General features: G+C 48.1%; 2 protein-coding genes across 2 annotated transcripts in view; both read right to left on the reverse strand.

The window, feature by feature from the left end:
• LOC145358135 (sodium-dependent phosphate transport protein 2C-like) overlaps positions 1-3983 on the reverse strand; it is a 32376-nt gene extending 28393 nt beyond the window's left edge. Inside the window, exons 1-2 of the mRNA XM_080211814.1 lie at positions 3893-3983; positions 204-320 (exon numbers count right to left, since the gene is read on the reverse strand). Coding sequence (XP_080067940.1) covers positions 204-320; positions 3893-3983 — 208 coding nt within the window. The remainder of the gene's footprint in view (positions 1-203; positions 321-3892) is intronic.
• Positions 3984-27545: 23562 nt separating this feature from the next.
• Positions 27546-52535, reverse strand: edf1 (endothelial differentiation-related factor 1). The gene is made up of 5 exons (XM_080211923.1): positions 52429-52535; positions 40133-40184; positions 34035-34195; positions 33367-33460; positions 27546-27977 (listed from the first exon to the last, which is right to left on the reverse strand). Exons 1-5 carry the CDS (start codon positions 52504-52506, stop codon positions 27916-27918), a joined length of 447 nt encoding a protein of 148 aa, XP_080068049.1. The 5' UTR covers positions 52507-52535; the 3' UTR covers positions 27546-27915.
• Between the last annotated feature and the right edge of the window lie 834 nt (positions 52536-53369).

Here is a 53369-nt window from a genome sequence, read left to right on the forward strand (position 1 = left end):
GTGGGTTAGGTTGATTGGCCGTGCTAAGAAATTGCCCAGGGATGTGTAGGTTAGAGGGATTAGTGGGTATAATATGTAGGGATATGGTCTGGGTGGGATTGTGTTGGGTGCAGACTCGATGGGCTGAATGGCCTCTTTCTGCACTGTAGGGTCCTATGATTCCACGAGAGGGGCCAGCTCCTACAATGCCTTTATTTATTTACCACTCCAGTTGGGTCCAGAGCTTTGAAGCTGGGGGAGAGCCCAGGGATCCTCTTCATCCTCTTCCTTCACATCGTCCTTCTCTGGTTGGAGTGTGTCGATTACTGTTATCATGTTCTCTGTTATAAAACACAGATAGAAGTGCTGTTTATTCTGGAATAAACAGGGGGTGCGCCTGGGCACAGATCAGCTGCTTGGAAGGATGTAAAGAATTGGGTAGAGAAAGTGTAATTGTGAAAAGTCAGGTCTGAGTGGGGTAAGGGACATCGTACAAACAGCGCTGAGAGAGGCCATTCGCTCCATTATGTCTGTGCTGGCTCTCGGTCTGATCCTGCCATACTTAAAGAACAGAAAACAACAGAAGCAGGAGTGACCATTTTCCCAATGAAACCACTCTGTCACTCAATTTGATCATATCTTCAATGTCGCTGTCCTCTCCGCTCCCCATTTCACTCCAATCCCAGAGAGATCTAAATTCCCAGTCCTGAATATATCCAACAAAGTAACATCCGCAATAAGAACATAAGAAATAGGAGCAGGAGTCGGCCATCTAGCCCTTCGAGCCTGCCCCGCCATTCAATAAGATCATGGCTGATCTGTCGTGGCTCAGTTCCACTTTCCCGCTTTCTCCCCATAACCCTTAATTCCCCTGTCTATCAGAAATCTATCTACCCGTGTCTTAAATATATTCAGCGAGGCAGCCTCCACCACTTCAACGGGCAGAGAATTCCAGAGATTCACCACCCTTTGAGTGAAGAAGTTCCTCCTCAACTCCGTTCTAAACTCCCTCCCTTATCTTGAGGCTGTGCCCCCTAGTCCTACTGTCCTTTCTAAGTGGGAAGGATCTCTCTACCTCTACCCTATCCATCCCTTTCATTATCTTATACGTCTCTATAAGATCCCCCCTCATCCTTCTAAACTCCAACGAGTACAGACCCAGTCTATTTAGTCTCTTTTCATAGTCCAACCCCCTCATCTCCGGTATCAGCCTAGTGAACCTCCTCTGCACTCCCTCCAAGGCCAATATATCCTTGCGCAAGTGCGGCGACCAAAACTGCACACAGTACTCCAGCTGTGACCTCACCAATGCCCTGTACAGTTGCAGCAAGACCTCCCTACTTTTATGTTCAATCCCCCTCGCTATAAAGGCCAGCATCCCATTCACCTTCCTGACCACCTGCTGCACCTGCAAGCTGGGTTTTTGCGATTCGTGCACAAGGACCCCGAGGTCCCTCTGCACCGTAGCATGCTGCAGCTTTTCACCCTTTAAATAATAATCCCTCCTGCTATTATTTCTGTCAATCCTCTGGAGCGGAAAATCCCAAAGATTCACAAACCTCCAAGTGATCTAATTTCTCCTCCTCCCAGCCCCAAATCACCGGCCCCCTTTACCCTGAAACCGTGGCCCCCCCCCTCTCCCCATTACAGATTCCCTGAGCCACAGAGATATCCCTCAGTGTTTACCCAGCCTCATTTTAAACAGATCTATTGGGTCTGGAGAAGGGAATCTGTAAACCTCTGCTGCCCCCAGCAGGGAGGGGTGGGGGGGGTGGGGGGGTGGTGGTTAAACAGAGCGAGAGGGGCCACCCTTCCTCAGCTTGGTTTGAGTGGGTATCCCAGATGGACGGTGATAACTCGAGGGTCCTCGTCCACACCAATAAACCCCAGGGACCACAGCGTCGGGTGGTCATCGCGTGTTCAAGAGGGCACCAGATCGATTATTTGAATAGAAACACATGTTTAAGGGGATGGGGGAAAAGACTGGAGAACGGCGCTCTGCCATAATGCTCCTTTGGAGCTGCTGCAGATACGATGGGCTGAATGGCCTCCGGAAGTGCTGGAACAGTGCTGTGATTTCTGGGAATGAGCACTGCTGGCATTTATCCGCCTGTCCCTAATTGCCCTTGAGAAAGTGACGATGAAAGCGAAAGCCTTCTCGAACTGCTGCAGTCCCTGAGGTGTAGGCACACCCGCCCTGCTGTTAGGGAGGGAGTTCTAGGATTTTTGACCCAGTGAAGGAACGACGATACATTTACAAGTCGGGATAGTGAGGGACGTGGAGGGGAACCTCCAGCTCGTGGTGTTCCCAGGTATCTGCTGCTCTTGGTGTTTGGAAAGTGTTGCCTAAGGAGTCATGGTGAGTTCCTGTGGTCCACCTTGTAGATGGTACACACTGCGACTGAGCCTCAGTGCTGGAGGGAGTCAATCTTTGGAACATAGAACACTACAGCACAAACTGGCCCTTCGGCCCACAAGTTGCGCCGATCCTATCCCTACCTACCAATCTATAACCCTCAATCCCATTAGATCCCATGTACTCATCCAGAAGTCTCTTGAAAGACCCCAGCGAGTTCGCCTCTACCACCGATGGCAGCCGATTCCACTCACTCACCACCCTCTGAGTGAAAAACTGAGTGAATTCTTGAACCAGGGGGCACAGATTGAAGAGAAGGTGGCAGACGATTCCAAGGGGACTTGAGGAAGAAATTTTTTACCCGGGGGGTGGTGGGTGTCTGGGATTCACTGCCCGAGTTGGTGGTGGATCAGAGATTCTAAACTCGTTTAAAACGTGCCTGGATCTGCGTCTTAAGTGCTGTAAGCTACAGGGCCTGGTGCAGGACGGTGGGATTAGAAAGGGCACTTGGGTGTTCTCACCGCCCATGCGTATTGCCAGTCCATGGGCTGAATGGCTTCGTTCTGTGCTGTAGCTTTTCAATGGTTCGATGATAGACTTGGACGTAATAGCTGGATGTATGGCGGTGGGATCCTGCTGCAGGAGGGGATTGGAGGTGTCCGAGAGTTGGTGAACATAAGAACATAAGAAATAGGAGCAGGAGTAGGCCATCTAGCCCTTCGAGCCTGCCCCGCCATTCAATAAGATCATGGCTGATCTGTCGTGGCTCAGTTCCACATTCCCGCCCTCTCCCCATAACCCTTAATCCCCTCTCTTATCAAAAACCCATCAACCCGCGTCTTAAAAATATTTAGCGAGGCAGCCTCCACCACTTCAACGGGCAGAGAATTCCAGAGATTCACCACCCTTTGAGTGAAGAAGTTCCTCCTCAACTCCGTTCTAAACCGCCTCCCCTTTATCTTGAGGCTGTGCCCCCTAGTCCTACTGTCTTTTTTGAGCGGGAAGAGTCTCTCCACCTCTATCCTATCCATCCCATTCATCATCTTATACGTCTCAATGAGATCTCCCCTCATTCTTCTAAACTCTAACGAGTACAAGCCTAGTTTATTCAGCCTCTCCTCATAGCTCAACCCCCTCAACTCCGGACACAGGAACACAGTGGTGTTCGGACACAGGGAGGCTGTGGCGTAGTGGTATTGTCACTGGACTAGTAATCCAGAGACCCAGGACAAGATCTGGGGACGTGGCAGATGGTAAAAGTCTAATGAAACCACGGTCGATTGTCGGAAAAACCCACCAGGTTCACCAATGTCCTCCAGGGAAGGAAATCTGCCGTTCTTACCTGGTCTGGCCTACACGTGACTTCAGAGCCACAGAATGTGGTTGTTTGTCAAATGCCCTCTGAAATGGTGGGCAGTTAGGGGTGGGTAATAAATACTAGCCCAGCCAGTGATGTCCATGTCCCTGAGCATGAAGGCAGGGTCTTCTGTGTAAATGAAGGAGCCTGAGCCAGGTAGGAGTCATTGCTTTTTCTAACAGGTGAAGATTGCTACATACTTGCTTCAGCTGCTGGAGGTAAATCAGTTTTTTCCGTCTCCTCAATAGTGAAATCAGCAGAAGGGATGGGATTGATGTTAAATGGAGACATTCTGACAGTGAGCAGGCTGCAAAGACAAAGAGAAGAGGTCAGCATTGGCACCTGGTCTCCCTGGATCCAGCACCAATCTCAATCTTCTTTTCCCAAAGATTCTTCCCAAGATTTTCTCCTTTCGAGTTTTCACATAGACTTTCCCATTTCCACATGAACCATAGAACATTACAGCTCAGAAACAGGCCTTTTGGCCCTTCTTGTCTGTGCCGAACCATTTTTCTGCCTAGTCCCACTGACCTGCACCTGGACCATATCCCTCCACATCCCTCTCATCCATGAACCCGTCCAAGTTTTTCTTAAATGTTAAAAGTGAGCCCACATTTACCACTTTATCCGGCAGCTCATTCCACACTCCCACCACTCTCTGCGTGAAGAATCCCCCCCCTAATATTCCCTTTAAACTTTTCTCCTTTCACCCTTAACCCATGCCCTCTGGTTTTTTTCTCCCCTAGCCTCAGTGGAAAAACCCTGCTTGCATTCACTCTATCTATACCCATCAAAATCTTATACACTTCTATCAAATCTCCCCTCATTCTCCAGGGAATAAAGTCCTAACCTATTCAATCTCTCTCTGTAACTCAGTTTCTCAAGTCCCGGCAACATCCTTGTGAACCTTCTCCGCACTCTTTCAACCTTATTTACATCCTTCCTGTAACTAGGTGACCAGAACTGCACACAATACTCTAAATTCAGCCTCACCAATGCCTTATACAACCTGACCATAACAGTCCAACTCTTATACTCGATACTCTGATTTATAAAGGCTAATGTTCCAAAAGCACTCTTTACCTATCTACCTGTGACGCCACTTTTAGGGAATTCTGTACCTGTATTCCCAGATCCCTCTGTTCTTCTGCACTCTTCAGTGTCCTACCATTTACCTTGCATGTTTCACCTTGGTTTGTCCTTCCAAAATGCAATACCTCACACTTGTCTGCATTAAACTTCATCTGCCATTTTGCAGCCCATTTTTCTAGCTGGTCCAAATCCCTCTGCAAGCTTTGAAAACCTTCCTCACTGTCCACTACACCTCCAATCTTTGTATCATCAGCAAATTTGCTGATCCAATTTACCACATTATCATCCAGATCATTGATATAGATGACAAACAACAATGGACCCAGCACTGATCCCTGCGGCACATCACTAGTCACAGGCCTCCACTCAGAGAAGCAATCCTCCACTACCACTCTCTGGCTTCTTTCATTGAGCCAGTGTCTAATCCAATTTACTACCTCTCCATGTATACCTAGCGACTGAATCTTCCTAACTAACCTCCCATGAGGGACCTTGTCAAAGGCCTTACTGAAGTCCATGTAGACAACATCCACTGCTTTCTAGTCATCCACTTTCCTGGTAACGTCCTCGAAAAACTCTAATAGATTGGTTAAACATGACCTACCACACCCAAAGCCATGTTGACTCTCCCTAATAAATCCCTGTCTATCCGAGTATTTGTAGATCCTATCTCTTAGTACTCCTTCCAATAATTTACCTACTACTGACGTCAAACTTACCGGCCTATAATTTCTCAGATTAATTTTTGAGCCTTTATTAAACAACGGAACAACATGAGCTATCCTCCAATCATCCGGCACCTCACCCGTGGATACCGACATTTTAAATATATCTGCCAGGGCCCCTGCGATTTCAACACTAGCCTCCTTCAAGGTCCGAGGGAATACTCTGTCCAGTCCTGGAGATTTATCTACTCTGATTTGCCTCAAGAAAGCAAGCACCTCCTCCCCTTTAATCTGTATAGGTTCCATGACCTGCCGACTTGTTTGCCTTATTTCCATAGACTCCATCCCAGTTTCCTTAGTAAATATGGATGGAAAAAACCCATGTAATATCTCCCCCATTTCTTCTGGTTCCATACAAAGCCAACCACTCTGATCTTCAAGAGGACCAATTTTATCCCTTACTATGCTTTTGCTCTTAATATACCTGTCGAAGCTCTTAGGATTATCCTTCACCTTAACTGCCAAAGCAACCTCATGTCTTCTTTTAGCCTCCTGATTTCTTTCTTAAGTAGTTTCTTACACTTTTTATACTCCTCAAGCATCTTATTTATTCCCTGTTGCCTATACATGTCACACATCTCTCTCTCCTTCTTTATCAGAGTTCCAATATCCCTCGAGAACCAAGGTTCCTTATTCTTATTCACTTTGCCTTTAATCCTGACAGGAACAGACAAACTCTGCACTCTCAACATTTCTCCTTTGAAGGCCTCCCACTTACCAATCACATCCTTGCCAGGGAACAGCCTGTCCCAATCCACGCTGTTTAGATCCTTTCTCATTTCTTCAAATTTGGCCTTTTTCCAGTTCAGAACCTCAACCCGAGAATCAGATCTATCTTTATCCATGATCAAGTTGAAACTAATGGCGTTATGAACACTGGAACCAAAGTGTTCCTGTACACACACTTCCGTCACTTGTCCTAACTCATTTCCTAATCGGAGATCTAATATTGCATCCTCTCTAGTTGGTGCCTCTATATATTGATGTAGAAAATTTTCCTGAACACATTTTACAAACTCTAACACGTCTAGACATTTAACAGTATGGGAGCCCCAATCTATGTGTGGAAAATTAAAATCTCCTACTATCCCAACTTTATGTTTCCGGCAGTTGTCTGTTATCTCTTTGCTGATTTGAATTCTCACTGACTATTGGGTGGTCTATAATACAATCCTGTTAATATGGTCATACCTTTCCTGTTTCTCAGCTCCACCCATAGGGCCTCTGTAGACAAGCCCTCTAATCCGTCTACCTGAGCACTGCTGTAACATTTTCCCTGACTAGCAATGTCACCCCTCCCACCCTTCATCCCTCTGCCTCTATCACGTCTGAAACATTGGAAGCCTGGAACTAGTCAGAACTGCCAGTCCTGCCCCTCGTGTACCCAAGTTTCACTAATGGCTACAGTGTCATAATTCCATGTGTCAATCCATGCCCTCAACTCGTCTGCCTTCCCCATAATGCTCCTGATATTGAAATAGACACACCTCAGAAGATTATTACCACCACACACAACCCTTCCATTTGTGATTTTGCATGAACTGTTATCATTTATTTTCATCACTGCTCCACTATCTTCTCTGGCACTCTGGTTCCCATCCCCCTGCAAATCTAGTATAAACCCTCCCCAATAACACTAGCAAACCTCCCTGCAAGCACATTGGCCCCCTTGTAGTTCAGGTGTAACCCGTCTCTCTTGTACAGGTCCCACCTGCCCCAGAAGATCTAGAAACCTGAAACCCTGCCCCCTACACCAGCCACATGTTCATCCCCCCCCCGAGCATCCCACTCTTACCCTCACTGGCACGTGGCACAGGTAACAATCCTGAGATTACTACCCCTCAGGGTCCTGCTTTTTAACTTCTGTCCAAGCTCCCTATACTCAGTCTTCGGGACCTCCTCACTCTCCCTTCCTACATCATTGGTACCGATGTGTACCATGACATCTGGCTGATCACCCTCCCACTACAGAACGCTGTGCCCGCGATCAGGGACATCTCTGACCCTGGCACTCGGGAGGCAACAAACCATCCGGGAGTCTGTGTCATGACCACAGAGCCTCCTGTCTGTACCTCTGACTATCGAGTCCCCTATCAGAACCAGACTCAGTGCCAGTCATCCAGCTGCCACAGCTTGTCCCAGGTAAGGCATCCCCTACAACAGTATCCAAATCTGAGTACCTGTTGTGGAGGGGAATGGCCACAGGGGAGCCCTGCTCTGCCTGCCCTTTCCCCTTCCCTTGCCTGACCCTGTGCTCTGTGCCTGTGGTGTAACTACCTCCCTGAAGCTACTCTCTGTAACCTCCTCATTCTCCCGAATGTCACCCAGCTCCTGCTCCGGTTCCCTAACGCGGTCTGTTAGGTGCTGTAGCTGGACGCACCTCTTGCAGGTGTCATTGTCAGGGACACTGGAGATCTCCCTAATTCCCACATCCTGCATGCGTTTGGGAATCTCCCTTGGTGTTTTCCCTCAGATTTGGATTCTAAATGCAATTTCCGTTTTATAACGAAGATCAGATTAATCTCAGGTTCCAAATATTCGATGCAATTAAACAGGAAGCACGGAGAAAGGGAGGGGGGAGAAATCTACCAAAAAGCACCATTCCATTCAGATCCAGCACTGTAATCTAATCAGGAATTCCTGCTGTCATCAGTTCAGCTTCACTGACAATTTAGCCCGTTATTTCATCATTCTTGTGATAAGTAACAAGCTTTATGACACCTTGTTTGCAATATTAGTTCAAAGTACCAGAACTGAAGTAGATAAAAGGGAACTGGGATTTAATACCCTTCCCTGTCACTGGGGTGTGAAGGAGACACATGCACAAGGTGCATATTTGCCTCAGTTTAAGAAAGATCTGTGGGACCCACAGCCTAGACTTAGTGAGCTTCCGTTCTCAGGGGCCCAGCGCAGGACACAGCGAGCACCCGAGACCACCGCTGCCCCTCTCTCACAGCCCGCAGTGGTCCCAGTGGCTGGCACCTGCTCAGCTTATATCCCAGGCCTGCCCCTCCAGAGCCAGTTCCCGGCTGGCCACTGTCCCCACGCGCAGTCTACTAGAATCTGTGTCAAGATCAAAGACCCGTCTGTCCGACTCTCATCGGGATTCTGGAGCTGGCAGGCGGGGACCGGGGGACCCCCGTCACCACCAGTGGCCTCAGCTCCCCCCCGCCCGACTGCAGTGAGGAGGAACTCAGCAAACTGCTAACAGAGCTCTCCGTAACCGAGGGACAGCCCTCCCCAGCCTGCCGAGGGAAACCGGGCACCCCTGGCAATGGGTACACAGCAGGAGGGCGGCAAAGCGGGGACCTGTGGTTGGACAGCAACATGGTGCAGTGCAGAAGGAGGCCATTTGGCCCTCCTTGTCTGGGCCAACCCTCAAACACCTTTCTAACCCCACCTTCCTGCGCCCGGCCCGTAGCCCTGTAGCTGACAGCACTTAAGGTGCAGATTCAGGTACTTCCTAAACAAGTTTAGGGTCTCTGCTTCCACCAGTTACTCAGGCCAAGAATCCCAGACACCCTCTGCATAAAAATAATATTTTCTCGTGTCTCCTCCACATCTACTGCCATTTATCTTGAATCTGTGTCGCCTGGTTTTTGGAACTCTGCCAAGGGAAACAATTTCATCCCGTCTACTCTCTTGCTCTTTCTGTCCCTTTCTCTCTTGCTCTTTCTGTCCCTTTCTCCCTCTCTCTCTCTCTCCCTTTCTCCCTCTCTGTCTCTCTACCCCTCTCTCTCTCCCTCTCTGTCTCTCTCCCTTTCTCTCTCTCTCTCTTTCTCCCTCTCTCTCTCTCTCCCTCTCTCTCTCTCTCTTTCTCCCTCTCTGTCTCTCTACCCCTCTCTCTCTCTCTCTCTGTCTCTCTCCCTCCCTCTCTCTCTCTCTCTGTCTCTCTCTCTCTCTCTCTCTCCCTCTCTGTCTCTCTCCCTCCCTCTCTCTCTCTCCCTCTCTGTCTCTCTCTCTCTCTCTTTCTCCCTCTCTGTCTCTCTCCCTTTCTCTCTCTCTCTCTTTCTCCCTCTCTGTCTCTCTCTCTCTCTCTTTCTCCCTCTCTGTCTCTCTCCCTCCCTCTCTCTCTCTCCCTTTCTCCCTCTCTGTCTCTCTCCCTCTCCCTCTCTCTCCCTTTCTCTCTCTCTGTCCCTCTCCCTCTCTCTCCCTTTCGCCCTCTCCCTCTCTCTCCCTTTCTCTCTCTCTGTCCCTCTCCCTCTCTCTCCCTTTCTCCCTCTCCCTCTCTCTCCCTTTCTCTCTCTCTGTCCCTCTCCCTCTCTCTCCCTTTCTCTCTCTCTCTCTTTCTCCCTCTCTGTCTCTCTCTCTCTCTCTTTCTCCCTCTCTGTCTCTCTCCCTCCCTCTCTCTCTCTCCCTTTCTCCCTCTCTGTCTCTCTCCCTCTCCCTCTCTCTCCCTTTCTCTCTCTCTGTCCCTCTCCCTCTCTCTCCCTTTCGCCCTCTCCCTCTCTCTCCCTTTCTCTCTCTCTGTCCCTCTCCCTCTCTCTCCCTTTCTCCCTCTCTCCCTCTCTCCCCACGTACAATTTTGTAAACCTGATTGTCACCCCTCACCTTCTCTATTCCAAGGAAAACAACCCTCCCCAGTCTCTCCCTGTAGCTACAATTTCCCAGCCCTGACAACATTCCACCTAATCCCTGCGCTCTCTCCAGAGTAATTATATCCTTCTGTAACGTGGGAACCAGAACGGCACACAATACTCCGGTTGTGTCTTCACCCGTGTCTTACACAGTTTCATCATTATATCCCCCATATTTGTATTCTGTACCTCTGCCAGAGACGGAGAGTATTCCATGTTCCTCTTTACAATCTTATCTACCTGTTCTGCTGCCGTTAGGAACCTGTGCACTCGTCCACTAAGATCTCTCATCCACCCCTCTCACTATACCCCCATTTATTTTGTATTCTCTATTTGTATTGTCTACCAGGTTGATAAGGTTGTTAAGAAGGCGTAAGGTGTGTTAGCTTTTATTGGTAGAGGGATTGAATTTTGGAGCCGTGAGGTCATGTTACAACTGTACAAAACTCTGGTGTGGCTGCACTTGGAGTATTGCGTACAGTTCTGGTCGCCGCATTATAAGAAAGATGTGGAGGCATTGGAAAGGGTGCAGAGGAGGTTTACCAGGATGTTGCCTGGTATGGTGGGAAGGTCTTACGAGGAAAGGCTGAGGGACTTGAGGCTGTTTTTGTTAGAGAGAAGAAGGTTAAGAGGTGACCTAATTGAGGCATACAAGATGATCAGAGGATTGGATAGGGTGGACAGTGAGAGCCTTTTTCCTCGGATGGTGATGGCTAACACGAGGGGACATAGCTTTAAATTAAGGGGTGGTAATTATAGGACGGATGTCAGAGGTAGGTTCTTTACTCAGAGGGTAGTAAGGGCGTGGAATGCCCTGCCTGCAGCAGTTGTGGACTCGCCAACTTTAAGGGCGTTCAAATGGTCAGTGGATAGGCAAATAGATAACATTGGAATAGTTTAGGTTAGAGGGTCATTAGATTGGTTCCACTGGTCAGCGCAACATCGAGGGCCGAAGGGCCTGTACTGCGCTGGAATGTTCTACGTTCTATAACCATTTGACTTCCATAAATGCATTATCTCACACTTTTCGGAGTTGAACTTCACCTCCCTGCCCACTCCACCAACCCACCGATCTGGTTTTGGAGATGATAGTTGGCCTCGACACTATCCACTACCCGGCCAATCTTTGTGTCATCTGCAAATTTCCCAATCGTGGCCCCCACGTTCAAATGCAGGTTCACACTGCAAGGGTCCCAACACTGAGCCCTGTGGAACATCACCTAAAACAGCATTCCATTCACTAGGACATCCATCAGCCATGTTTCCTGTTACCAAGCCAACTTCTTATTCAGTTTGCCACATTACCCTGTATCCCATGGGCTTTTACTTCTTGACCAATCTGCCTGTGGAACCTTGTTAAACACTTTGCTGAAATCCATGTAGACAACATCTACTGCAGTACCCTCATCGATCCTCCTTGTCACTTCTTCAAAGAATTCAATCAAGTTTGTAACACGTGAACTTTCCTTAACAAAGCTGACCACTCCCCATTAGTCCATATCTTTCTACGTTACACTTTATCTTACCTCTCAGGATTGATTCTAACAATGTAAGACTAACTGACAGATTACTGTTTGGCATTTTCTTTACACCTTTTTAAACAACGGAATCACGCTGGCATTCCTCATTCCTCCGGCACCGCCCCTGCGTTGACGGAAGACTGGAAAATAATCCGCGGAGCGTCTACTATTTCCTCTCTGACCTCCTTCAACATCCGAGGGAACGACCCACCTGGCCCAAGCAACCTATCCATTTCCAAGGATTCCAGCTCCTCTAACACTTCCCCTCTGCTGAAGATTATTTTATCCAAAATTTCACACTGTTCCCCTTGGATTTCTGTAACCACATCATCCCTTTCTGATGTCAATACAGTGACAAATAATTCTTTAAAACCTCTTCCCAGATCCTTTGCATCTTCTCACAGGTTCCCTTCTTCATCTCTGATAGGTCCCCCTTTCTCCTGACCTAGCGTTCGCTCTTCATAAACTTTTCTTTAAACTTGCTTGCTAATATTTTTTCATAGAAGCAAAGAATAGTTAGATTGCAGGAGGAGCCATTTACTTCTCTTATCTGTACTGGTTCCCTGAAGGAGCAATTCATCGAGTGCCATGCCCACAACCTCAGCCCCATAACCCTGGTAATAGTCCAATTCCCTCATGAAATCCTTGACTGAATCTGTCTCCACCACACTCTCAGACAGTACATTCCAGATCCTAACCACTCTCTGTGTGAATCTGTCTCCACCACACTCTCAGACAGTACATTCCAGATCCTAACCATTCGCTGTGTGAATCTGTCTCCACCACACTCTCAGACAGTACATTCCAGATCCTAACCATTCGCTGTGTGAATCTGTCTCCACCACACTCTCAGACAGTGCGTTCCAGATCCTAACCACTCGCTGTGTGAATCTGTCTCCACCACACTCTCAGGCAGTACATTCCAGATCCCAACCACTCGCTGTGTGAATCTGTCTCCACCACACTCTCAGGCAGTACATTCCAGATCCCAACCACTCGCTGTGTGAATCTGTCTCCACCACACTCTCAGACAGTACATTCCAGATCCTAACCACTTGCTGTGTGAATCTGTCTCCACCACACTCTCAGACAGTACATTCCAGATCCTAACCATTCGCTGTGTGAATCTGTCTCCACCACACTCTCAGACAGTACATTCCAGATCCTAACCACTCACTGTGTGAATCTGTCTCCACCACACTCTCAGACAGTACATTCCAGATCCTAACCACTCTCTGTGTGAATCTGTCTCCACCACACTCTCAGACAGTACATTCCAGATCCTAACCACTCTCTGTGTGAATCTGTCTCCACCACACTCTCAGACAGTACATTCCAGATCCTAACCACTCTCTGTGTGAATCTGTCTCCACCACACTCTCAGACAGTACATTCCAGATCCTAACCGCTCGCTGTGTGAATCTGTCTCCACCACACTCTCAGACAGTACATTCCAGATCCTAACCACTCTCTGTGTGAATCTATCTCCACCACACTCTCAGACAGTACATTCCAGATCCTAACCACTCGCTGTGTGAATCTATCTCCACCACACTCTCAGACAGTACATTCCAGATCCTAACCACTCTCTGTGTGAATCTATCTCCACCACACTCTCAGACAGTACATTCCAGATCCTAACCACTCACTGTGTGAATCTGTCTCCACCACACTCTCAAACAGTACATTCCAGATCCTAACCACTCGCTGTGTGAATCTGTCTCCACCACACTCTCAGACAGTGTTTTCTGTCCAGCCCCTTCATGATTTTGAACACATCGATCAAATTTCCTTTCCACCTGATCTTGCCCAAGAGAAACGATCCTAACCTCTCCAGTTGAGTTTTTAACCGCAGTTCCTCATTCCTGGAATCATTCTTGTGAATCTTTTCTACATTCTCTCCAATACCTCCTCCTGTTTCCCACAGTACAGTATCTGCGTTATTCACAATACTCCAGTTCAGGCTGAACCCAGTGTTTTATACAAATTGAACGTTATCTCCTCACTCTGGATCTCTGCACCACAGCAGATAGAGCCCAGGATACCGTATGCTTAATTATCCATTCCCTCGTCTCGTTCTGTCACTGTAACGCTGTACGTACTGGTGTCCCGAGGAACTCCTGCATCTTCTCTGCAATGCCTGCATTCTGTACTGTCTCTCCACAAATATCCTCCCAAAAATAAACTATCCAGCACACTGTCACACTAACCATCCAACCAAACCACTCAGTAACTAATCCAAATAAACCACTCACTAACTAATCCAACTCACCCTCACACTAACTAATCTAACTAAACCATGCACTAACTAATCCAACTAAACCACTCACTACCTAATCCAACGAAACTAACACCAACTAATCCAATTCACCCACACATTAACTAATCTAACTAAACCACACACACTAACTAATCTAACTAAACTACACACTTACTAATCCAATTCATCCACATATTAACTAATCTAACTAAACCACACACTAACTAATCCAAATCATCAACACATTAATTAATCTAACTAAACCACACACAGTAACTAATCTAACTAAACCACACACTAACTAATCCAATTCATCAACACATTAACTAATCTAACTAAACCACACTCACTAACTAATCTAACTAAACCACACGCACTAACTAATCTAACTAAACCACACACTAACTAATCCAATTCATCAACACATTAACTAATCTAACTAAACCACACTCACTAACTAATCTAACTAAACCACACACTAACTAATCCAATTCATCAACACATTAACTAATCTAACTAAACCACACTCACTAACTAATCTAACTAAACCACACACTAACTAATCCAATTCATCCTCACAATAGCTAATCTAACTAAACCACACTCACTAACTAATCTAACTAAACCACACTCACTAACTAATCTAACTAAACCACACACTAACTCATCCAATTCACCCACACATTAACTAATCTAGCTAAGCCACAGTCACTAACTAATCCAATTTACCCTCACATTAACTAATGTAACTAAATCAGACACTAACTAATCTAACTAACACACATGAAACACATGAACAGAATGAGGCTCCAGTGAGAATTCCTCCAGTGGAAGAATCCATTCAGCACCAACTCTCGGAAAGGGCATCTCACTCAGGCCCTCGGCTCCACCCAATCTCCATATCCTGACACATTCACCATCCCACCCAACCCGCACATCCTTGGAGGAAACCGGAGCACCTGGAGGAAACCCACGCAGACACGGGAAGAACATGCAAACTCCACACAGGCAGGGACCCGAGCTGGGAATCGATCCTGGGTCCCGGGTGCTGTGAGGCGGCAGTGTTAACCCACTGTGCCACCCACCAAAACCTAGAGGCATTAAATCAGGCTCTTACCTCAGTGCGGGCAGTGAGGTGTGTGCTGCAAATACCCCAACAGGCTGTCAGTGTTTATAAAGGCTCTCACTGGTCAAAGTATTGTGCTGGCTGTGCACTTGTAACCAGCAATCAAACTCTATCAGCTTCCCAATTAATATTTACCTGGCTCTCCTGATAGCTGGATACGCACAACAAGATAAAGGTTTGATGTGCTCATAATTTTCTGCAGGGTTACTGCATGTTAATTACCTATTGATTACACATCCATTATCCATTCATACACACGGCATCAGAGAATATTCGACCCAAAGCAGAACGGTTACAGAACTCTCCCATTCAGTCAGTGTGCAGTGAAAAAACTCGCAAGAAATGATGCTGGAGAAATTCCAGAGTTTCAGCGACTAATTATTGACCTAACAAAACAAACAGAGTGACATTCCCAGAGTGATGGGCACACAGGCGCCTCATAAACCAACTGGGAAATGTCAGCACATCGATCCCTGGAGAAAGGAAATTACTCCTGGAACAATCTGGGAATAATGCATAATGCAGCTCATCACCGGGAATGCAGAGAGACCCGGACTAGGATTACAGAGATATCGACACTGGGGGTAGAGAGAGATCGACACCGGGAGTACAGAGAGATCGACACCGGGAGTACAGAGAGATCGACACCGGGAGTACAGAGAGATCGACACAGGGGGTAGAGAGAGATCGACACCGGGGGTACAGAGAGATCGACACCGGGAGTACAGAGAGATCGACACCGGGAGTGCAGAGAGATCGACACTGGGGGTACAGAGAGATCGACACCGGGAGTACAGAGAGATCGACACCGGGAGTACAGAGAGATCGACACCGGGAGTACAGAGAGATCGACACCGGGAGTACAGAGAGATCAACATCGGGAGTACAGAGAGATCGACGTGGGGAGTACAGAGAGATCGACATAGGGAGTACAGAGAGATCGACACTGAGAAACAGAGAGATCGACACCGGGAGTACAGAGAGATCGACACCGGGAGTACAGAGAGATCGACACCGGGAGTACAGAGAGATCGACACCGGGAGTACAGAGAGATCGACACCGGGAGCACAGAGAGATCGACACCGGGAGTACAGAGAGATCGACACTGAGAAACAGAGAGATCGACACCGGGGGTACAGAGAGATCGACACAGGGAGTACAGAGAGATCGACACCGGGAGTACAGAGAGATCGACACCGGGAGTACAGAGAGATCGACACTGAGAAACAGAGAGATCGACACCGGGGATACAGAGAGATCGACACTGAGAAACAGAGAGATCGACACCGGGAGTACAGAGAGATCGACACCGGGAGTACAGAGAGATCGACACTGAGAAACAGAGAGATCAACACCGGGGGTACAGAGAGATCGACACTGGGAGTACAGAGAGATCGACACCGGGAGTACAGAGAGATCGACACCGGGGGTACAGAGAGATCGACACCGGGAGTACAGAGAGATCGACACCGGGAGTACAGAGAGATCGACACCGGGAGTACAGAGAGATCGACACCGGGGGTACAGAGAGATCGACACCAGGGGTACAGAGAGATCGACACCGGGAGTACAGAGAGATCGACACTGGGAGTACAGAGAGATCGACACTGGGAGTACAGAGAGATCGACACCGGGAGTACAGAGAGATCGACACCGGGAGTACAGAGAGATCGACACCGGGAGCACAGAGAGATCGACACCGGGGGTACAGAGAGATCGACACCGGGGGTACAGAGAGATCGACACCGGGAGTACAGAGAGATCGACACCGGGAGCACAGAGAGATCGACACCGGGAGTACAGAAAGATCGACACCGGGAGTACAGAGAGATCGACACCGGGAGCACAGAGAGATCGACACCGGGGGTACAGAGAGATCGACACCGGGAGTACAGAGAGATCGACACCGGGATCACAGAGAGATCGACACCGGGGGTACAGAGAGATCGACACTGGGAGTACAGAGAGATCGACACCGGGAGTACAGAGAGATCGACACCGGGAGCACAGAGAGATCGACACCGGGGGTACAGAGAGATCGACACCGGGAGTACAGAGAGATCGACACCGGGATCACAGAGAGATCGACACCGGGGGTACAGAGAGATCGACACCGGGAGTACAGAGAGATCGACACTGAGAAACAGAGAGATCGACACAGGGAGTACAGAGAGATCGACACCGGGAGTACAGAGAGATCGACACCGGGAGTACAGAGAGATCGACACCGGGAGTACAGAGAGATCGACACCGGGAGTACAGAGAGATCGACACCGGGAGTACAGAGAGATCGACACCGGGAGTACAGAGAGATCGACACCGGGAGTACAGAGAGATCGACACCGGGAGTACAGAGAGATCGACACCGGGAGTACAGAGAGATCGACACTGAGAAACAGAGAGATCGACACAGGGAGTACAGAGAGATCGACACCGGGAGTACAGAGAGATCGACACCGGGGGTACAGAGAGATCGACACCGGGAGTACAGAGAGATCGACACCGGGAGTACAGAGAGATCGACACCGGGAGTACAGAGAGATCGACACCGGGAGTACAGAGAGATCGACACCGGGAGTACAGAGAGATCGACACCGGGAGTACAGAGAGATCGACACCGGGAGTACAGAGAGATCGACACCGGGAGTACAGAGAGATCGACACCGGGGGTACAGAGAGATCGACACTGGGAGTACAGAGAGATCGACACAGGGAGTACAGAGAGATCGACACCGGGAGTACAGAGAGATCGACACTGGGGGTACAGAGAGATCGACACCGGGAGTACAGAGAGATCGACACCGGGGGTACAGAGAGATCGACACCGGGAGTACAGAGAGATCGACACTGAGAAACAGAGAGATCGACACCGGGAGTACAGAGAGATCGACACCGGGAGTACAGAGAGATCGACACTGAGAAACAGAGAGATCGACACAGGGAGTACAGAGAGATCGACACCGGGAGTACAGAGAGATCGACACCGGGAGTAGAGAGAGATCGACACCGGGGGTACAGAGAGATCGACACCGGGGGTACAGAGAGATCGACACCGGGAGTAGAGAGAGATCGACACCGGGAGTACAGAGAGATCGACACCGGGAGTACAGAGAGATCGACACCGGGAGTACAGAGAGATCGACACCGGGAGCACAGAGAGATCGACACCGGGAGTACAGAGAGATCGACACCGGGAGTACAGAGAGATCGACACCGGGAGTACAGAGAGATCGACACCGGGAGTACAGAGAGATCGACACTGAGAAACAGAGAGATCGACACAGGGAGTACAGAGAGATCGACACCGGGAGTACAGAGAGATCGACACTGAGAAACAGAGAGATCGACACAGGGAGTACAGAGAGATCGACACCGGGAGTACAGAGAGATCGACACCGGGAGTACAGAGAGATCGACACTGGGAGTACAGAGAGATCGACACTGAGAAACAGAGAGATCGACACAGGGAGTACAGAGAGATCGACACCGGGAGTACAGAGAGATCGACACCGGGAGTACAGAGAGATCGACACTGAGAAACAGAGAGATCGACACAGGGAGTACAGAGAGATCGACACCGGGAGTACAGAGAGATCGACACCGGGAGTACAGAGAGATCGACACCGGGAGTACAGAGAGATCGACACCGGGAGTACAGAGAGATCGACACCGGGGGTACAGAGAGATCGACACTGGGGGTACAGAGAGATTGACACCGGGTGTCATGTCTCATTTGAAGGGCAGTAACTCCCAGAGAGCAGCACCCCCCCCCACCCCCCCACCCCCCCACCCCCCCCCAGCCCTCCCCCCTCCCCCGGTACGGCACTGGAGTGTAATCTTTGATCCGAGTGTTCAGGTTCTGGAGTGGGGCTTGGAACTGTCACCCCCTAACCAGGGGATAGACTGTTATCGGCAGCTGACACAGGGACGACGAACGTGGAATCTGTGTGAGGAAAGAAGTGGAACCCGTCTCTCCTTCTTGACACAATTGGAACATCCGGATTTCATCCTCACTGTCCTGGATAACTCGGCTGCTCCAGTCTCTCTGATAACGGAAGCCCCACATTCTCTCTTCCATCGTCCTTCCTGAAGTCTGCTGTGCAGAATACTCCAGCTGAGCGCAAACTTTATAAAGTTTTCACAGAGCACTCCTTGTCTTTATAAAATATTCCTCTGTGAATAAAGCTGAGTTTCACCTACTTTTGAAGTAATCTGTTTAGCTTGCCCTGACACCTGTGATTTGAGTTCATACACACCCAGGCCTCTCTGCTCCTTTTAACATAGAACATAGAACACTACAGCACAAACAGGCCCTTCAGCCCACAAGTTGCGCCAATCATATCCATACCTACCAGGCCATAGAACTATCTGTAACTCTCAATCCCATTAAATCCCATATACTCATCCAGAAGTCTTTTAAAAGACCCCAGCGAGTTCGCCTCCACCACCACCGACGGCAGCCGATTCCATTCACTCACCACCCTCTGAGTGAAAAACTTACCCCTAACATCTCCTCTGTACCTGCTTCCCAGCACCTTAAACCTGTGTCCTCTCGTAGCGACCATTTCAGCCCTGGGAAATAGCCTCCGAGAATCCACCCTATCTATTCCTCTCAACATCTTATAAACCTCTATCAGGTCGCCTCTCATCCTTCGTCTCTCCAGGGACAAAGTCAGAGAGTGGGGAGAATGTGGGACTCGCTCCCACGGGGAGTGGGGAGAATGTGGGACTCGCTCCCACGGGGAGCGGGGAGAATGTGGGACTCGCTCCCACGGGGAGCGGGGAGAATGTGGGACTCGCTCCCACGGGGAGCGGGGAGAATGTGGGACTCGCTCCCACGGGGAGCGGGGAGAATGTGGGACTCGCTCCCACGGGGAGCGGGGAGAATGTGGGACTCGCTCCCACGGGGAGCGGGGAGAATGTGGGACTCGCTCCCACGGGGAGCGGGGAGAATGTGGGACTCGCTCCCACGGGGAGTGGGGGAGAATGTGGGACTCGCTCCCACGGGGGGAGTGGGGGAGAATGTGGGACTCGCTCCCACGGGGAGCGGGGAGAATGTGGGACTCGCTCCCACGGGGAGTGGGGGAGAATGTGGGACTCGCTCCCACGGGGAGTGGGGAGAATGTGGGACTCGCTCCCACGGGGAATGTGGAGAATGGGGGACTCGCTCCCACGGGGAGTGGGGAGAATGTGGGACTCACTCCCACAGGGAGTGGGGGAGAATGTGGGACTCGCTCCCACGGGGAGTGGGGAGAATGTGGGACTCGCTCCCACGGGGAATGGGGAGAATGTGGGACTCACTCCCACGGGGAGTGGGGAGAATGTGGGACTCGCTCCCACGGGGAGTGGGGAGAATGTGGGACTCGCTCCCACGGGGAGTGGGGGAGAATGTGGGACTCGCTCCCATGGGAATGGGGGAGGTGAAGTGTCTCAGTATATTTAAGGATGTGAGACGGTTGCTGATTGGTGAGATAAAATAGATGACAGGAGCTTCCCGTGGAACAGAAGTAGTACTGAGCTGGAGGGCCGAATGGCCTGTTGCAATTCCATCTCATTTAATTTGAAAGGCTATCGGCAGAAGTCAGCTGGTTGGGAAATGTTTGGTAGTAAATTTGAAATGCTGTAACACACGTGTGTTAATTTGATTGGAAAGTTTTCTTGTTGGATCTGAGAGGTGGAGGCGAGCGTTTTCCACAGCTGGACAGCGTGGCAGGAATTCCGTGGATATCTCGGTGAGTGTTAAGGATACCGTGGGTCCGGTTTTATCATTGAGTTCCGCCCACTTCCAGGTGTGAAGATTTACTAAAGATGCAGAGTACGATCCACATCTGCCTCTGTGCCAGTTCCCCTTTTCACTCAGCCCAAAACAGGGGGACATTTGCACGCATTTAAATTAAATTTATGGGCTGCGTGTGCACCCTTACTGGCATAAGAACATAAGAAATAGGAGCAGGAGTCGGCCATCTAGCCCCTCGAGCCTGACCCGCCATTCAATAAGATCATGGCTGATCTGAAGTGGATCAGTTCCACTTTCCCGCTTTCGCCCCATAACCCTTAATTCCCTGTCTATCAGAAACCTATCTACCCGTGACTTAAACTTTCCCCTTTACCTCTACGCTCATCAATCCAGAATCGGTGTGAAACAGACATAGAACATACCAGCGCAGTGTAGGCCCTCGATGTTGTGCCGACCAGTGGAACCAATCTAATGACCCTCTAACCTAAACTATTCCAGTGTTATTCATATGCCTATCCACTGACCATTTGAACACCCTTAAAGTTGGCAAGTCCACAACTGATCACATCTATACCTACCAAGCCATAGAACTATCTGTGAGGGTGAAGGGTTGAAACCTCTCAAACTGGAGCAGGGGTCTGGTATCACACGGCACTGAGGGGTGTAAGGAGGGTGTGTGTGATAACGCAGAGCATCCGGCTAACCCTAACCCACAGGGACAGGGACCCAATCCCTATAACCCAGGTACGAGAGACACGGAGATATAATCTCTCCTTTGAGCCGGTGAATCCCTCTACTGTAAGAAGTCTCACAACACCAGGTTAAAGTCCAATAAGTTTATTTGATAGTAAACCCACTAGCTTTCAGGGATTGCCCCTTCATCAGGTGAGTGGAGAGTTCAGGTTACATAAAGACACACACAGTTTACAGAATATTGATTAGAATGTGAGTATTTACAGCTAATCAAGTCTTAAAAGGTACAGACAATGGTGAGTGGAGATAGCATTAAGCACAGATTAAAGAGATGTGTATTGTCTTCAGACAGGACAGTTAGTGAGATTTTACAAACCCAGGCAAGTCACGGGGGTTACAGATAGTGCGACATGAACCCAAGATCCCTGTTGAGGCTGTGCTCATGTGTGCGGAACTTGGCTATCAGTCTCTGTTCAGCGACTCTGCGCTGTCGTGTGTCGTGAAGGCCATCTTGGAGAATGCTTGCCCGAAGATCAGAGGCTGAATGCCCGTGACCACTGAAGTGTTCGCCAACAGGAAGGGAACAGTCTTGCCTGGTGATTGTCGAGCGATGTTCATTCATCAGTTGTCGTAGTGTCTGCATGGTCTCCCCAATGTACCATGCTTCGGGACATCCTTTCCTGCAGCGCATCAGGTAGACAACATTGGCCAAGTTACAAGAGTATGTACCGTGTGGATGGTGGATGGTGTTCTCATGTGAGATGATGGTATCTGTGTCGATGATCCGGCATGTCTTGCAGAGGTTGTTGTGGCAGGGTTGTGTGGTGTTGTGGTCACTGTTCTCCTGAAGGCTGGGTAGTTTGCTGCGGACAATGGTCTGTTTGAGGTTGTGCAGTTGTCTGAAGGCAAGAAGTGGGGGTGTGTGGATGGCCCTGGCGAGATGTTCGTCTTCATCAATGACATGTTGAAAGCTCCAGAGAAGATGTTGTAGCTTCTCCGCTCCGGGGAAGTACTGGATGACGAAGGGTACTCTGTCCACCGTGTCCCATGTTTGTCTTGAGAAGGTCGGTGCGGTTTTTCGCTGTGGTGCATCGGAACTGTCGATCAATGAGTCAAGTGCCATATCCTGTTCTTATGAGGGCATCTTTCAGCGTCTGGAGGTGTTTGTTACTATCCTCCTCAGCTGAGCAGATCCTGTGTATACAGAAGGCTTGTCCGTACGGGATGGCTTCTTTAGTGTGTTTAGGATGGAAGCTGGAGAAGTGGAGCATCGTGAGGTTATCCGTGGGCTTGCGGTACAGTGAGGTGCTGAGGTGACCGTCCTTGATGGAGATATGTGCGTCCAAAAACGTAACCAATTCCGGAGAGTAATCTATGGTGAGTCTGATGGTGGGATGGAACTTGTTGATGTCATCATATAGTTGTTCCAGTGATTGTTCACCATGAGTCCAAAGGAAGAAAATGTCATCGATGTATCTAGTGTATGGCATTGGTTGAAGGTCCTGTGCGGTGAAGAGGTCTTGTTCGAGCCTGTGCACGAAGATGTCTGAAGACTCTGGCGCTGGATCTCTCCTTTGCATTAGCTTCAGCAGCCTGGGTGGTCCCTGCCTCCCACCTCCTAACCCCAGCCAAACAGGGTGTGTGTGAGAAACACCTTGTGGCGGTTTTCTGGGTAGTGAAACATTTCAGTTATATCTCTGGAGTGAATCCGCTGACCATTCTCCGAGCACAGTCCCATACAGCGACTGCTGGACAGTCAGCGCACTGGTTCCAGGGTCACACCCTGGCAGTGAAACACCCATATTCCCTCCACATCTACCCTGTAGAAATCTCTTCATTATTTTAATCCTGAATCTTCTCTTTTAAGGAAAACTTCCAATCTGTTCCGTTCTTCCCAGTGGGTGTAATTTTACAATCCCAGTACCATCCCAGTAAATCTTTTTACACTTATTACGCAGTAGAGAGTATACACAGTACCGAGCCTGAAAGTTTACTATAATTTCACTTTTGAATTTAATTGCCCTAGAAATAAATCCCATTGCCTTGTTAGTGTTTTCACTGCTTTATGATCTATGCTAATATCCCCATTTTTGACCATATTCACTTTTTCCTCCTGAGTGTAGTCTATGTTTCTCTTCCTCCTGTTACTGTTCACTCCCCATTTTGACTACCCCATTTGGAAGTATTTCCTATCGACCCAAAACTTCCAAACTGTGTGGCAGAGCCTGTGGGACTCTCCAAGATGAACTGTGGGAGCCCTGGAAGTCCCAATGCATTATGTGGGAATTGCTCAGGAAGTTTGGAATTCTGATAGGCAACTTCCCTGCACTCGAATCCTCTGAAATTCTGAATTAAAAGTTAGAGACAGGAAGGACACGTGCAGACAGGAAGGACACGTATACACACTGCACCTGTTTCAGCTAAACAAAATAAATGATGGCCATTCACTAATTCATTCCTCAGGGCAATGCCTTAACCAATGAGGGTCAAAGTGCTGGCTTAACTGTCAAACAACACCTGGCATTTAACTGGTGCATTCTCCATGGCAATGTCTCTATCAGAGTCTACTTACCAATCAGCATTCTCTTTTGCAGTATAAATGTTGTTCTTTGGTATTCTTGCAAAAAGTGTCCTGATGAGTGCAATATGAAAAGCTTCAACACGTCTCTTTGTTCAGTAATACTCAGTTCTGTGCTATCAGACAACCATTTATATAACATTTGCAGCATTACCATTATCTAGTCTTTACAATAGCTCTTTAAAAGGTTGTCTAGTTAGCTACTCAGCCTGTCCCAGTCCCTGCTGACTAGCCTCATTATATTTTTTGACTCTAGATGCTCCTTTATTACTATTATTATAGATTCCAGTTTCTTTCCATCACTGACATTAACAGGAGCATAGAATATAGTCGTAGACCATTTGGCCCTGAGTCTGCTCTCATTCATTATGATTAGGGCTGATCTATCAAAGTCATAGTCTAGAGCTCGCCCCATATCCTTTAACACCTGGGGTGGGATTTTCCAGCCAGGCTCACCCCAAAACAGGAAAATCCTGTCCAAGGTCAGTGGACCTTTGCATGGTCCCCCCACCCCCTCCCCATGGTGGGCAGGGGTCTAGAAATCTATTTGCTTCCTAAATACATTGTGACTTGGCCTCCGAGGCGTTCCGCGGTAGAGAATTCCACAGTCTCATCCCCCTCAATGAAGAAGTCTCTCCCTATCTCAGTCTGAGATGGCTGACCCCTTAACCTGAGATTGTAACCCCCTGTTCTAGACCCCTCCAGCCAGAGGGGACATCCCTGTATCCAATCTGTCAGAATTTTATACACTTCAATTAACCCCCAACCCCCATTCTAAATTCCAATGAGTACAGGCCCAGTTGGTTAGTTAGGAGTGTGCTGGAATACTTCCCACTTGCCTGGATGGGTGCAGCTCCAATAACACAAGAAGCTCAACACCATCCAAGACAAAACTTGATTGGCACCACATCCACCAGAATAAACACACACTCCCTCCATCACTGACAGCAGTACGCACCATCTTCATAGAATTATAGAAACCCTACAGTGCAGAAAGAGGCCCTTCAGCCCATCAAGTCTGCACTGACCACAATCCCACCCAGGCCCTACCTCCATATCCCTACACATATACCCACTAATCCCTCTAACCTACACATCCCTGGACACTAAGGGGCAATTTCTTAGCATGGCCAATCAACCTAACCCGCACATCTTTGGACTGTGGGAGGAAACCGGAGCACCCGGAGGAAACCCACGCAGACACGAGGACAATGTGCGGTGACCCGAGCCGGGAATCGAACCCAGGACCCTGGAGCTGTGAAGCAACTGTGCTAACCGCTGTGCTACCTTGCTGCCCTAGATACACTCCAGCAAATTCGCCAGCCAAGGCTCCTTCGATAGCACCCTTCAAACCCACAATATCCACCACCAAGGACAAGGACAGCAGATACACGGGTAACACTACCATCTACAAGTTCTCCTCTAAGCCACTCACCACCCTGACTGAGAACTACAGCACTGTTCCTCTGCTGGTCAGAAATCCTGGAACACCCAGCACTGCTGGTGCTGCTACACCACACAGTGTGTGGCAGATCACCACCACCTTCTCAAGGGCTGTTAGGGATGGGCAACATCCCATAAATATAAAAGAAACACAAACTAACTTGCTCCCTTTTTAAGAACACAAGAAATAACAGCAGTAATCCATCGGGCCCTTTCCACCTGCTCGGTCATTCAATATGATCACGGCTGATCCTGGGCTTTATCTCCACTTTCCCACCTAACTCCCCAGCCCAAAAATCCTGTGTTCACAATCCTGTGGGGTAAAGAATCCCAAAGATTCACAACTGTTTCAGTCTGAAATGATTGGGTTCTCATCCTGAGACTGTGTCCCCAGACTCCCCAGCCAGAGGGAAACATCTCAGTATCCACCCTGTCAAAACCCTTCAGAATCTTTGTATTTCTCTGCCTTTTCTAAGTATATTCTGTCCCAGTGCTGATCCAGCTACCCAAGTAACGCAACCTCTCCTTACCCCACCACTCCCTCAGTCACGTTTACCAGTGATCCCCCAACTTTTTGCTAATTAGTGACATCTTATTCTTAAGTCAACCAATTCCTAATTTCCTGTATCCTTTAGCAGGGCCTCTTTGTACTTCTCCCTATGGCAACCTGGGGCATCAGAACTTCCCCCTCCTTTTCTGATTTCTCATCCACTTGTTCCAAGTTGGCCTTTCCCTCTACAATTTATACAACTTTCCGAATTCACCATCACAGTGCATCGAATCCTGAAAGCGCAGAAGGAGGCTATTTGGCCCATAGGCTCTGCACCTAATCCCCAACGGAGCATCTCACTCAGACCCTATCCCCGAAACCTCATATTTACACTGCCCCTCCACCTAATCTACACATCCTTGGATACTGTGTGGCAATTTAGCACGGCCAATCCACCTAACCAGGACATCTTTGGACTGTGAGAGGAAACTGAGCACCCAGAGGAAACCCACATAGACACGAGGAGAACATGCAAACTCCACACAGTCACCCAAGGCTGCCAGGTCCCTGGTGCTGTGAGGCAACAGTGCTAACCACTGTGCCACATGTGGTTCCATTACTTGGGTCCATTCCCATAGGATTACAATCTTTCTGTTCACTCCTGGTTGTAAACTCTTGGGTTCCAACACGAACCAGGATTTCAGGCTGTCATCCTCAAAGATCTTCCCCACCCACTCCCTGTCGCTACTCTGGCGCACTTGGGGAACGCAACCACCCAGTTACAACCACACAAACACTCATCGATCCTCCGACAGCAACCACTTGCCTTTCGATACCGTCTTCCCCCAGGGATTGACTCGCATGGTGGTTTTGCTCATGGTTTCCCTCTCTGATCTGTTGTTGTCAGGAATTACAGACATTGAGTACAGAATACCCTTCGGTGTCCCACCCACCAGCTTTTCTTCACCTTATGGTCACCTCCGTGGGCTTTCAAATGGGAAATTAAATCAAAGTCCCCTCTGCCCTTTCAGGTGAACATAACAGATCCCACATCAGAACACTGTATGTAGATGGTCAGTTACAGAGTGCCTGTGCAGACAGACAAGGGTTGTGGTCAATCACCTGAAGAGACCCATGTTCACCCAAGCCCAGCTCTCCATTAACACCAACACATCTCAGTGCGGGTGGTCCCAGAATTCAAACTGGACCCAGGATAGTCCTGCAACTTTCTCCACTTCAGATATTTGATCTCAACGTGGAAAGATTCAATCAAAATGACAGCTTCAGACAATTCCGACTGCACCATCTCATCCAGTTCATTCCCCACTCCAACAGCAATCGGAAGCCTGGCTCCATGGGAAGACAAGCTGCTCGCCTCAATGGCCGGTTAGAACGTTCCGCAGTCCGTTCCTCAGGGCAAGATGAAAAAAAAAAATCCCGTGTTCAGACGCTCAACTTCCTCGGAGGCGCAGGAGAGCTGGGAAAGTCGGCAGTCCACCGGGGTCCGGGAACGATCTGTCCTGAAGCTCGGGATCGAGGTAAATGACCAAAAGAAAGGACTCAGTGTGGCAGCCTTATCCCCATCACAAATGCTCACAAAACCATCAGACACCAAGTCCAAAGGCTGAAACTTTATTTCTACAAGAACATACAGGGAGAAGGGAAAAAAAAGGAAAAAGCGAGAGGAAATAATATATGCACCCAGTTAGTGCAGTTGTGGAATGGGGATTTATCACAAATAAAGTTTTCACACTTGTCCCTGGTTACAGATTAATTGCGTTCCTAACCATGTCTAGGAATCAGAAACTAAGCTTTTCTTTGGGTGAAACAGAATGCCGGCAGCAGATCGATTAGAGTTATTCAGCTGGGGCAGCTCACAATCCAGTGGGGATTTAGCTTGGCAATACCTCATTGTGACTCGTGGGAAAGCCGGGGGGTGGGAGACCAGTTCAACGGGGGAACTGATTTCGAGGCTTTGTCTTCATTTTTTCTTTGGGCCTTTCTCCAGAGGCTGTCCAATATCCTTCCCTCGCAGTTTTAGGCCTGTGAAGAGAAAACAAAGTAAGTTTGGTTCACAATTCCAGACAGCACTCTCTCATTGCTAAATCGGATGGTTTTTAAACGCAGGGAGAGTCCTTTATTTGTTCATTCACGAGGTGAGAGCTTCACGGATAAGGCCAGCAATTATTGCCTGTGAGCCAGCTTCTCATACAGAACTTACAGATTTGCATTTATATAGTGCCCTTCACAACCACAGGCTGTCCTTGGTCAGCACTTCCCAAACCTCTACCCCCTGAACCAGCAGACACGTGGGAACACCACCACTGGCAGCCAATGAAGTGAATCTGAAGTGTAGTCATTGCTGGAATATGGAAATTGTGGTAATTAATTTACACACAGCAAACTCCTACTAACAGCAATGAACAGATCACGTGTTCCTTTCTCTGATGTTAATTCAGGAATATTGGCCAGGACACTCCTTGAAATAGAAACCCTACAGTACAGAAAGAGGCCATTCGGCCCATCGAGTCTGCAACAACCACAATCCCACCCAGGCCTTACCCCCATATCCCTACATACTTACCCACTAATCCCTCTAACCTACGTATTTCAGGACACTAAGGGCAATTTTTAGCACAATCAACCTAACCCGCACATCTTTGGATTGTGGGAGGAAACCGGAGCACCAGGAGGAAACCCACGCAGACACGAGGAGAATGTGCAAACTCCACACAGACAGTGGCCCGAGCCAGGAATCGAACCCAGGACCCCGGAGGTGTGAAGCAGCAGTGCTAACCCACTGTGCCACCCAGTGTGAAGTGAGAGGAAATCATACATCCACCCAACACGGCAGACAGGGCTTCAGTTTAATATCTTTTCTGAAAAACAAACAGTCACTTTGATAGCACAGTGCTCCCTCCAGACTGTTTCGGATTGTTCGCCTTGCACCTAAACCGAGCAGAGATCCATGGGGGGGGGGGGGGGGGGGGAGGTTTAAACTCACATGGTGGGGATGTGGGAAGTAGGAGGCAAAATTGCAGCAGAAAAACACTGTTTACAGATAATTGGGAGATAGATAACATTCAAGGAGGAAACAGTCAGCATCAGAGGGAATGTAATAGAGTTTAAATTAGGTTTACTATGCAGGCACATGGTTGTGCAGAGTGTGGGTAATAAGGTTATGAGCTGTAGGTGCAGATAGCCACTCCGAAATACATTGTGGTGATAAAGAAGCGTTCAAACCATGAGACAAGTGGACAGAGTAAAGAGGGAGAAACCTGGGAAAGGGAACTGGATAATTATCAGCAAAGCCATAGGGGAAAGATGGGGAGGTGGCAGAGTTAGTGTGGACATGATGGGCTGAACAGTCTCCTATGCTGGAACTCTCATCTGTACGGCAACTCAATTATTCATTTTGAAGATGGAATTGATAGTTTTTTGTTAAGGAGGATGTTGGGGATTTGGGTCAAAGGCAGTTTGTGAAGTTAGGTTGCAGATTAGCGATGATCCCACAGAATGGTGTAACACGTCTGAGCCGCTAAGTGACCTATTCCTATCCACTGACTCAGCACCTCTGGCTGGAGGTGGTGACAGATGCTTCAGCCTCATCTTCTGGGAGGAAGGGGAGACTCTCCGACAGTCAGTTATTTAATTCTCCACCTCCATTTCCAACTGAATATGGAAGGACTGATCCCCTGTTTGAGGGATTGCTGAGCTCTGCCTACAGCCTGCTTCTTATGCTGTTTATCACGCACGTACTTATATTATGTTGGTACATCTTTTTAGTTATACCTCGTGCTTTTCCTGACAATTTTCTTCTACACTTTTCACTGAACCACACTGATCCCCATGCCTTGATGATAATGGTAAAGTGAGGGATGTGATTACCTATCAGACATCATTCTGTAAAATAAAATTCTGCTGCTGCTGATGGCCTACACCTCAATATCCAGCACTGAGTCACTCTGTTCTGAAACTCCGATTAGCACAATGGTCATGTCAAACAACATAATGAAGGCTGTCCTTAGTATCAGCATAGGACTTCTTTCCACTGACCTTGTCAGGGACAGGTGCGTCTGTGGCAGGTAGACTGGGGAGGACAAAGTCAAGGAGGTTTCTGCATTCCCTAAAATTCTCACCACCCGTCACAGACTCAGTTTGGGAAACGCGTCCCTCATTCTCAGCCAGTGCTGGAGCTGCCAAGCCACTTAGTGACAGAGCCAGAGTACATTCTGCTCCTTGCCACACTTCCTGTGTTCACTGTGGAGGAGTATTCATTCATCAGCTGGGGAAGGGTGCACGATAAGTGGTACACAAGGAACAGGAGTCGATCATACAGCCTGTCCGTCCTGCTCCATCATTCAATGTGATCACGGCTGATCTTGGATTTCAATTCCACTTTCTCACCCACTCTGATTTCTCGATTCCGTGAGACATCAACAACCTGCCAATCCCAGACTAAAATGGATTCAACAAAGGAGCATTCGCAACCCCCGAGCTGGAGAATCCCAGAGGTTTACAACCCTTTGAGTGAAATCATTTCTCATCTCAATCCTAAACGATTGTGATTTTATCCTGAGACTCTATCCCATGTTTTAGATTTCCTGACCTGCAGAAACAATCTCCCAGCATCCACCCTGTCAAACCCTTTCAGAATCTTGTAGGGTTTTAATGAAATTGCCTCTCAATCTAAGAGAACGTCAACCCTATTTACTCAACCTCTCATCACAGGGCACTCCAGGGCCCAATCTAGTGAATCTTCACTGTACCGTCTCCAATGTAATTATATCCTTTCTTCAATGTGGGGACCAGAACTGCTCAGTGATCCAGCTGTGCTCCCACTGAAATTTTATCTGACTGTAGCAAGACTTACTTATTTTTGTACTCCAATCCCTCTGCAATAAAGGCCAATGTGCTGTTGGTCTTCCTGTACTTGCATGCTTACTTTGTGTTCCTTGTACAATCACACCCCTTTTTAAATACTAACACTTTTCTCAGCTTCTAAAAGATATTTTGCTTTTCTATCCTTCTGTGAATAATTTAACACATTCCCACATTAGCTCCATTTCCCATCTTGTTACCCACTCATTAACTTGTCCATGTCTCTTTGCAGCCTCTCTGTGTCATCCCCACAGCTTACCCTTCCACCTCACTTCATATCATCAGCAACGTTAGATACAGCACTCTGTCTCTTCTTCTAGGTCATTAATATAGATAGCTGAGGTCCCGGCACTGCTCCTGGTGACACTCCACGATTAACTGCCTGCCAACTTGAAACAGCCCTATTTGTACCTACTTAACCATTCCTCTATGCCAATATGTTACCAACTCCGTTAGCCTTTATAATGCTTGATTAACCTTTTGGGTGGCACCTTACTGAATGCCATTTGGAAATCCAGGTATATGATATCTACTGGTTCCCCTTTTTCTACCCTACCAGTCACATCCTCAAATTTGTCAAGCAAGATTTCCCCTTCATAAAACTATGTTGTCTTATTCTAATCATTCTGTGCTTTCCTTAAGCATTTTTAAGACTTCCTTAATAAAAAATTGTAGCATTTTTGCAACAACTAATGTCAGACTATCTGGCCTGTGGTTCACGATTCTCTCGCTCCTTCCTTTCTTCAAAAGCAGTGTGCAATCTGCCAGCTTCCAAACCTGCTCCAAAATGTAAGAATTTTGAAAAATCATCAACCATCTCTGCAGCTCTTTTAGAACCCAAGGGTATAAACCACAAAGTCCCAGGAATTTGTCAAATTTTAGTGCCTTGAATTCCTCCAATTCTTGTTCTTGTTAAATTCCTGGGTGATAGGTATTTCCTGCTGGGTTTTTGTTTTTCCACGGAATGTATTTTTGTTGAATATTTTGAATTTGTTCTTGAATTATTTCCTGTTTGTTTATAACCATACCTTTGGGGTTGGGACAGGAGAAAAAGCTGTCTTTGCACTGGGATAGAACTTCACTTAGTCTATTTATCCAATCAACTGAGGCCACTCCTCCCCTCATACCGATGTAACTGGCTTTAAGATTCTTGCTTGTGATTAGAAAATGCCACTTTAACAGGTATTATGATCACTATTTCCCAGTGGATTGTTATTATGACATTACAATTAACCCTGCTTCATTACACATAGATCCCTAGACAGTTCTAGACAGAGAGAAGAAGGTTGCGAGGTGACCTAATTGAGGCATACAAGATGATCAGAGGATTAAATAGGGTGGATAGCGAGAGCTTTTCTCCTCGGATGGTGATGGCTAACACGAGGGGACATAGCTTTAAATTAAGGGGTGGTAATTATAGGATGGGTGTCAGAGGTAGGTTCTTTACTCAGAGGGTAGTAAGGGCGTGGAATGCCCTGCCTGCAGCAGTTGTGGACTCGCCAACTTTAAGGGCATTCAAATGGTCAGTGGATAGGCATATGGATAACACTGGAATAGTTTAGGTTAGAGGGTCATTAGATTGGTTCCACTGGTCGACGCAACATCGAGGGCTGAAGGGCCTGTACTGTGCTGTAATGTTCTATGTTCCACAATTTATTGTTCCAAGAAATTGGAACAAAAACATTCCACAATCTCATCATCTGGGCCATTCTTGCCAATTTGATTGTTCCAGTCTAAAGTACTCCGCCACCCCCACCACCCCCCCCCCCCCCCACCCCACCCACCCTCCCTCCCAACTATTACATTTCCAATGTCTTGTTTAATGGTCTAACTACTGTCAGCGGCCCTTAAACTGCTGCCAACACTGTTCTCTCACTCTCCTAATTTCCTAGAATCCCATACTGACTCTACTTCATGATCATCTGAGTTAATGTCCTTCTGTCGTCCTATACTGTCAGGGCTATCCCTCCTCCTTCGCCATTCCGTTTGTGTTTCTAAAATAGCGTGCCCTGGAACATTTATTTTTCATCCCTAATCTTGTCTCTGTAATGGTGATTAGATCTAAACTAGTTATCTCTATTTGTCCCACTATCCATCTGATTATAGATACTTCATGCATTTAAATGAAGAGCTTGCAATTTCATTTGTGTGTCTATTTCCTGGAATGACCGCGATTGCTGATCTGGTAATGAGTAGCAGGTTTCCTTCTTTGACCTAACGCCGTGAGACTTCATGGGGTCAGGAATCAATGTTGAGGACTCTCAGAGCCATTACACAAGTCCCAGATGTTGCTGAGGACTTTGCAGAGGTTACTAAACTGATGCCAAGCTTGCTGCTGGCCCTTTTCTCTGGTTTAATTATCTTCACTCAGGTGATCGCGACAGAAGTTATGAATGGAAACTAAGGAAAATCAAGATCAGAGACAGAAGCCAGACCACCAACCAGCTGACTACCAGGAGGCTGACGGTGCTTTCCTGGTACACGTGGCCCAGTTACCCCCTCAAGCTATCAGACACGCTACACGACGGAGATGAGGCACCTGTTGACTCACCGAGAACTCTTTCAATCTTGCCAAGGACCTGGTTGTTGGGGATGGCCTTTCCACATTCATAGTCAGCAATGACCTGGGGCTTTTCACTGATTCTCTGGAGAGAGAAGAAACCAGGTTAGATTGGAAAGAGCTCTACTTCTTGCACTCTGTCTTGCTGTCGGGTGTGCTTCACATGTGTGAAAGTAAAATTATATCCCAGAGCAAAGACAGCTCTGTCTCCCATCCCAATATAGTCATGATGTGGAGATGCCAGCGTTGGACTGGGGTAAACACAGTAAGAAATCTAACACCAGGTTTAAGTCCAACGATTTATTTGATAGTAAACTCACAAGCTTTCGGGGTTTGCCCCTTCGTCAGGTGAATGGAAAGTTCAGAACTCTCCATTCACCTGACGAAGAGGGGAACCTCGAAAGCTTGAGAGTTTACTATCAAATAAATCGGTTGGACTTAAACCTGATGTTAGATTTCTTACTGTGTCCCATCCTAACTCCAATGTAGAACATGCAAAACCCCCTACATCACACTCAGACACCCCATTCTTCATAGCCAAAGTACAGCCTGATTCCCGCAGATTGGAATATGCCCTGACCACACCCCCATCCAAAAGATTTCAGTCCACAGAGAAATGATCAAAGGGATCAGTGATGTCAGTGGTGCTGTGTACTCACTGTGGCCAGCTCCTTTTGATTCATTCCCAGATTCTGTCGGCCTTGCTGGATCAGTTTGCCAACAGTAAGTGACACCCGCTCGTGATGCAGCTCCTCAGTTTCCCGGTCCAGCTTTGCAGTGTTTTTAGTGATTGTGTGCTGTTTATTTTGTCCTGCAGACCCTGGGCGTGAAACAAAGCACAAGTCAGCCCTCACTCAGTACTTTCTCAATACGGACAGTTCAAGCAAGAGTGTTCAGATATTAGAAAAGATAATTTACGGACATTCATCACTCCCTGAGATACTAAACAGGTTAGCTACAGCATGAAGCTCTCTCTACATTATAATGATTCTTTCAATATTCCCAGAGCCAGTACTTTTGGGAATATTGAAAGGATCATTACAATGTAGAGAGCGCTTCACGCTGTAGCTAACCTGTTGTTTAGTAGCTCAGGGAGCGATGAATGTCCATTAATGATTTGAACACTGCCCAAACATTCCCGGATAGATAGGTACAAAATCAGCTATCCACTCTGAATCTCCAGATCCCTTTGTGCCTCTACTCCGTTTCCTCTTGCCCAAACAGTATGCCTCCTTGTTCTTCCTACCTTATAGCTGTCCATACTGACAGAGAGTCACTATAGTGCAAGAGGCAGCTATCTGGCCCATTGAGTCTACACTGACTCTCCAACAGAGCATCTTACCCATGCCCCATACCCTTGAAAATTATACTCTTATCCCACCAGTTAATGTCTCAGATTGTTTTGCAATTTTCACGCCCAGTAAAGGTAATTCATATTATAAACTTTCGGTCAATGCTGGTAAAATTGGATACAAACAAGCTATAAAGATGGCTGCCAGAATACACGTGATGATTAAACTACTGACCGTCAAATCTCCGGCGAATAGCTTAGACACAGTTCAGGGCACTTCACAGCCATTTGTGGAATTTATTTCAATACTATTTAAAAAGTTGAAATTTAAATTACATAAAAAAGACTTGATTTGAATTTCTATGAGCACCAAATGTCCCAAGTTGCTTTACAGCCAATCAAGTGCTTCCAGTGTCACCACAGTTCAAATGCGGTGGGTGGTTTGTAGTCAGCAAGCTCCACGTACAGCTATGCATATTTTTGTGAGGTTGACCAACTCGGCAGGGGTATAGCAACCAAAAGAAAATATCAGGAGGAAAGGTTGTTAAGAAGGCATACAGTGTCTTGGCGTTTATTGGTAGGGGGATTGAATTTAGGAGTCGCAGCGTCATGTTGCAACTGTACACAACTCTGGTGCGGCCGCACTTGGAGTACTGTGTGCAGTTCTGGTCCCCACATTACAGGAAGGATGTGGAGGCTTTGGAGAGGGTGCAGAGGAGGTTTACCAGGATGTTGCCTGGTATGGAGGGGAGGTCCTATGAGGAGAGACTGGGGGATTTGGGGTTGTTTTCGCTGGAAAGGAGGCGGCTAAGAGGGGATCTTATTGAAACATATAAGATGATTAGAGGTTTAGATAGGGTGGATAGTGATAGCCTTTTTCCTAGGATGGAGAAAGCTAGCACGAGGGGGCACGACTTTAAATTAAGGGGGGGTAGTTATAGGACTGATGTCAGGGGTAGGTTCTTTACCCAGAGGGTGGTGAGGGACTGGAATGCCCTGCCTGCTGCAGCTGTAAATGCGCCTAGTTTGGGGGCGTTTAAGAGATCTGTGGATAGGTTTATGGACGAAATGGGATTGGTTTAGATTAGTGGGTTAGTGTTTTTTTTTTAAAAAAGCTGGTCGGCGCAACATCGTGGGCCGAAGGGCCTGTTCTGCGCTGTAATGTTCTATGTTCTAATACCAAGATGCACAAAATGCTGTGTCCAGTGAAACAGGAAAGGGTGCACTGTTGGACCTGGTTCATGGAAATGAGGTGAGCCAAGTAGATCGAGTGTCGGGGGAAGCATTTAGGAGATAGTGATCGTTGTACGGTAAGGTTTAAGATGATGACAGAAAAGGAAAACAGGTAATCCAGAATAAATATGATCAACTGGGGGAGAGCGAACTTCAATGGGGCAAAATGGAGCAGGGCCAGTTCGACTGGAATAAAAGGTTGGTGGAACAAACCATAGCTGAACAATGGTCGACTTTCAAAAGAAAAATGGTCCAGACACAAACAAAGTTTAATCCCTTCAAAGAGAAAGGCACAGCAAACAAATCCGGAGCTCCTTGGATAAAAAAGGAGATAGAAATTAAGATAAGGAAGAAATAGTGTGCCTGTGACAGGTGTCAGTAGGAAATATAATCGAGGATCAAGAGGTTCAGTAGGTTCAGAGGGGAGAGGAAGAACCTCATTAGAGGAACAAAGGGGGATGATGAGAAAAAACTGGCAGCCAACAATCGGGAATCCCAAGGTCTTCTATAAGCACATAAATAATAAAATGGTAGTAAAAGGAGATCGTGATGTGGGGATGCCGGCGTTGGACTGGGGTAAACATAGTAAGAAATCTGACAACACCAGGTTAAAGTCCAACCGGTTTATTTGATAGTAAACTCACAAGCTTTCGGAAACGGTGTTCCTTCATCAGGTGTGTGGAAGGAACCTTGCAACCTGGTGTTGTCAGACTTCTTACGGTAAAAGGAGGAGGAGAATTGATTAGGGACCTAAAAGGGCATTTACACATGGAGCCACAGAGCATGGCTGAGGTATTAAATGAATACTCTGCATCTGTCTTTACCAAGGAGGTAGATGCTACCCAGGACATGGAGATAAGTGAAAAAATTCCATCTTTAGGAGGGTTCAAAACTGATTAGGAGGAAGTGTTGATAATAAATAATAAATATTAAAAATAATAAGCACGTGGGATTGCAGGTAGTGTCTTGAGATAGGAAGCAAAGACTTGGCATTAACGGGTCTTTTCTGATTGGCAGGCTGTCACAAGTGGGGATCTGTGCTAGGACCCCAACTGTTCACAAAATTATTTGGAAGGGGGAACTAAATGTATTATCTCCAAATTTGTAGACAATAATGACTAGAAGCTAGTTGTAGAAAAAACAGGGTAATTAGAGTCATAGAGGTTTACAGCATGGAAACAGGCCCTTCGGCCCAACTTGTCCATGCTGCCTTTTTTTTTTAGAAAAGAAACCCCTAAGCTAATCCCAATTGCCCACATTTGGCCCATATCCCTCTACACCCATAGATACATGGGTACAATCGAAATGCTTTTTAAAAGCTAAAATTGTACCTGCTTCTACTACTACCTCTGGCAGCTTGTTTCAGACACTCACCACCCTCTGTGAGAAAAAATTGCCCCTCTGAACACTTTTGTATCTCTTCCCTCTCACCTTAAACCTATGCCCTCTAGTTTTAGACTCCCCTACCTTTGGGAAAAGATATTGACTATCTAGCTGATCTGTGCCCCTCATTATTTTATAGACCTCTATAAGGTCACCCCTCAGCCTCCTACGCTCCAGAGAAAAAAAGTCCCAGTCTATCCAGCCTCTCCTTATAACTCAACCCATCAATCCCGTCAGAATCCCAGTAAATCTTTTCTGCACTCTTAATAATATCCTTTCTATAATAGGGTGAGCAGAACTGCACACAGTATTCCAAGTGCGGTCTTACCAATGTCTTGTACAATTTCAACAAGACATTCCAAGTCCTGTATTCAATGTTCTGTCTGATGAAACCAAGCATGCCGAATGCCTTCTTCACCACTGTCCGCCAGTGACCCCACTTTCAAGGAGCTATGAACATATCTCTGTTCTGTAACTCTCCCCAATGCCCCCTCATTAACTGAGTAAGTCCTGCCCTGATTCAATCTATCAAAACGCATCACCTCACATTTGTCTACATTTGTCAGCCCTCTGGCCCAATTGATCAAGATCCCATGGCAATTGGTGATAACTTTCTTCACGGTCCATTATGCATCAATCTCGGTGTCATCTGCAAACTTACTAACCATGCCTCCTATATTCTCATCCAAATCATTAATATAAATGACAAATAACAGTGGGCCCAGCACCGATCCCTGAGGCTGGTCACAGGCCTCCAGTTTGAAAAACAAACCCTCTACAACCACCCTCTTCTGACAAGAAGCCAATTTTATATCCATTTAGATACCTCACCCTGGATCCCGTGAGATTTAACCTTATGCAACAACCTGTCATGCAGTACCTTGTCAAAGGCCTTGCTAACGTCCATGTAGACAATATCAACTGCACTGCCCGCATCTACCTTCTTGGTTACCCCTTCAAAAAACTCAATCAAATTTGAGAGACATAATTTTCTATTCACAAAGCCATGCTGACTGTCCCTAATCAGCCCTTGCGTCTCTAAATGCCTATAGATCCTGTATCTCAAAATACCTTCCAACAATTTACCCACCACAGATGTGAGGCCTGTAGTTCCCAGGCTTTTCCCTGCAGCCCTTTTTAAACAAAGGCACAACATTTTCCACTCTCCAATCTTCAGGCACCTCATCTGTGACTATCGACGATTCAAATATCTTAGCTAGGGGACCTGCAATTTCCCTCCTAGCCTCCTACAACATCCTGGGATACACTTCATCCGATCCTGGGGATTTATCTAGCTTGATGCACTTAAAGACTTCCAGCACCACGTTCTCTGTAATATATACACTCAAGACACCACTATTCTATGTTCTATGTTCTATTCATTTCCTCAAGTTCCCAGTAAATTCTCAATACTAATGAGAAATATTCAATTAGGATCTCACCCATCTCTTGTGGATCTGCACATAGATGACCTTGCTGATCCTTAAGAGGCCCTACTCTCTCCCCTGTTACTCTTTTGCCCTTTATGTATTTGTAGAAGCTCTTTGGATTCTCTTTTGCTTTATCTGCCAATACAATCCCGTGTCCTTTTTGCCCTCTCGATTTTTCTTGTAACTTTACTCCTACACTCCCTATACTCTTCAAGGGATTCACTTGGTCTTAACTGCTATGCATGTTATATGCCTCTTTCTTCTTCTTGACCAGGGCCTCAATATCCTCAGCCTTCCAGCGTTCCCTACTTCTGTCAGCCTTGCCCTTTACGCCAAGAGGAATGCGTTTACCTTGAACACACTTCTGAAAGCGTGTCACTTACCAGATGTCCCTTTTGCCTTCCCACAGACTCCCCCAATCAACTTTTGAAAGTTCCTGCCTGATACCATCAATTGTCCTGTTGTTCCTCTTTGACTCGTGCAATGGGAACTATTGTTTCCCGATAGGACTCCAGTTCAATGCCTTCCCAAATGCAGAGACCTCTGACAGTGCAACACAAGGAAGTGTCGCACAGGGTGTTCCCCTGAAAGTTTGTCCTGTGCTCAAGCAGCACGTCCAAAGATTTCTGAAGGCAGCCGGGCAGGTAGATAAGGTGGTTAAGGCGACATATGGGAATGCTTACCTTTATTAGCTCAGGCACAGAAAACAATAGCAGGGAGAATATGATGGAGCTGTATAAAACGCTGGCTAGATTACTGGCCACCACACTATAGAAAGAATTCAATTTCACCAGAGGGTGTAAATGGGATTCATCAGGACATTCCCTGGACTGCAGCGTTTCAGCTATAAAGACAGAGGCTAGTTGGCTAGGATTGTTTTCCATAGGGCAGTGAAGGCGGAGGGGGATCTGACTGAGGTGCACAAAATTATGAGGGAGGTAGACAGAGCAGACAGGAAGGAGCTTTCTCTTTAATAGTCAATAACCGGGGGCATAGATTTAAGATAAAGAGGCAGGAGATTTAGAGGGAACTTGAGGAAAATCTTTTTCACCCAGAGGATGATGGGAATCTGGAACTCACTGTCTGAAAGGGTGGTAGAGGCAGGAACCCAAATGTTTAAGGAGTATTTAGACAAGCACTTGAAGCACGCAAGGCTACAGACCAAGTGCTGGAAAACGGGATTAGAATAGATAGGTGCCTGATGGCCAGCACAAACACGAAGGCCGAAGGGCCCTTTGCTGGGCTGTAAAGTTCAATGACAGTCAAGAGAGTAGAATCCCGGACGAAGAAATGTAGACTTGATACAGCATCAGAGCAGGAAGGGGCAAAAACATCATCGAGCAAGGAGAAACTTCAGCTCTAACTAGACAGCCAGTTTCCCTGCAGGACTGTAAGCTGCAGCTCAGAAAACAATACTTACATTTCTTTGTAGTCTCCACATCATCTCCTCTACGTTGGGCCGATGTGACTGCCTTGGAAGGAACAGAGAAATGAGAGGTCAAAATGTGAATTCATTCCTGGTTGAAAATAAATTGACATGGAAAAGCCCCACCTTTACCAATAACTGGTTAAACCAGTTTACAGAATCTCAGAATTGTTACAGCACAGGAGGAGGCCATTCGATCCATCGTGCCTGCACTAGTTTCCCAAATGAGCATCATGACTTAGTGCCTTTTCCCCGGATCACTGCACATTATTAGATAATTATTTGAATTGAAACATTCTCTTGAATGCCTCGATTGAACCGTCTCCATCACACTTCCAGGCAGAACATTCCAGAACCGAAAGAGAACTGGGTGAAAGAGATTTTTCCCTCATATCACATTTCCTTCATTTGCAAATCACTTGATCTGTGCCCTTTCAGTCTTGATTGTTTAAGGAGTGGGAACAGTTTCTATCTCCTCTACCCAGCCCCCTCATGATTTTGAGCATCTCTATCAAATCTCCTCTTAGCCTTCTCTCCAAGGAGAATAGTCCCAACCTCTCCAATCCATCCTCATAACTGAAGCTTCTCATCCCTGGAACTATTCTTGTAAATTTCTTCTGTAAACATTGATAGGATGCAAGGCTGGGCAGAGAAGTAGCAGATGGACTTCAACCCAGATAAATGTGTGGTGGTTCATTTTGGCAGGTCAAATAGAACATAGAACATAGAACATTACAGCGCAGAACAGGCCCTTCGGCCCACGATGTTGCGCCGACCAGTTACAAAAACAATGACCCACTAGCCTATACCAATCCCTTTTCGTCCATAAACCTATCCAGAGATCTCTTAAACGCCCCCAAACTAGACGCATTTACAACTGCAGCAGGCAGGGCATTCCAATCCTTCACCACCCGCTGGGTAAAGAACCTACCCCTGACATCCGTCCTGTAGCTACCCCCCCTTAATTTAAAGCCATGCCCCCTCGTGCTAGCTTTCTCCATCCGAGGAAAAAGGCTATCACTATCCACCCTATCTAAACCTCTAATCATCTTATATGTTTCAATAAGATCCCCTCTTAGCCGCCTAGGACCTCCCCACCATACCAGGCACCATCCTAGTAAACCTCCTCTGCACCCTCTCCAATGCCTCCACATCCTTCTTGTAATGCGGGGACCAGAACTGCACACAGTACTCCAAGTGCGGCCGCACTAGAGTAGTGTACAGTTGCAACATTACACTGCGACTCCTAAATTCAATCCCCCTACCAATAAACGCCAAGACACCGTACGCCTTCTTAACAACCTTATCTACTTGATTCCCAACTTTCAGGGATCTATGTACACACACACCTAGATCCCTCTGTTCATCCACACTATTCAAAGTCCTCCCGTTAGCCCTATACTCGACACATCTGTTGCTCCTACCAAAGTGAATTACCTCACACTTCTCCGCATTAAATTCCATCCGCCACCTCTCGGCCCAGCTCTGCAACCTATCTAAGTCTCCCTGCAGACTATGACACCCTTCCTCACAATCTACCACACCTCCAACTTTGGTGTCATCAGCAAATTTACTAATCCACCCAACTATACCCTCATCCAGATCATTAATAAAAATTACAAACAACAGTGGCCCCAAAACAGATCCCTGAGGCACACCACTCGTAACTGTACTCCATGATGAATATTTACCATCCACCACCACCCTCTGTCTCCTATCTGATAGCCAATTCCTGATCCAACTTCCTAGATTACCCACAATCCCATACATCTGCATTTTCTGCAGAAGCCTACCATGGTGAACCTTATCGAACGCCTTACTAAAATCCATGTATACCACGTCAACTGCCTTGCCCCCATCCACCTCTTTGGTCACCTTCTCAAAAAACTCAATAAGGTTAGTAAGGCACGACCTACCCGCTACAAAACCATGTTGACTATTTCTAATCAATTCATTACACTCCAAATAACTATAAATCCTATCCCTAATAATTTTTTCTAAAACCTTGCCCACAACAGAAGTAAGACTCACCGGTCTATAATTCCCGGCAAAGTCTCTGTTCCCCTTCTTAAACAATGGGACAACATTCGCGATCCTCCAATCCTCCGGGACTACACCAGAGACCAATGACGACCTGAAGATCTGAGCCAGAGGCTCTGCAATCACCTCTCTAGCCTCCCAGAGAATCCTAGGGTAGATCCCATCCGGACCAGGGGACTTATCTATTTTCAGCCCCTCAAGAATTTCCAGCACATCCTCTTTATCAACCGTAATACTGTCTATTTTACACCCCTGCAACCCAATGTCCTCCTCAGCTATATTCATGTCCCCCTGCGTGAACACCGAAGAGAAATATTGGTTCAATACTTCTCCAATCTCCTCCGGTTCCACACACAACTTCCCCCTGCTGTCTGTAACTGGCCCTAATCTTGCCCTGACCAACCTTCTGTTCTTGACATACCTATAGAACGCCTTAGGATTCTCCTTAATCCTATCAGCCAAAGTCTTCTCATGTCCTCTTTTAGCCCTTCTCAACTCACTCTTCAACTCCCTCCTAGCCAATCTAAAGCTTTCTAGTGCACTATCTGAGCCCTCCAATCTCATCCTAACATAAGCCTCCTTTTTCTTTTTAACCATCGACTCAACTCTTTTAGTGCACCACCGTTCCCTAGATCTACCAAATCCACCATGCCTGACAGGGACATACCTATCAAGGACTCGCAGTAGCTGCTCCTTGAAAAAACTCCACATTTCAGACGTTCCCAGTCCCTGTAATCCCCTAATCCAATCCATGCTTCCTAATTCACTCCTGATAGCCTCATAATCGCCCTTACCCCAGCTAAAATTGCTGACCCGAGGTTCATGCCTATCTCTTCCCATCACTAAGGTGAACGTAACCGAATTGTGGTCACTATCACCAAAATGCACACCAACTTCCAAGTCTAGCACCTGGTCTGGCTCATTTCCCAGCACCAAATCCAATATAGCCTCACCTCTAGTTGGCCTGTCTACATACTGAGACAAAAAACCTTCCTGCACGCTTTGTACAAACACTGACCCCTCTAGCGAGCTAGAACTATAGCAACTCCAATCAATATTCGTAAAGTTAAAGTCCCCCATAACAATTACCCTATTACTTTCACTCCTAACCAGGATTGTCTCCGCAATCCTTTCCTCAACCTCTCTAGAACTTTTAGGAGGTCTATAAAAGACTCCCAACAGGGTGACCTCTCCTCTCCTATTTCTAATCTCCGCCCATACTACCTCAACTGACAAGTCCTCATCAAACTTTCTCTCCGACACTGTGATACAGTCCTTGACTAGCAATGCTACCCCACCCCCCCTTCTACCTTCTTCTCTACTCCGACTAAAGCATTTGTACCCCGGAACCTGCAACATCCATTCCTGACCCTGCTCTATCCAAGTCTCAGAAATGGCCACAACATCAAAGTCCCAGGTACTGATCCACGCTGCAAGTTCATCCACTTTATTGCGAATACTCCTCGCATTAAAGTACACGCATTTCAAACCCTGCTCCGCCCCACCCCCACTATGCCGTGCCTTGCATTCCCCAACTATGCCCCCCTCACTTTCACCCCCTTTCCTCACTATCCCTCCCCCCCTCCGAATCAGTTTAAACCTTCCTGCATCGCTTTTGCAAATTTACCCCCCAGGATATTGATTCCCCTCTGGTTCAGGTGTAGACCATCCCTCTTATAGAGGTCCCACCTTCCCCAGAATGAGCCCCAATTGCTCAAGTACCTGAACCCCTCCCTCCTGCACCATCCCCTCAGCCACGAGTTCAAACTTTCCCTCTCCCTATTCCTCTCTAATCTATCCCTTGGCACAGGCAAGAGTCCAGATATAACTACTCTTTCTGACTTCGCCTTGAGTTTCCACCCCAACTCCATAAATCTTTGCTTAATATCCCCTTCCCTTAATCTCCCTATGTCATGTGTCCCCACATGAACTATAACTTGGGGTTGATCTCCCTCTCCCCTAAGAGTCCTGAATACTCTGTCCGATACATCCTGGACCCCAGCCCCTGGTAGGCAACACACCAGCCCAGAGTCCCTACCCTTACCTCCAACTCTCCTATCCGTCCCCATAACTGTGGAGTCCCCAATCACGAGGCCCAATCTCTTACCCCTAACCACCTGAGGCTTGCCAATAGGCTCACCCCCAGAGACCTGCTCCCTTTGGCTATCCCCAGTTGATTTCTCCTCAACTGTAGCCTCCAGGACCGAGAACCTATTTTGGAGGGGAACAGCCCCAGGGGATTGTCCCCCCAACTGCTTTTTGCCCCTCTTCCTGGCAGTGACCCAAGACTTATTCCTAGGAGTGACTATCTCCTTATAACTCCTTTCTATGTCCTGCTCCACTTCCCGAATTATACGGAGCTCCTCTAATTCCCCTTCCAGCTCCTTTACACGCTCCTCCAGAAACTGCAATCTAACACACTTCCCACAAGTAAAATCACCTGAAACACTGTGGGAGTCCCTCACTACATACATCCCACAGGAGATGCAGCTTACAGCCTGAACTGCCATCCCTGAATCAATTACCAGCAGAAAAGTAAAAATATATAAAAAAAAACTTCCCTCACACTTATAATTAGGTTAGAGGAGGTGGAAGGGTGGGATTCTCTACCAGTGTAGAGAATCAGGATGAAGAATATAATATTAAAGGTAAGACTCTTAGCAGTGTGGAAGATCAGAAGGATCTTGGGGTCTGGGTTCATAGGACTGTCAAATCGACTTCGCAGGTACAGGCTGTGGTTAAGGGGGCGTATGGTGTACTGGCCTTCATTAATCGAGGAATTGAGTTTAGGAGTCGGGAGATAATGCTGCAGCTGTATAAGGCCCTGGTCAGACCCCACTTGGAGTACTGTGCTCAGTTCTGGTCGGCTCAGTACAGGAAGGATGTGGAAGCCATTGAAAGGGTGCAGAGGAGATTTACAAGGATGTTGCCTGGATTGGGGGGCATGCCTTATGAGGATAGGTTGAGAGAGCTCGGTCTCTTCTCCTTGGAGGGAAGGATGAGAGGTGACCTGATAGAGGTGTATAAGATGTTGAGAGATATTGATTGGGTGGATTCGCAGAGGCTTTTTCCCAGGGCTGAAATGGCTGCCACAAAAGGACACAGGTTTAAGGTGCTGGGGAGTAGGTACAGAGGAGATGTCAGGGGTAAGTTTTTCACTCAGAGGGTGGTGAGTGAGTGGAATCAGCTGCCGGTGGTGGTGGTGGTGGAGGCAGATTCGATAGGGTCTTTTAAGAGACTTCTGGATGAGTACATGGGGCTTAGTAGGATTGAGGGTTATAGGTAAGCCTAATAGGTAGAGATGTTCGGCACAACTTGTGGGCCGAAGGGCCTGTTTGTGCTGTAGTTTTTCTATGTTCTATTTCTCCAATGTGTTCACATCCTTCCTACAGTGTGGCACCCAGAACTGAACACAGTACTCTGAGATCTAACTCGTGTCTTGTACACATTCAGCATTACCTCCTTACTCTTGTACTCTATGCCCCTATTAATAAAGCCCAGAATACTGTATGTTTTATTAACTGCCCCTGTCCTGCCACCTTCAATGAGCTATCCACAGGTACACTCTGCTCCTGCATCCCTTTTAGAATTTTACCCCCTTGTTATATTGTCTGTCCATGTTATTCCTGTCAGAGTGCATCACCTCAACCTTTTGCATTGAATTTCATCTACCACCTATCCATCCACTGCACCAACCCGTCTTTTCAAGTTTTACACCGTCCTCCTGACAGGTTACATTTAAGGTCATGGAATTGTAGAATCTTACAGCATACCAAGAGGCCACTCACCGCATCTGTTTATTCTCACTCCCCATGCCCTTTAGCATTCCCCACTTCTTACTGAAACAGTCACTGGGCCAATCTAACCCACCAAACCCCATCTCTCCTGGCTGAACTTGTCCTCACATTTTAAACTTTTCCTTCAACTCTATTCACTTCCTCCAGGTCAAAAGGTGTTGCCCCAGTAACAGCCCTGTCATTGTCAAAGGATTGAGATCCCCCACTGATCCATTTTGGGATTAGACTGTGTCACACTGTGGTCATTAAGCCCCGCACCACACTTCTACAGCTGGCCTTTCAGACAGCTGACATAACTCTCTCAGTCATTCCCTTCGTGCCTCAGCTCCTGTTTCTCTCTTGTACATTTGTGAAGTAACTGAGACTGTGCCTTTAGGCAAAAGATAGAAGTGACTATTAGATCAGGAATGTGTTCTCTGTCAGAAGCACACGGTGACCGCACAGGCAGTCATTCTACCCTCAGAATCAGTGCCAGTTTTCTGCAGCAGTTTATTACGGAGCCCACGCTCTCCCTTCCAGTATTGAACTATTCCATTTTGAAAGTGACAATGAAACCTGGCTGCGATTGGGAATAAATGACCTGAATGTGTACTGGAGGCAGGTCATCTTTAGTGCTGTTACTAATCACCATGGATCTGTGCCCTCTGATTCTCAAGCCTTCCACCAATGGAACAGTGTCTCTTTCAGTCCAAATCTCTCATGATTTTGAATTCCTGTGTGAAATCTACCCATACCCTTCCCTACTCCCAAAAACACACCTAGCTTCTCAGTCCTTCAACAAGACCCTCACTCCTGGAACTATTCTAGTAAAACCTCTCTCCAACTGCTCTAAGTTCAGAAACAATAAAAAGTACTTGTGTGTACAGGTCAGTCACCGTACAACACTGGGGTACAGTGCCGGTGGGGACGGGTCAGTCACCGTACAACACTGGGGTACAGTGCCGGTGGGGACGGGTCAGTCACCGTACAACACTGGGGTACAGTGCCGGTGGGGACGGGTCAGTCACCGTACAACACTGGGGTACAGTGCCGGTGGGGACGGGTCAGTCACCGTACAACACTGGGGTACAGTGCCGGTGGGGACGGGTCAGTCACCGTACAACACTGGGGTACAGTGCCGGTGGGGACGGGTCAGTCACCGTACAACACTGGGGTACAGTGCCGGTGGGGACGGGTCAGTCACCGTACAACACTGGGGTACAGTGCCGGTGGGGACGGGTCAGTCACCGTACAACACTGGGGTACAGTGCCGGTGGGGACGGGTCAGTCACCGTACAACACTGGGGTACAGTGCCGGTGGGGACGGGTCAGTCACTGTATAACACTGGGGTACAGTGCCGGTGGGGACGGGTCAGTCACCGTACAACACTGGGGTACAGTGCCGGTGGGGACGGGTCAGTCACTGTATAACATGATATGGAGATGCCGGTGTTGGACTGGAGTAGGCACAGTAAGAAGTCTCACAACATCAGGTTAAAGTCCAACAGTTTTATTTGTTAGCACAAGCCACAAGCTTTCAAAGTACTGCCCCTTTATCAGGTGATTGGGAGTAGTGTTCACAAACAGTGCATATGTAAACAAACCCAATTTACAAGATCATGGTTGGAATGTGAGTCTTTACAGGTAATCAAGTCTTAAAAGGTACAGACAATGTGAGTGGAGAGAGGGTTAAGCACAGGTTAAAGAGATGTGTATGGTCTCCAGCCAGGACAGTTAGTGAGATTTTGCAAACCCAGGCAAGTCGTGGGGGGTTACAGATAGTGTGACATGAACCCAAGATCCTGGTTGAGACCGTCCTCACGTGTGCGGAACTTGGCTATCAGTTTCTGCTCAGCGACTCTGCGCTGTCATGTGTCATGAAGGCTGCCTTGGAGAACGCTTACCCAAAGATCAGAGGCCGAATGCCTGTGATCGCTGAAGTGTACCCCAACAGGAAGAGAAAACTCTAGACAATATTGGCCAAATTGCAAGAGTATGTACCGTGTACCTGGTGGATGGTGTTCTCGTGTGAGATGATGGTATCCATGTCGATGATCCGGCAGGTCTTGCAGAGGTTGCTGTGGCAGGGTTGTGTGGTGTTGTGATCACTGATCTCCTGAAGGCTGGTAGTTAGCTATGGACAATGTTTGAGGTTGTGCGATTGTTTGAAGGCAAGAAGGTGAGGGTGGCCTTGGTGAGACGTTCATCTTCAAAGACATATTGAAGGCTCCAGATAAGATGTTGTAGTTTCTCCGTTCCGGGGAAGTACTGGACGACGAAGGGTACTCTGTCTGCCGTGTCCCATGTTTGTTTTCTGAGAAGGTCGGTGTGGTTTTTCGCTGTGGTGCATCGGAACTGTCGATCGATGAGTCAGGCGCCATATCCTGTTCTTACGAGGGCATCTTTCAGCGTCTGGAGGTGTTTGTTACTGTCCTCCTCATCTGAGCAGATCCTGTGCACACAGAGGGCTTGTCCATAGGGGATGGCTTCTTTAATGTGTTTAGGGTGGAAGCTGGAGAAGTGGAGCATTGAGAGGTTATCTGTGGGCTTGCGGTACAGTGAGGTGCTGAGGTGGCCGTCCTTAATGGAGATGCGTGTCCTTAAGAACACAACCGATTCTGGAGAGTAGTTCATGGTGAGTCTGATAGGGGGGTGGAACTTGTTGATGTCATCATATCATTGTTACAGCGATTGTTCACCATGAGTCCAAAGGAAGAAAATATCATCAATGTATCTAGTGTATAGCATCGGTTGAAGGTCCTGTGTGGTGAAAAAGCCTTGTTCAAACCTGTGCACGAAGATGTTGGCATATTGAGGTGCAAATTTGGTTCCAATGGCTGTTTCATGTGTCTGGATGAAGAACTGGTTGTTGAAGGTGAAGACATTGTGGTCCAGGATGAAGCGGATGAGTTGTAAAATTGCATCTGGAAACTGGCAGTTGTCGGCGTTGAGTACTGAGGCAGTTGCAGCAATGCCATCGTTGTGGGGGATGCTGGTGCAGAACGCTGAGATATCAGATGTGACAAGGAGTGCTCCTAGTTCAACTGCTCCATGTGTGCCGAGTTTCTGTAGGAAGTCCGTGGTGTCACGACAAAAGCTGGGGGTTCTTTGTACAATGGGTGTCAGGATACCCTCAACATAGCCAGAGAGGTTCTCGCACGGGTCCCATTGCCCAATACAATGGAACGGCCGGGTGTGTTGGCCTTGTGTATGTTCGGGAGGCAGTAGGGATCTCCAATGCAGGGAGTACATGGGATGAGAGCTCAGAGGGTGCTCTGAAGGTCCTGATCAAAGGTCTTGATCAGTCTGTTTAATTGAAGGGTGTGTTCTTTGGTCAGATTTGGGGTAACTGTCTGTAGTGTTCCTTATTGTTCAATTGTCGGTACATTTCTTTACAGTAATCCGTTCTATTCAGTATGAAGGTAGCCCCTCCTTTGTCTGCTGGTTTGAAGACAATGATGCGGTTTGTCTTGAGAATACGGACGGCGTTGTATTGTGCTTGGGTGACATTCGGGGCTGTGAGTCACGACACACAACGCAGATTCGCTGAGCAGAGACAGATAGCCAAGTTCCGCACACACGAGGACGGCCTCAACTGTGAACTTGGGTTCATGTCACACTATCTGTAATCCCCATGACCTGCCTGGGCTTGTAAAATCTCACTAACTGTCCTGGCTGGAGACAATACACATCTCTTTAACCTGTGCTTAACCCTCTCGCCACTCACATTGTCTGTACCTTTAAGACTTGATCACCTATAAAGACTTGCAGTCCAACCATTATCTTGTAAATTGAGTTTGTGTCTTTATATGCCCTGTTTGTGAACAGAACTCCTCACTCACCTGATGAAGGGGCAGTGCCCCGAAAGTTTGTGGCTTGCGCTATCAAATAAACCTGTTAGACTTTAATCTGGTGTTGTGAGACTTGTTACTGTATAACATACAATACAGTAGAGATGGAGATGGGTCTATCACTGTACAACACTGGGGTACAGTCCTGGTGGGGACAGGTCTGTCACTGTATAACACTGGGGTACAGTCCTGGTGGGGACGGGTCTGTCACTGTATAACACTGGGGTACAGTCCTGGTGGGGACAGGTCTGTCACTGTATAACACTGGGGTACAGTCCTGGTGGGGACAGGTCTGTCACTGTATAACACTGGGGTACAGTCCTGGTGGGGACAGGTCTGTCACTGTATAACACTGGGGTACAGTCCTGGTGGGGACAGGTCTGTCACTGTATAACACTGGGGTACAGTCCTGGTGGGGACGGGTCTGTCACTGTATAACACTGGGGTACAGTCCTGGTGGGGACAGATCTGTCACTGTATAACACTGGAATATTGGTGGTACAGCCTATTATAGTACAGTACACTGGTAAGGTGTATGAGTGCACAAGCTGCTGCAATAGATGAAGATTTAAGCTTCAGGAAGTATTCAGTTGTCCTCGACAGTGACTAAGGTACAAATGAGCATGTGGAACAATCAGGGAAGGCACAATTTATACAGTCAATATTCAATGGTAGAAACCCATCAGCACCGCCATTGAGCATGGGCTCACCAAACAAAGCTACTTCTAACGGAGTGGACACTGAAAGACTGGTGCTGTATCTAGACATCTGTTACAATGCAGAAGTCATTATGCATGGAGGCACATTGTTGTGACTCTGTATCTAACCCCGTGCTGTATCTGTCCTCGGAGTGTTTGATAGGGGACAGTGTAGAGGGAGCTTTACTCTGTATCTAACCCCGTGCTGTACCTGTCCTGGGAGCGTTTGATGGGGGACAGTGTAGAGGGAGCTTTACTCTGTATCTAACCCCGTGCTGTACCTGTCCTGGGAGTGTTTGATGGGGACAGTGTAGAGGGAGCTTTACTCTGTATCCAACCCCGTGCTGAACCTGTCCTGGGAGTGTTTGTTATCAGCACAGGTTGGCTCAAGTGGGAAGTATATCCCTCCCTCTTGTTCACGTCAACAGTACAGGTGATAAACTTGCTGTTTATTCAGGCCACAAGAATAAAAAACATGCGTTTCCTTCCCATTGGGATCAGAGAGAATCCCGAGGGAGAGACAGCAGTACGTCAACACTGGGCTCTCCCTGTGCCTGGAAAACAATCTGGAGCTGGAGCTCTGGGAGCGATGGACAGTGTGGCAGCAGGGTGGTACAGTGGGGTAGCAGGGCGGTACAGTGGGGTAGCAGGGCGGTACAGTGGGGTAGCAGGGCTGCCTCTCAGTGCCAGGGACCCAGGTTCGATTCCCAGCCTGGGTCAGTGTCCATGCTGAGATAATACATTCTCCCTGTGTCTGCCTGGGTTTCCTCCCCCAGTCTGGGTTAGGGTGGATTGGCCATGGTGACTGTGTGGGGGTTATGGGGATGTTGGGGGGGGGGGGGGGGGGGGGTTGTTATGGGGATGTTGGGGGGGGTTGTTACGGGGATGTTGGGGGGGGGTTGTTACGGGGATGTTGGGGGGGGGGGTTGTTATGGGGATGTTGGGGGGGGGGGTTGTTATGGGGATGTTGGGGGGGGGTTGTTATGGGGATGTTGGGGGGGGGGTTGTTATGGGGATGTTGGGGGGGGGTTGTTACGGGGATGTTGGGGGGGGGTTGTTATGGGGATGTTGGGGGGGGTTGTTACGGGGATGTTGGGGGGGGTTGTTACGGGGATGTTGTGGGGGGGGGTTGTTATGGGGATGTTGTGGGGGGGGGTTGTTATGGGGATGTTGGGGGGGGTTGTTACGGGGATGTTGTGGGGGGGGTTGTTATGGGGATGTTGGGGGGGGGGGTTGTTACGGGGATGTTGGGGGGGGGTTATGGGGATGTTGGGGGGGGGGTTGTTATGGGGATGTGGGGGGGGGTTGTTATGGGGATGTGGGGGGGGGGGTTGTTATGGGGATGTTGGGGGGGGGTTGTTATGGGGATGTTGGGGGGGGGTTGTTACGGGGATGTTGGGGGGGGGTTGTTACGGGGATGTTGGGGGGGGGTTATGGGGATGTTGGGGGGGGGGTTGTTATGGGGATGTGGGGGGGGGTTGTTATGGGGATGTGGGGGGGGGGTTGTTATGGGGATGTTGGGGGGGGGTTGTTATGGGGATGTTGGGGGGGGGTTGTTATGGGGATGTTGGGGGGGGGGTTGTTACGGGGATGTGGGGGGGGGGTTGTTACGGGGATGTGGGGGGGGGGGTTGTTATGGGGATGTTGGGGGGGGTTGTTATGGGGATGTCGGGGGGGTTGTTACGGGGATGTTGGGGGGGGGGTTGTTATGGGGATGTTGGGGGGGGGGTTGTTATGGGGATGTGGGGGGGGTTGTTATGGGGGGTCTGGGGCAGACACTCTGTCAGAGTCAGTACAGCCTCAATGGGCCGAGTGGCCTCGTGCTGTAGGGGTTGTTCACTCACTCAGAGCCCCCGGGGGTGAGGAGTGGGGGCGGCTCCCTGTCCCTGACCCCCCCCGGCTCTCTCTCTGCCCCCCCCCGGTACCTGTTTGCTTTTAGCCTGCGCCGCGCTCGGCCCTTTCTTCCTCAGCACCGTCACTGTGTCCCACTCACTCTCCGCCATCTTCCCCGCGCACACTGCGCAGCCGCGGCCCCGCCCTTTATTACACGCACCGAACCCCGGCCAATCAGAGACAGGGAACGCCGCAGCCAATCAGAGACAAGGAACCTCCCGGCCAGTCAGAGACAGGGAAACCCCCCTGACCAATCAGAAACAGTGAACCCTTCGGCCAATCAGAGACAGGGAATCTCCTGACCAATCAGAGACAGGGAGTCCCTCAGCCAGTCAGAGACAAGGAATGCCCCGACCAATCAGAGACAAGGAAACCCCCAGCCAATCACAGATAGGAAGCAATGCATGCCTCGCTGGGGGTAGGATCCATTCCCAATGTCAGCAGATCCCCTTAGGGAGAGGATCCCATTCCCAATGGCAGCAGATCCCCTTAGGGAGGGGATCCCATTCCCAATGGCAGCAGATCCCCTTAGGGAGAGGATCCCATTCCCAATGTCAGCAGATCCCCATAGGGAGAGGATCCCATTCCCAATGGCAGCAGATCCCCTTAGGGAGGGGATCCCATTCCCAATGGCAGCAGATCCCCTTAGGGAGAGGATCCCATTCCCAATGTCAGCAGATCCCCATAGGGAGAGGATCCCATTCCCAATGTCAGCAGATCCCCATAGGGAGAGGATCCTATTCCCAATGGCAGCAGATCCCCATAGGGAGAGGATCCTATTCCCAATGTCAGCAGATCCCCATAGGGAGAGGATCCCATTCCCAATGTCAACAGATCTTCATAGGGAGAGGATCCCATTCCCAATGTCAGCAGATCTTCATAGGGAGAGGATCCATTCCCAAAATCAGCAGATCCCCGTAGGGAGAGGATCCCATTCCCAATGTCAGCAGATCCCCGTAGGGAGAGGATCCTA

Source organism: Carcharhinus amblyrhynchos, chromosome 25, assembly GCF_965287045.1.
Source record: "Carcharhinus amblyrhynchos chromosome 25, sCarAmb.v2.hapA, whole genome shotgun sequence".
Taxonomy (NCBI): Eukaryota; Metazoa; Chordata; class Chondrichthyes; order Carcharhiniformes; family Carcharhinidae; genus Carcharhinus; species Carcharhinus amblyrhynchos.

Bases quoted from the DNA above. Each gene is read 5' to 3' on its own strand.
- edf1 (XM_080211923.1), bottom strand. From the start codon at position 52,506: ATGGCGGAGAGTGAGTGGGACACAGTGACGGTGCTGAGGAAGAAAGGG. The intron at 33,461-34,034 runs GTGAGTACACAG...TTCTCTCTCCAG, and splicing joins ATCAAAAGGAGCTGGCCACA to AGAATCAGTGAAAAGCCCCA. The intron at 27,978-33,366 runs GTGAGTCAACAG...TTCTCTTCACAG, and splicing joins CAAGATTGAAAGAGTTCTCG to GCCTAAAACTGCGAGGGAAG.